Source organism: Phoxinus phoxinus (genome assembly GCF_949152265.1).
Source record: "Phoxinus phoxinus genome assembly, chromosome: 7".
NCBI classification, from domain to species: domain Eukaryota; kingdom Metazoa; phylum Chordata; class Actinopteri; order Cypriniformes; family Leuciscidae; genus Phoxinus; species Phoxinus phoxinus.
The window spans coordinates 17,855,981-17,922,473 of record NC_136882.1 but is presented as its reverse complement, the minus strand read 5'-3'; the positions used below and the strand labels follow the sequence as shown (position 1 = coordinate 17,922,473).

The 66,493-nt window shown below is 38.4% G+C and overlaps 2 protein-coding genes across 2 annotated transcripts; both read left to right on the top strand.

Annotated features, from left to right (window-relative positions):
* Positions 1 to 6,519: 6,519 nt before the first annotated feature.
* On the top strand, positions 6,520 to 26,551 carry wnt6b (wingless-type MMTV integration site family, member 6b). The gene is made up of 4 exons (XM_079619609.1): positions 6,520 to 7,174; positions 12,850 to 13,070; positions 18,871 to 19,175; positions 24,362 to 26,551. The coding sequence occupies exons 1-4, from the start codon at positions 7,095 to 7,097 to the stop codon at positions 24,821 to 24,823; spliced, it is 1,068 nt and encodes a 355-aa protein (XP_079475735.1). The 5' UTR covers positions 6,520 to 7,094; the 3' UTR covers positions 24,824 to 26,551.
* A 16,610-nt stretch (positions 26,552 to 43,161) lies between these two features.
* wnt10a (wingless-type MMTV integration site family, member 10a) lies at positions 43,162 to 58,463 on the top strand. Its single transcript, XM_079618867.1, has 4 exons — positions 43,162 to 43,661; positions 44,482 to 44,744; positions 47,573 to 47,946; positions 57,730 to 58,463. The coding sequence occupies exons 1-4, from the start codon at positions 43,435 to 43,437 to the stop codon at positions 58,195 to 58,197; spliced, it is 1,332 nt and encodes a 443-aa protein (XP_079474993.1). The 5' UTR covers positions 43,162 to 43,434; the 3' UTR covers positions 58,198 to 58,463.
* The last annotated feature ends 8,030 nt before the right edge of the window (positions 58,464 to 66,493 follow it).

Genomic DNA, 66,493 nt, shown 5'->3' with positions numbered 1-66,493 from the left:
GTGGCTCGGGCATCGGCTCCGGGAAGGTGTTCCGGGCGCGTCCCACCCGGAGGAGACCCCGGGGAAGACCTAGGACACGCTGGAGAGACTATGTCATCATATACTCTCACAGTTATACCTTTCCCTCCTCTTGTTCTCCTCTCTAGATGCAGGATCTGCCCTTAGCTTTGCATGGAAATGTGCACCCCTCTCCTTACTAGAAAGAGGCATCTGTAATAATGTGAAAAAATGCTTAAAATAGGCAGAAATATATTATATATGTTAATATTAATTCATACTAGTTGTACAAACTATATATGTGATATAACAATTAAGAAATAACTAAATAATTCAGTTAAATGCTCTGTGTCATATGGTATAACAACATGTCATACGGTAAAATCGTTTGTCTGTATGACATTTTTTGTTTGCCCTTATGACAGTTTCATGCTTTGTCATTTATAACAGGCAGTTGCTTGGCCACCTCCTTCCACCTTTACCATTAACCTTGACTTTTAAACTTTATATTTCACCTATAAATCAATATTTTTTCAAATTTTAAATGAATTAAACCCTTTTTTGACGTTTGACCATATGACACCCAAATCTGTGACACATGGTAACACTTGGAAAAGGTGAAATTACCTCAAATGTAGGAGCAAAATCTTAAACTTACCTTCAACTTGGCTGGTCTTCAGGGGGTCCTCTGAGTGATGTCATCCAATGTCACATGACTTAAGTCATTAATATTCAGTTCCAAAATGGCTTCTAAACTTTGTTTTACCGTATGACATAGGGAAAATGTGTCTTTGCGGAACAATTTGTTTTAGATACTAATGACATTTCTTAAAGGTCTATCTTACTGATACTTTAATATGCTTATCTTAAGACTTGAAAAAATATGCCAAATGAATTTTTTTATCATTTTTAAACATTTTTAATAATTTTAAACGCAATTGTCTTATATAACTTTAAGTGAATTCCGTTTGACCGTATGACATTTGACTACATTAATAGTCTAAAAGTTACCTATTTTTGAAATTTTCACACAATTATGAACAGTAAGGAGGACAAATGATGTGAGATTAATACATATATATAATTTTAAACCTATTGTATATAAATATATAATATTTATTGCTCCTGGAAGTGCAAATCAGTGTGGCACGTCACTGACCCATTTAGTTATGACTGACTACTGTCAGTAAAATAAATGTCATGTTTATAGCATAATAATATTAATAATCATCATCATCTAAGTGTCATGATTTCCTATCTATCATCTATCTATCTATCTATCTATCTATCTATCTATCTATCTATCTATCTATCTATCTATCTATCTATCTATCTATCTATCTATCTATCTATCTCTCTGGCTGTCTGGCTGTCTGTCTGTCTGTCTACAGTATATCTGTCTGACTATCTTTTTATCATTTGCTTATGCATTTCCAAGTTTTCTTGTAATAATCATTATAGCTCACTCTAAAACCTTTATAGCTGAACTTTTATTTTATTTATTCACTGTAGTTGTATTAGATGTGTTTGTTTGTTTGTTTTTGCAAAGAAACCATTCCAATACATAATTCTCTTTCAAAAATCCATGATTTGATGCTTGAACTCACCAGTAAAGTAACATGAGTGAAAATGTAAGACCCACCCAAATCTCTCTGACACATCACACACAAACACACTGAGTGGAAACAATTTCTTTACGGGCCACAAAAACCCCAGAGGGAACGTTTCCCTCACTGAGCTCTTTGTTCTAATAGATCAAGGGTGTGTTAGATGTTATCAAGCATATTTGCATGTTTACCTAAGAACGACACATCACAGTGGAAGCCCTTTCCTTTGGAAATCACAGCTCACCTAGTTCTGCTGAGCTGAGTGGGAAACATGATCAGCCTAGTTCCAGATTAAACCTATGTCTCTGTCAGGACATGTTGGCTTTTCTACTCTTGGGTTGTCTGTGGAACTTTGAATGTGCATGTTAAACTGAATTTGCCTAATATAAGTATTGCATTCGTCATTTTCTACAGAAGGAGACCTCTTTTTTTTCATAGAGTTTAAGTTCTGCTTTGCATGTTGCATTGCAGACAGGAAAGGTAAACGTCTATGTTGCAGAATCCATCTGACAGTCATGATCTGTCATCAGACATATTCATGTCAAGCTGCTTGGATAAAGGCATGTGTATAAGAGTTGACATTTTCTTTCAACATTTGTTTCTTGGCTAAATTTGATCGGTATTATTCCTGAAAGTGTTTAGCACTTGGCATTCAAACGAATGTGATTAAAACAAATCCAGTCATATTGATAGTGTCATGTCAAAATCCATCTATACTAAATTAACAATTAAACTTTCAGCACACCCATATAGTCTCTGAAACTGTAACCAAGTGTACTTCGACAAACGGTACCAGAATCTGCCTATAGTTACAAAATCTTAACACATGGTGGCGCTGTATGCTCACATATTTAGAGTTCAAAATTCTCCCCCCTAAAATCATATCCAGCTGTACAATTTTTGCTTCATACCACCATGTGCCTATAAAATAAATGGGATGTTTCAGGGAAACATCTGTTTCATCATCATACTATCTATCATTACAGAGAAGTTCAAAATTGTTCAAATAGTTTTCCTTTCTTTAAACATTGCTGATTTTCCTTTTCCCTTTTCCGTTTATAAGCTTAGTAAACATAAGGACAAAGAACTGGATGAAAAGCTACTTATGCAGCTTGACACACACACACACACACACACACACACACACACACACACACACACACACACACACACACACACACACACACACACACACACACACACACACACACACACACACACACACACACACACACACACACACACACACACACACACACAAAGGTGCTGATTCTAATTTGCAGAGAGTTTATCACTCCAGTAATCAGTGTGTGGCCCATTATCTCATCGGCTCATCTCCTTGCAAATGTGTATCTCTCCAGAAAGCTTGGCTTCTTGACCATGCAACGACTACATTTTTTCCATGCTGCATTACTCCAATGTCTAATTTTTATGCTATCATGTTTTGCCCATCTAGATGTTAAATAATGTATGAAATGTACTCTTAAATCACATAAAATACTTATATATTATAAATTAGACTCTTTTATGCACAAAAACCACATTTTATGTTAAATAATGTATGAATTGTATATTCAAATCACATAAAATACATATACATTATATATATATATATGTATGTATATACTGCACTGTAAAAAAATATTTTCATTATTTGTAATCACAACTTTTTATCTTTTGTCAAATCAACTTAGATAATTAATGTAGTTCAGATAACATAATATTTTGAGTTTCTATTGATTAAACCAATCTCATTGATTGCATTAACTAATTTTTTTAATTTCAACGAACTCCAATTTGTAAGGCAACCTGGTAACTTTCTTTTTTAAGTTAAACCAACAATATTTACAGTGTGTATATATAATGATATAAATAATGATATAAATAATAATGTCTATAAATCTATATATTATATATTTAAATATTTTTTAAGTAAGACTATTTAGAAGTTATCTGCCCAAAATATCACATGAAAATGTATATATATATATATATATATATATATATACATACATACACACACAATTAAAAATGATTTCTTTAGAGTAATTCTGACTTACTGATTCTCAGTCTTTTTTAGAAAATTCAACAAAACCGGAAATATTCCATCTCAGCACATTTGTGTGGTGAAGCGTATTAAATGAATCATCAGGGTACTTGAGAAATTCCTCAAGATGGTGTTAAATGATCTTGACCAATACAACCATCCGCACTGTACTCATATGCTAAATGGCACCCAGTAGAGTTGAAGACATCTTCCCTAAAACTCAAAGGCTAACCCCATCCATTGGGCCAAAGTTCACCAGTGATGCTATTACGGTCTACAGAGTATTAAAAGCGACCCATTTGGAGGACATGACTCTTTTCTGGAATCAATTGCTGTACTCCGAGTGAAAACTCTTGCTGCTGAAAGGCTGAGCTCATGATCTGTAAAAAAGGGAAAATAGTCTCCAAAAAACTGAGTCTGCAAAAAGTCTTACAGAGCAAGCACTGATTCAACGACGGCACAAATCTTGTGGTGAGCAACAGCTTTTTTATTGGAATAAATTACAATGCACAAAACAGATTATTATAAAGTGCGCTGTGATTATACATGTTTTCCTCTGCCCCCATGTTCTGAAGAGACAAAATCGTACTCATCTGATGCGAGTTCCAGGAAACAGCATGTCTGCCGAATCCCCTCCCATCCTCTGCTGTTTAGGTCATGGCATGACTTGACACTGTCCTCTCTCCATATACCGAGCAGCCTGTTCACAGACACACAGAAGCGTGTGGCAATATTGACGTTTTATAACACAAACTCTACTGCCAGTGGTGAAGGAATTTCATGAACTTGACTTCTCCTGGGGATTCCAGAAATGACTGTGGCTTGTTTATAAAGGTTATGGCACATAAGCGTCATGTGGTTTTGATTTGGACGTAATTTTTAACTATGCCTAAAAAATATTGTGTGCAATGGGATTTCTAATCGCATTGGATGCTAACGTAACAGGGAGTTGTCTCACTCCCAGTTTGACACCAGAATGTTAAACAATAGGAAAAAGGTTGGAGATCATAATTAACAGCTTTTTTTTTTCTTTTCTCTCTGAATAATGGATATTGATTTTAGTAGCAAAAGAGTTTGACCTGAGAGATTGACTGTGAATTTAGTGCTGAGTAAATGAGAGGCAGTTTTGCCACACGGTCTGCATGGGGATTTTTCCGCGCCATGTGTCAGCTGAAGATATTCTCCTGGTCTTCAGAGGGCTGTTCCCAGGAACGCTCAGCCAAGACCCCAGGCTCAACACCCTGCTGTACTTTGAAATGGGATCTTTATTGTCCATAAAGTTTAAGCCAAGTATGAAGAATCGCTCCTCCCAAACAAAACACACACTCTCTCACACACACACATATGTATGAAGAGAGAAAGTGAGAAAGAGTGCGCAGTCTGTTTTGTCAAAGCCATGTTTCCAATTATGCAGCAGATATATATATATATATAGATGGGATATGATAAAATAGTACTTTCTTTAATATAAAGAAGGCTCTTCATCTCATATAACTACAGGAAAAACATGAACAAAACTGACTTGGTGCAATTAGATGTTATTTATTGAATAGATTTGATTTTTTAACGTTTATCATTGCTAAATCGAGCAATTCTGTACATACTGTAATGCCAAATGCATTAACTTTCAGTATATTTATGTGCCTTCAGACCAGAATTGACCGTTCCTTTAAACTATCCCTCAAGACAGGCAGGTTATCTTCCCTCTTTTATGTAATGATAAATTGAGCTGCAACACACCTGCACCTCAGACAAAACTGTTCCATATTTGCTGCTTTGAAGCTGGAGGGAAAACAAAGAGTGAAAATCAAAAAGACCTGACCCTGAGATAACAGATAAACAGTCTATCTCCTCTCTGCTCCCAGCTATCTCGAACGAGATATGAAAACAGAAACAGAGCTTCCATCTTTGATTTTACCTGTATGTGATGCAGTTCATCACTGTAACCAGTAAAGTGAGACTTCAAAAGAGCAGGGAGGTCTTGGATTTCAGTTCGGGACCCCCTGGCCATCGGATGGATGAGGTAGAGCGTGTACGGCGAATGAAGACAACATCACAATGAAGAACTGTCTTGAGAGCCACAAATTACATTGGGAGGACAGTTAATGAGGGTGATAATACAGATCTTCGCAGATGATAGATGAGAGGACAGCTATTACAGGCCAAATGTGTGAGATTTATTGCTTTGTTTTAAATGCACTAGTACAGGCTAAATATGACCGTTTTTTATATGATTTGATAGGTTCATAAATTATTATTTAAACAATGGGGGGCTGGAATGCAAAAACACAAGCTGAAAGGAATTTGAGAATTTTTGGATTGTCTTTCTACAACAAAATAAATCTTCAAATATTTGATAATGTTTCTGAAGAAGCAAGACGGGAAGGCTAAGTCACTTGGAGTGAATTGGGAAAGTTAGATACCTGAGCACAAGTGTGTTCATTCACAGTAATGTAATACTGGAATAAAGTGTGTCACCATTGCTCACCCTGTCTGGACCATATGCTGAATCAAACATGACAGTTATTTATTTCTATTAAATGAAGCAGATACCAAATAAAAAAATTTTTTTACTATCATTAAAACAAAAGAGAGTATAAGGCATATGTATAGTTTATTTACTAATTATAATGTATGTCAATATTGTTTTTTTACTTTATTTATTTATTTAAACAGGTCTTCCATTCCTTCTACAGATTGATTCTTCTCTAGTTTAAATATTAAAATCGGTCTGCTCTATAAAGTTGTCAAGCTGAACAGCAATGGACATTCATAATGTGTTGTGTTCCTGATCCACCAGAAACTGTAGATAGAACCGTTTTTTCCTGTATGACAAGGTTCCTGACTCGAGCCCCGGGCGACGTCACTGAGTGGGTGATGAGCTCTGAATTTCTTACACCACGAGGAAAAAAGGTCCCCAGCTGAAGGCAGGAAAAAAGTGTGACGAGAATGCACGAAATGCCTAGACGTCTACCTGTTCGGATCAGGATGAGATCTGGAGCACTCGCAGAAGGGCGCGCGCACGCAGGTTCAGCACATGGCACTCAAGTCAACCGCTTTGCTCTTCAGAAGAAAAACTGAATATTTTACATACCTAATGGAAACGCTTTTAAAAAGTTCTGGCATTTTCGTAGTTCGAGAGGTTTGACTACATTCCATTAACCTAATCTAAGTGCACTTCTGCCTGGAATTCTCCTCAATTTATCTGGTTTTGATGGATGAAGATCTCCAAGAAGTAATAATGAAGATGCTGACGACTCTCCAAGCGGATTTTGCGACCGTCCTCAACCGACGATGTGCTTTTTGGAAGTGTATTATCCAGGGGTGCTGAATCTCCTCAGATAGCCTATTACCAAACCTTCGCACAGGACAAGCCATTTTCATCTCTGGACTAGTTCTTCAACATCAGACGTACACTTTTGTCCTTCGAAAGCCATTTGACCATGACGATTCCACTTTCCAGAACACAACTTGCTCTCTTCTTTATCCTGCTTTGTCCAGTCAACATCATCGGGCTCTGGTGGTAAGTAATATCTCAGGCGCGCGCTCAATTTCCTCTAGAAATTCTAGCAAGCTCCATAAAGTTCGATCAGTGTGATTAGGGAAACTTCAGCGTTATAGTGTAGAGATTATCGAATAGAAAAATATGACAACACTCTTCGGTCGGGCTAATCGCATAATAATTCTTTAAAGAAACATCCCTAGGCACTCTTAACAATAAATGTTTCTCTGGTTCAGCAAAAATCCCTCTTCTTATCAGGAAACCTCTTTTTGTATTCCTGAGTGGGTTGTATGGTTCTCTGGAGGTTAAAAAGTTTATGGTCTTCAGATCAGTGTATTGGTTTTTGAATACAGTAAAATATAGATTGCTTTATAAAGAACTAAGCTATTTGTGGAACTTATTATGGTTATTTTGTGACATTAGGCTGTAAAACATTCTGTTTCTGCTTAACCTTTATTGCTAAGAGTGCATGTGTTGCAATTTTGCTGATTACAGGCATACAATGAATATCTGTACACAATATTGTCTATGATTTGGTGCCTTATTTAACTGCATGCTCTATGAAAACTACTCACAAATACAAATCACTTTTCCATTGAGAATTCCATTCCACAAAATGTAAAACTGTTAAGAATGAGTTATTCACAGTAAATAATTGCACAGATGATATAACATTTGTCTAAAGTGCTCGTTTAGTTAAAAGAACATTAATTTAATTTCTGGAGAAAAAAAAAGTGGATCATTAGGTCACTCTAAAAAAGTTAATAGCCTACATTATAAATCTACTCAGAGAAATGTACATTGATACCATAAAAGTTGTTGATCATAGCTTTCATTTTTGTGGGTTTACTAAGGGTTAAGCTGTACTCCGTTTCAGAGATAGACACATCAGGTCAGAGTTGGAATTTTAGCTGGACCTCCGGGCTGTGGGTGTCATCATAAACTACTCCTTCCCTTAACACTCTGAAATGCATGAGTTTGACAAGAGGGAGATTGTTTGATAAACACAGACAATCCAAAGTGACACATTACCTTTAACAAGGGTGTTGTTTAACTTTTAATGTTCAAATTTCCACCTTATACAAAGTCAGCTGCGCCTAATGCTCTCCGCACATGTCTCACGCACACGCTCACACACACACACTCCTTCATACACCTGGATGTCTAAAAAAAAGTCCGCAAAGACAATGATGCTTTCTTTGGGGCATGACGCATGCCATCACAAACCTCTCGTCTGGTGCTGGGCTGTGCCGAGGGTCTCTGACAGACAGCGTGCCATTCACATGCTGAGGCTGAGAGGAGATGAAACGGAGGCAGATAAACTGGCTCTCAGGACTCTGATTGTGCTCTGATCTGCGGGGCTGAGAGCTGAGTGCTTGAGGAAGCGATGGGAAGCCTCACCTCCTCTGGAGTCTTCGGGGTCATGTGCTGGCAGCCCGCCAGGAGTCTGTCGGACAGGTGTGCCTGTGCACGCGCCATACCCTCTTGCTTTTATGTCTGTGTGTGTGAGTCCACTCTCAGTCAACTTTTTTTTTTTTTGCATTTTAATGCCCGTGTGACCTCAACCCATGCAATCTGCTCCTTCACAGTCTAAATTATTCTGTTCAAACAGTGTTCTCAATCTCTTAAACTTTTTGGACTTGAAGGATCCCATTGTCCAACACAATATCCAAAGGCCCTTCAAATAATATTTCTCCTGTAATGCAAATGTCCTGCTGTAATAATGAAACATATATTTGTCAATATATTAAATCAATTAACCATAATTTGTGATTGCAGAATTTTCAAGAACTGTAAAGATCATAAGAATAATATTTAAATGTTGCAAAACATAATTAAAATGTAGGTTTAGCTTACACCTTGTGTGTGTGTGTATTTTAATGCAACAATATTAAATGCAACTTCATTTAAATGATTTTCCTCACCTTCTGATTGAGAACATCTGTGTTAAACGGATAGTTTACTGAAAAAGTGACAATTCTGTAATTTTTCACTCACCCTCATGTTGTTCCAAACCTGACTAAATTTCCTCTGTGAAAAAAGAAGAAAGTTTTAACTGTTTTTGTCAATACAAAAAAGTCAATAGGGTCCAAAACAACAACATTGGACTCCACCGACTTTCATCGTATGGAGTTTTTTTTTTTTTCAAAATATATTATTTTGTATTTCCCAGAAGAAAGAAAGTCATGCAGGTTTGGAACGACATGAGGGTGAGTAAATAATGACAGAATTTCCTTTTTTTATTCACTCACAAGTCTCCTATTGGACCTAACCAATATATGTCCCAGACTACACTGTCTCCTCTAAGATGTTCAGTCTGGGAGAAGCGAATCTCATTTGGAGAATGGAGAGATATCCAATCAAGCGGCTTTGAGAGATGGATCAGATAACGATTGGATGACAGCTGCTTGGCCCCGTTTGGCCGCACTTACAGTGTTTCACCTCCGAGCATGTGTCTGCCGCTCTCCCGTTTTTCAGGTCTGTCCCATCTGCGTGTGACGGACAGCGTCGTGGTGATGGAGTTGCGTAGCGCCGTGGTTCCACTCGCATGATTTAGTGGCGCACTCTAAGACGAGACTGTGCCATGGCTCTGCGCCACGCGCCACAGAAGTGAACCCAAGCCACTCTGTGCAGTTCCAGCCCTGTCGTGACTGACTTCATATCCAGCATACTTGGGGGATTAAGTAGGGATGAATTTCGCTCTTTCACAAAGTGAAAAAAGAAGAGACTTATCTGTAACCGCGCAATTCATAATGTAACCTGAGGTCTCAACAGGCGCAGAGGGCGACGGGTCTATGAAAAGATAAATGTGCATGTGTATGTTCGCACTGATTATTTGGATAACTTCTCTTAATCACAGTTCCCCCTCCATTCCCCCTCTATATTATCTCTCTCATACATCACGGTGTGGCTGTTTTTGGATATTCCTGATTGCTCAAGTTGGGTACATCCTTTTCCATGTTATGATTAGGCCCCATCTCTCGCTTATCACATACAGATAAAGGAGAAGGAGGAAAGAGTGGCTTTGAATAAAGCCGTGAACATGATGGTTGATCATCAAGGGCATGTGGTGTTCCTCTGCTTAGATACCAGCCTTATGCGCTGACCTCGGATCAACGTCCCCTATTGAAATCCTAAAGTGAATCACTGTATAAGAAATGGCCGAAGTGATCGTCATGTCCAGATTGACTCTTTCTGCAGGCATGTTCCTTTGTCTATTGTAATGTTTTTGGCCATGGTCGTGGCTGGTTTCGATTAGAGCCAGGGAAGGGATGGTTCATCAGACGAATATCTTCATCTCTATATCACCCAAGCCATAATGTGACCACATATGCATCCCAGAGCCGCTTTTGTGATATTCAAGCTTTCCTTTATAAGCCAGCGCTTTGTCTCGCCCCTTTTGACAGTGAAACAGGACTTGGAAAGAGAGAATCGCTCCAACACTGTCTGCTCTTTTACGAGTCTACACCTCCTGCTGTAAAATGTGGTTCCATTATTTGAGCAGTGATCCTGGCGCTGAGAAACTCACAAGTTTGTAGATAATCAGAGACTGCAGCGGAGAACATTGGATCTGCTTGTGCAGATCGAGATCTGTGAGAGAAAATTGCGGGAATAATGCACTATAGGAACACTTGGGAATGAATTGTCCATAGGGAGACTTTACCTGGTGAGCTTCTAGACTGTCAAAATCAAATTGAAATAAAACTTTTAACTTTAAAAAGAATTTTAAATGTAATTATTATTTTAAATGAGGTAATTGTTATACTGTCATTAAAATAATATAATAAATATAATCAAATGTGCTATCAATAAATAATTAAAATTCATTCTTAATTAAGGAGAATTTATACATGGGCCACATTGATATTAAACAATGCATTACTCTTAATTAGCTCAACTTTGCGCGCGCACACACACACACACACACACACACACACACACACACACACACACACACACACACACACACACACACACACACTCCAAAAAACTGAATGCTCTTTTACATGTGAAAATCAATATTGATTTACAAATGCAAAATAGCATTTCACACAGTATATATCTATATGTATATAGAGAGATATATCAATTATTGTAATGAATCATCAGGTATGTGTGATGTATAAAAACTGCAGTTGTGGCTTTACAGAAGTTTTATTCATATTACTGTAATGCATAGTGATAGTGTGTAGCGTTAACTAAAATCCATCATCTCCTGCTAAATTTTGCTCTAGACAAGAGTCCAAAATTCTCTTCAGGGGCCGAATACAAGTAAAAATTGACATTGGTGAGTAATATGTGCCAAGTGGCCTGTGACTTAATTAGGAACAGCAACATAATAACATAATACATGGTTTAAGTCAAACTGTAATAGTCAAGTCAAACTCCAATAGTCTGACACTCACGTATTTGAGAGACGTGATGAGTAATTAAAAAGAAAGACAAACTAAATAATTTTACCTTTAATACTGCAATAATCAAAAGCGTATTATTTTGTTGTTGTTTTTTAAACTGTACTCCATTTGGCCACACATATTTAGAATATTCCTCACATTAAACCACTAAAACAAATACAAGCATTTACAATTAGAGAAACATTGACTGGCTTATATTGTATATGTGATGCTAAGAATGACACAATGGCATCTTATCTTAGTAATAATACAGTGAGGGAACAGTTAAGTAATTATTTTGTCATAATTAAATTTAATTAAATAAACATACTTTTGGCTCTATAAAATGTTTTTTAATGTGCAATGAAATTAATCCAATAGCATAAGTAAGCGTATCACGGCAAAACACACTCACGCTGCTCCGTGTCCAAAGACTTCTGTTGAGTGGTCATATGTAAATTAAATATTAGGTCTATCAAGATGGGATGCATCACTTGTAAAGCCTGCTATCTCCCCTCTCATATTTCTTATCAGACCGCCATGGAAGGCGACTGGCAAGAGCGTTGGTTTGACTTTTTAAAACAAACTCGCACGGCAGATGAATGTTATTAGTCTGAAAGATTAGCCTTGACTGGGGTGAATGAAAAGCAATGAGGTATTCGCACAGAGCTCTGCTCCCCCAGATGGCAACGTAATGATAAAAACCGACTTCAGCTGCACGGATCACAGACGCTGAACTTCACTCTAATACGGCGAGAGTTATTAAAAAGAAAGAACCGAAGGATTGTGCCGTTCTTACATTACGTCATAGCGACTGTCACGGGAAGCTCTGGCAGCCCGCTCCACGCTTTGGACCTGAGGCCTCTTCTCCCATTAGCAGTTGAAATAAACAATTGATTCAAGTGTAAACACACGTCTGTCATCACTTTTGATAAAACCCAGCAATTAAGATGTAGCTTTTTTGCTTTAAATGTTATCTGTTTATGTTCAAAGGGGTAATACGATTACCGCTGACATTATAGTGTGTCTGACTCTAGTAGTTGTCTTTTTACTGTTTATTTTCTTTGTCATCTGCAAGGAACAATGAGTATGCCTAAAAACCATGAAAAGCCTAAATGAATGAGGATCTGCTCAGACCTTAACCTGAACCTTGCAGTAAAGCAACAGAACATTAAATTTATAATACTTTACATCATTTAAAGTGGTTTGTGTGCCGTGCGGTTTGAGAAGATAACCGCACTTTATCTTGTGAAACCTTATGTAGTTCAGATGAGTCATCTGATGAAGCTTTGTTGGTTTCAGGGCAGTGGGGAGTCCCTTGGTCATGGACCCGAATAGCATCTGCAGGAAGACCAAACGCCTGGCGGGCAAGCAGGCCGAGCTCTGCCAGACCCAGCCGGAGATCGTCAACGAAGTCGCCAAGGGCGCCAAGCTGGGCGTGCGAGAATGCCAATACCAGTTCCGCTTTCGTCGCTGGAACTGTACCAGCCAGAACAAGTACTTTGGCAAAATCCTCCAGCAAGGTGAGTATTTGTCCTGACAAAGTGAAAGAATCCACTCTCCCAGGTTATCCACCTAAATTAATCAATCTGTGCCTCGATTATGTGTCAGCGACGTCTCTTTGAGGGCATGAACTCTGGCCCTGAGACCCATGCCCTCTTTTCAGCATGTTTGATCCAAGTTCATGAGAGAACAAGGACAGCTGTTGTGTCCGGTTTACCTCAGTGCTTTTCTTCTGTGTTAAATTGCTCTCTAAAAACGATCCCCAAATTGCATGATCATTGATCTGCCACATTTTTCAGTCCTTTGAAGAGTAATAAACTAACGTAACCTCTACAATTATTAGGCCGTCCACTCAGGGTTCAACTCCTCCCTTCTCACGTTTGATAACTTGTTCAGTAGTGGCCATTATTTTACCCCACAACAGTCTAAAATGTCTGTCATTATCTAATATTGTGTAAACGCTTTCTTTTAAAGATCTGATGAACAACCTAAAGGGTGAGTGTAAATGCTTTCCAAGATGCATTCGAGATGGATAACAATCCGATTAAGAGGTGGTTTGATACATAATATGCACAACTGAACCTTGTGCATCTGGTAGTTCAGGCCACCGTTTACGAGAACTTGATTTAAATGTAAAATTGCTTGCTGGTATTCTTAGAACAACAGACAGCATTCTTGCATAATACAGTTTTTGCAATCATCTTTTTTGGCATGAGCAATTCATTAAAGGATGTCAGTGTGAATTTTAGATGCTGGATGTTGCCCACCTTTTCTTTTTTAAACAGTTTCATTGGTTGTCACCAGTAGAGGGCACTATTTTGGCTCAACATACTCTGAGATTGGTGTGAGATTAGGATGGTCAGCAAATGCTGTGCCTAATTTGACTTGAGTTTTCTCTTTAGACGTACCCATATCACAGTGATGTAGAGAGATGCAGGCTTGTCATATCCAGGTCTGGAGCTGAGAGTTCACGGTTTGGCCTCCAGTGTGGACGTGTTCACACACGGATTGCAACATGATTCCTCTGTCTGCATCAGCCCATCTTAGACTGAGCACAGGAGACTGCCTCACAAAATGGAAATTAATCATAAATTCCTCTGTGTCTATAGGTGAAGCTTAAGTGCTCTTCTGTTTTCATGCATTTACCACAATTACCGTGAGACTCTGCTCTAATGACCACGTGTCATGAGAGTTCTGCTAAGGCAGGTTCACTTCCTGCACCGTGCGATAGGGTTGTACAAAGTGTCTCACATATTTCTTCCATTGCTAAATAACCGGGGGCTATTTTCTTCCCCTATTCAAACATGTAAACCAGAGCTTGTTTTCTTGGCCCAAGGGAGCGGCCTTCCAATGCCAGGATTTGCTGGAAATGCTGCCGGCTGCTCTTACATGTTGTCTCTGAGGTTGTAATGAAGTCGTTAAAATCGCTCAGAGACAATATGCGGTTCCAATTAGAAACCCCAGAAATGATAAGGGCACTGTGTGCGCGTAATTTGCCCTGTCACCTCAGGAATGCGCCTCATTATTTTTGCTGTCAAGACCTCTTGTTGCTTGTCTGTGTCAATGAGTGTATGGTATCGTGCATTGCCTGATGTACAGAGGTCACTGACATTTTTCCTGAGGTTCAGGTCTCAGAATGGCAACAAACATTTGAATTCAAATTATATTTTAATTTATGGCACAAATGGTAGCATGGAGTCTATCTATCTATCTATCTATCTATCTATCTATCTAAATATATATTCTTTAGTTGGACTATTTATGGACAACTAAAGTACATTAAAGTGTTCCAATTTAGCAGACTTTAGGTATATCAATTTAGTATACCAAAAGTACATTTGCAGCGCATTTTTTATTAAGTATGTAATATGTAAATGTATTTTTAGTATACTTAGCATTAAATTAATGTATTTCAAATATATTTTAGTATTTTTATTTTTCAATTTGGTATATATGAAGAAAAAATAATAATTTGAAGCCTGAGATATTCTGTTCAAACGTTTGGGGTTGGTTAGATGTTTTCAAAAGTGCAGTAAAAACAGTACAATAACGGTTTTAAAATGAAATGTATTCCTGTGATGGCAAAGCTGAATTTTCAACAGCCATTACTCCAGTCTTCAGTGTCACATGATCCTTCTAGAAATCATTCTAATATGCTGATTTGGTAATGTTGAAACAGGTGTGCTGCTTAATATTTTTATGCAAACTAATAAAAAAAAATCATGATTCTTTGATGAATAGAATGTTCAAAAGAACAGCTTTTTTTTTTTAATAGACATTTTTTGTAAAAAAAAATTACAAATATATTTAATGTAACTTTTGATCAATTTAATGCATAGCTATAAAAGTATTACTTTCTGTAAAAAAAACGGTTGTATGCATATATATATTTATTGGCTGAAATTTTAATCTGAGTCTCAATAAACGCATTTTTATATATATACAGTATAAGTATAAGCATTTTTTTTTCTTTAATCACATTTTATCTTGTGAGATAGTGCCATACAATACGTGCATGATCCCTCTGGTATTCTGTAATGGGACTCAGAGTTTCTCTCAAATTTTACTATCAGAAATAACATCCTCACATCAGCCATTTGTTCAGCAGATGTGTTCGGAATCTTCAGTATTCTGATAGTAGTGATCGTGAACTCGCATTTGAACTCGTAAGCATGCGTGCATTCAAGAAAAGGGCAGGGAGAGAGAGAAAGATCAAAAGTAAGCTTATATATTAGATAACAATGCCACAGTGCATCTCCAAGCCCGGAGGCAAACCATTTTTTCCAGCATTAAAACTCTAAACTTTCTTTTTTTTCTATATAATCCCGTAATGTATGCTATAACCCTAAGCACAAAACACACTGTAACTTGGCATTCGCTTTATTTCCAGCCAAACTGCTGGAACAGGTCTGGTGCACTCAGCATGAAGGACTGCATGAATATGTGTTATCATTTAAAGGGACAGCCAGTCCTGTTTTAAATGGATTCCTTGTGCACTCAGGAGTAACTGCATTGGACATATTTGAGGGCTGAGACAGTCCATTTGACGTCAGCGATCACTTCAGTTTGTTAGTGTGAAAGCGAATTTTCAAACCCTGAATCTGACTTTCTAAGTTCACTTGAAAGGTGGTAGCCTATACACGTGGACCCTGAGAATAGCCTGAGAATTATACTTATTATCCACGAGCATGTGTGTGTTGCTTCGGTTGCTTTCAGTTGATAAAAGTGGATCCCAGGTATGCAAGATCTGCACAGCATTAGAGATTTCCTCAGCCCTCGCTGCATGCAGGCAGCACATGGTGGCAAAATAAATAAATCAAAATGATTCCCGCTAGTCAGCACTGGTAGAGCCGCTGGAGGGGCCCTGCCTTCTCTGCATCTCTTTTCATCCTGCAGCCCCATGCTTCATTGACTCAAAGATTGAGTATTAAAAAAATATTTGCTAATTCTCACAGAAGCCCCTTCTGGCATTATGTTCTCTCTCTCTTTCCGAGGCAGGCCTGGGCATAGACAGCTGCACAAAATTTGTTTGGAATTTGTGTCTTGGAGGAAAAAATAAGAGAGGGAGGTGAAATCAAGAGACTTTTTACCCTCTGTCTGTCATGACAACCCCTGTCTTATGAATGTGTTGGATTAGATAGTGTCGATCTAAAGGGGCGAATTTAGTCTTTGTAGTTTAAATGCTGGATGATACAGTGTTTACAAAATATTGTTTGATCATGATATGTTTGATATTCAAAAAGGCTGAGGTAACATCAGGGTTCCAATGAACACAAATGATTATAAGGCATTCTAGATCTGCTATGCTCTAACATATTTAATAAGCTAGTTGCTTCTGCAGAGTAAAACTTTCCCACAAGCCAGCATTATCACAGGAGTCCACACATTATCCATTGAGGGTCATAAATGACATTTGTACAGTAATAAGTATAATGGTTTAAATATTCATTTTAAAGATTTGACATGGAATTATTATTTCTAAAAAATAATATCTGATATTTATGCATGAGTGACAAGACACTGGTCCATTAGTTTTTTATTTCTGTTGTGTTATGTTAGGTAGCTCCGCCAACAGTGAGATCTCATATTTCCAAAATCTCTTTCAGTTAACATTATTTACTTTTCTTGTCATAGTCCAACTTTACTGTAACAATTTAATTGCATTACCATCATGATAATGCGGATCAAAAGGTAAGATTGTAAGGTATACAGATAAACCGCGCATATATCTTTGCTTTCTTGTTGGCTTCAGAAGTAACAGAAGATGAATGGCTTAATTGAAGCAATGATGCTCTTTCATGGATTTGCTGAAGATTTCCTCATTCTAAGCAGTAACCTCTGAATTCCAGAGTCTTTTGAATCACAGAAACAGTTCATAAGAATTATTTTTTCGTGAACACAGGTCGTGCTGTCTGAAATGTCAGAATGCATTGATCAAGATAAATGATTGAATATAGTACATGAGCAGCCATTGATTTTCTTTTTCTTCTTTTTCTTCTTGTTTATTACGAAATCCTGTAGGGGGCTAATATATATAGCAGTATTCAGAGAATCTGAGGATCTGTAATATATGCGCGTCACATGTATATTCTGTTTTGGTTTTATTCTAGTTCCTGTTTCCTTTGTTCTCATTTTCCCGCCACTGGTTTGTTTCTATGGTTGTTAAACACCTGTTGTGTTTCTACATTAATTACCCTGTTTGTATATAAGCCCTGAGATTTCATTGGTGTTTTGTGTGCCAGAAAACAACAGGTGATTTCAGGTGGGGTGCTGTCAGAATGTCCATAGATGTATCAAAACAAGAACGCACACACATTGCTTCACAGTATGAAGACGACAGGGGGCGTGTGAATGGACAGCTGGGATTAATGTGTGTGTGTGTGTGTGTGTGTGTGTGTGTGTGTGTGTGTGTGTGTGTGTGTGTGTGTGTGTGTGTGTGTGTGTGTGTGTGTGTGTGTGTGTGTGTGTGTCATGAGCTCTGATTCCATTTCACTGGCTTTAATGAATCCCATTCACCGAATCATGCGATGCAGAATTGGCACAAGACTGAAGAGTGACTGCACACTCACTGCATCCAGCATTTACACAGGATAAAAGTAATTTCTTTCAGAATAAATTCTTCTAGTGAATTGGCACTTTTACTTTCTTTTAAAATAATTTTTACATATAGTGTATAATGTGCATATATATATATATATTTATTTATTTATATATATATATATATATATATATATATATATATATATATATATATATATATATATATATATATATATATATATATATAGATATATAAAGTGCATTTTCATTATTTAAATTACATTATACACTACAGTATATGTAAAAAGTTATTTTAACAGTGCTCAGTATATACAGATTTCATTGGTATATACACATATATATACATACAATGCTGCATTTATTTAAAATTCAGTAAAAACAGTAATATTGTGAAATATAATTTTCATTTAAACTAAATGTTTTCTATTCTAATATATTATACAACTTAATTTATTCCTGACATGTTTGGGTTGTTTAAAAGTTCTTACATATTGGATCATCATGGAACATGATCTTTAACTGAACAGCATAAGGACTTATCCACAATGCAGCTTGTTCTGTCCTCATATATGGCTTGTGCCACAGTAGTACTGTCGTTGGGATGAGATTACCTTATCACAGAAATAGCCCATGCAGCTTTAGGATATCTAAAGTGCCATAATTATCAGAGTCAGATGTAACCCAGTCTGGCCAGCGATCAGAAGCTAACGTTGATGTCTGTCTCTCTCTTTCTCTCTCTCTGTGTGTGTGTCTTCACAGACATCCGAGAGACAGCGTTCGTGTATGCCATCACAGCAGCGGGTGTGACGCATGCAGTGACCCAGGCTTGCAGCATGGGGGAGCTGCTGCAATGCGGCTGCGAGGCCACACGGAGTAGAGGGCCTCCCCCTCGTTTAGCCAGTACTGGCCCAACCGAAGGGGTCAAGTGGGAGTGGGGGGGCTGTGGGGACGACGTGGAGTTCGGCTATGAGAAGTCCAAGCAGTTCATGGACGCCAGACGGAGGAAGGGCAAGAGTGACATCCGCACACTGATAGACCTTCATAATAATGAGGCTGGACGACTGGTACGTTATTTCATGTTTATCTTGTCACAAATAGCTGTAGAATACATTTTTTAAACAATTCTTGTAATATTTAACCAGACTTAATAGCTTTTTACAGTCGTTTAGCGGCAGATGGCGCTCAAATCCAATAATTAAATATCTATATATTAAATATATAGATGTTTTGGTTAATATTTTTTATTCAGCAAGTATGCATTACATTTATCAAACACAACAGTAAAGACATTTATAAGGTTTTAATTTTAATAAAATAATATTGACAAAACAATGTGCACCTCTGACATTTTTAAAGTATACCTTTTTATAAAATAATATTGACAAAACAATGTCCACCTTTAACTACATATTATCAAATAAACAACCAGTCAGTTAACTTTACTGATTACACGGTGTTGTCTGTATCACAATGTAGATGCAGTTGCATTGTTGTGGCGCTGTTGTATAATACTGCAGGAAACTTTGTCAGACTTTGTACGTTATTCTGTACTATATGCATGTGCAAGAGCGATTAATGCAACAGAAATCAAGCGTAGCGTCAGTTCTGGCAAGTCACGTTAGTCAAGCTCGCATCAGCTGACTCTCAGCTGATCCATGTCTACCTATAGGAATACGACGCCCATAACAGCATTCATATATAAGCTCGTTCAGTATTATCAACAGCTATCGTGTTTCTCAGGAGCGAATTACCCTCCTCCATCCCCAGCTCCTCCGCTTGTCCAGTCAGGATTTGGCATTCTGATTCCCCTTTGAATCAGGCTAAATTCTCGAATTATGTTGTACATTAAATTTTTTAATTAATGACATCTGCAAAACATTCATGTTGGTTTTGTTCTGTTTACCCTAAGGGGGGTTATTGCTGCTCTCCCTGCTCTTATCCATGCTAGGCTATATGGATGCGCAGAAAGTTATCGCCCAGAAGAACAGAATCATACCGCCAATCCAAACTGTATGCTAATTGTCAATCGTATTTGACGATGGTGGTCCTGACAGAAACTCATTTTATATATTTTTATATGGAGTTCTTAGTTCACAACCTTTGTTAATATACATCAACAATAAACAAAATTAGGAATTGTGATGACTAGCCAGATAGCTTTTACAGTATTTACTTACATGTTTTGCTCAGTGTTTTGTACAGCAGCCTCAGTTAGTACCTGTCACCCTCATGCAGGTTTGGCGTAGATGTTTTTTTTTTTTTTTTTTCATGTTCTTGGTACGATATCACTGTAGATAGATTTTTTGCATTGATGCATATATGATACAAGCACAGTCGTGTGCTGTTTTGCCTGTACAAACCTTCAGAGATAGTCAAGCTCAAATGAGCAGATGGTGCACTTCAAAAGCCCAAGCATGGAAGAGCTCGGAAATGTTATGGAAATATACTTGGCAGAAACTGAAGAAGACAGTTGAGACTAGTTTCCCCAAACCACCACTCTCTCCGTTCCTTATTGTCTAGGCCAATTTAATATATAAAGGAGTGTCATTTTTTTAAACTAGGGCTTTTAAAAAGAGAGCATTATATGTACATTAAATTAAACAAGTAAATATTATTATGAGTTGACACATCCAGTTCCTTTCAGAGTATAAAATAGTCAATAATATTAATTTAATATAAATGATTTAATAAGTAATATGTGCAATACAATACTTTTCTCATCTCATTCACAACATGAACAGCATAAAAATGCATAGAAAATGCAAACACAGAAATGCATATGTGCAGTAATTAAATAATACATTTTAATGCCTTATGGACATCATATGTGTAAAGATATTACACAATAGATTTTCCATAAAGAATGTTTTCTCCATTTATTGAGAATGTCTCAGGTTACGAATGTAACCCTGGTTCCATGAGAAGGGAACGAGACATTGCGTCATTGTCATTGACGCTTTGGGAACGCCGCTGCTAGAATTCGTCTGAAGCACGTGTGGAATCAGTCCAATGGCATGACGGAATGTCACAGCTGGCTGACGTCAGGACCAGGAAGCTATTAAGTGCACCCAGACCAAAGATTGTCTGTAGACTGTTTGGTTCCTGGCAGTCCTTTCTTGGGCGAACCAAAGCACACAAACAATTTATCAGATTTTTTCCACAGTGCTCTCCATGTACACACTGAAGCTTCTGCTGGTCTGAACTTCTGAAAGGAGGAGGACAGAAGGCTTGCAAAATAATAGGCAATGGCACATTAGTAGGTACCTTGGGCAAATTGGGCATGTGGAACACTAGCCTGATCACCCTCCTCAAAGAGTGAAAGGCAGGAGCGAAGCCTGCGAAGCTGTAATCTCTCGCAATGCACACAGTCAGCCCCCTCAAGACCTACATGCTACCCTCCCAAACAAACAATGTAAAAATCTTGTGTATCCCCGCCCGTGATGTAGCGAGGGCAGGGAGAAACACATGACTTAAATGACTGTTTGCTTGCCAAATGTCTTGTACTTTAGGACAAACAACAAACAATTTCACACAGAGCGCTTGCTGAGGCACAGAAGCTGACAATGTTTGGTCTGGGTGTGCTTCCTGGTCCTAATGTCACTGCCTGTGATGTTCCTTCATGCCATTGGACTGATAACTTCAGACACAATCACACAGACGCAATCACACAGGTGTTCCCAAAGGGTGAATGACGATAACGCAGCTTGAGTTCCCTCGAAAGGGAAACACCTGCTCCTCTAGAGGCATGTCCTTTAGTGTGTGTAAGTGTGTGGTTGTGTGGATATGAATGCTTGCGCTGCAGTTCCAATAATTTCCAATCATCTCTAAATGTTGCGATCAGTTTTAGTAATAACACAGAACTGAATGAAAAAGTTTCAACGCCAAATCAAACACATACCATATTTACATACCAGTTCAATCATTTGTATGATAGAAAAAGCAGAGTTTCCAACGCAGCTTGTCACAAGTCCAGCATTCTCAAAGTAAATGATGGCATGATGATTTCAGTCAATAAACAACCACAGGAAGTTCCACAGGTTTCAGCAGTTCGAAGATGACAGACTCAGTCAATAATCCACTGATAATTCCCACGCGCATTAAGCGGTCGAACTTAGCATAAACAGTCCAATAGAGAAACTTGTCTCAAGGCGTATTTAGCATGTGCTCAATTAGAACATTAGGCTTAAATGAGTAGCAAAGAAAATAGCAATTTCTCCTCAAAAACAAAACCACAGATTAATACCTTGAGCTACAGCTCACATCCATGTTTTATTCACCTCTTCCGTAACTTCACTTCTTCTCTGCTTATATCTGCATCCTCCCCCCTCAGAACTGAGGACATCGCCCCCTAGTGTAGCGGCAAAGCACTAGTAACAGTGACCTTAACCTAGAACTGTTACAGTGTAATATTTAGGAGGATATATTGACAGAAGAAATGCATTATAATATACATAACTATGTTTTCAGTGGTGTATAAAGACCTTACATAATGAAACCATATGATTTTATTACCTTAGAATGAGCCATTTCTATCTACATACACCGCGGGTCCTCTTCCATTAAAGTTACAATTTTGCACTACCATGTCTCTACAGTAGCCCTAAACTTCTCCACAGAGCGCGTTTCGTCACTATGTTATTCTTCATGCAAAGAAGCTAGCTAAAGTGAACAAGTAACAATAACATTTTGCAATAACATATCGTTTTACTGAATAATTAAGTCAATATAATTTATGACATCTTCCTGTTTTGGTCACCGTAGCTTCTCTATGTTAGCCTAGAAATCTAGACGCACCCTAGCAGCAGCACATTTTATTTTGCAGCCAGTTACGTCTAGCAACTCTCCGTTGGCTTGCGAGCTGGAAAAACCATACTATAGTCATGCCAATCACATAGTGTATTGGGTCGGTGGACGGGGTTAACATAATGACGGCAGAGTTGCGATGGTTCCGCACTTGAATTCCCTGCTACTTAAAAATGTATGGCTGCTGCTGTTGGCGAAAAGCGGTCTTTCAAATCGGCTTTAGCCTTGTCAGGCTATCTCTATGTGCTTGTTTGGTTGCAATTCACAACCTCACCACTAGATGTCGTTAACATTTACACACTGCACCTTTAACATATTTAACTTAATAATGATTAAATATTTAATTGAATGACACACCTACACTACTGTTCAAATATTTGGTCAGTAATTTTTTTTTAAAGAAATGTATGCTTTTGTTTAGCAAGGATGCGTTAAATTGATTAAAATTGACAGGAAAGGCATTTATAATGTTACAAAAGATTTCTGCTTTAAAGAAATATGTGTTCAAATATAAACTTTACAGCAGTTATTTTAAATTGTATTTTACTATTTCACTATCTTACTGTTTTTACCGTATTATTGATCAAATAAATGCAGCCTTGGTGAACATAAGAGACTTCTGTCAAAAACATTAAAAGGTCTAAACCCAAACTTTTGAACGGTAGTGTATTTACATTTTCTGTTATATTTTTTCATGTGTGCAGGAGTCTGCTACACCTTTTAGCCAGTGCAAAAGGAGTTTAAAAATAACTTTTTGGAAAGCAACCATTATGTTGCAATTACTGTACAATTGATGCCTCTAGTGGCATCTGTGATGTCTACAATCTACATTGTAGCTACATTTGTAATACTGTACAGTGGAAATATCTTGCAAATGTGTGCACTAGATAATTTTGAATATATCGTGAGAGGTATGTAACTTCTCTTTTCTCAGTTTACTATTTTATAGTTTACAATACACTATTATTCAGTAGTCTAAATTAGTCAGATTTATGATTTCCTTAAGCAATCATCAGTCGGGCCAGTGGCCAAACCCTCATATTAGTTACTCACTAGTATCAGTAGTGCTTCATCTTCCAGGGGTCACTGCCTCACAGCCTCAGGTCCTGTTAGTAAGGGGTCAGTCACAGGTAAATAGGCATTAAGGAGCGAGGTGGGGGCATATAGACATGTTTGGCAAATAGTGATTTTCTTCTACAGTACTTTTTTTTTTTTTTTTAAATGCCTCGCAAATAATTGTTTGGAATTAAAGTGAGAAAAATGTTAATGCTGCATTTATCAGATGTTTATTTCAACAGGTATAGAACTGTATGAATCTGTTTTCAAGCTCTCGGATTGGCTTTCGGGTGGCTGGAGGCTACAGAGGGAGGGGAGAGACGAGGGTAAATTCTTTCTAAATAGCTTCTCCTTTTATCTCACTGAACTATCTTTGTGTCTTGAACTGCAGGCGGTGAAGAATTATATGAGAACTGAATGTAAATGTCACGGGCTGTCTGGCTCTTGCACTCTGAGGACCTGCTGGAAGAAAATGCCTCACTTCCGCGAAGTGGGCGATCGCCTGCTCGAGCGCTTCAACGGGGCATCCAAAGTGATGGGTGGGAATGACGGTAAGACTCTCATCCCAGTGGGGCAGAACATCAAACCTCCAGACAAGCAAGATCTCATCTACTCAGCCGAGTCACCGGACTTCTGCCTGCCCAATCGGAAGACAGGTTCCTTGGGCACGCGCGGGCGAATGTGCAACAGCACAGCGCTGGACGTGAGCGGATGTGACCTTCTGTGTTGCGAGCGGGGTCACCGGGACGAGACGGTGGTCCTGGAGGAAAACTGTCTCTGCCGTTTCCACTGGTGCTGCGTGGTCCAGTGTAAAAAGTGCTCGGTCAGGAAGGAACTGAGCTTGTGTCACTAACCGAGAACCCTTGTTGTTGGGATTGAGTGGAGCGATTCTGAACAAGGACGTGGTGGCAGTGTCAGAATTTCAAAAGAATCTAGAACATTCCAGATTCATGCTTACGCATTTCAAACCTTGAGGCTTTGGGAAAGCCTTGAGGAGTGTCTGACTTGTGATTCACCCCTCAGAGAACCCAGGACACTATAGTCTCAATGATCACTCAAGACTCAAGGGGTTGTTTAGCTGTGAAGTCAAGACATTCTGAAATTCTTATCAGCAGATTGAGAAGGCTTTTGTGCATCTTTTTTCTGTTAGATCAGCCCTATATATTTTATGAGTTTAGACTGGAAGCACATCCACATCAGCAACACAGCCACTGTGTAATGGCTGTTTATGCTCTGAAGTGACAACAAATCAAGAAAGTGATATTTGGCATATCGCTGATATGAAACAAAGACTGTTATTTATAAGCATTTTATATCATGACTACTTCTTGTGACTAATGCCCTGTTATTTTCCTTCAAAAGCACTTTGAGAACTTTTAACAGAAAGGGTAACTGGTCATTTTACTCTTAAACTCAAAGGTAAAAAGCAAATGCAAGAGATGCAACATGTAAAAACTATTATTGTTGTGAGATATTTAATCTGTGGGGCTTTTAATGCACTTTTACTGATACTGATCACTATTTTTCATTGGTTTGCTCCTTAGTGAAATGCATTTTCAGTGGTTTGTTTCAGTTTTGGTTGTTTGTTAAGAGTTCTTGTGTAAGAGTTCTTCTCTTGACCTCATATATATGCTCTGAAATCCCTTTCAGTATGCTAACACTGCTCAATGGTTCTCAAAGCCAATTGCAAACTGATCATTAATGACAATGATCAGAGGAATGCATGAGAAATTGTCATGTTTTATCACTTTGTTTTATTTCCAATGGATCTCGTTGGAACAGTGTAATGGTTTCCATGGACCTCATAAAGGTCATCAAAACACCATTTCAGCACCATGTTAAATAAATTAAGTGTCACCCAAATGCATTAAGTTTGAAATATAATATTTCTGCAGTCTGTACAGTTAATGAAATCAGAAAACAGAAATGTCAAGAAACGGACATAAAGAATGCAGAGCTTCACAGGCTACTTAAGAGGTCAGCCATGAGACTTTCATCAAGTGTTAATCTCAAGCATCCCATCCTTTGTTTGGAATGTATTGCATTTTTGGAAAATACCTTCGCAAGGTATTATCTGGAGCGAGCCACAGACCATAGAGAAATACCGTTTTCACATGCATTTGTATTAGGAGCATACGTATAATAGACTTGAGACTCAAAAAAGTGACTACAGTGCCACAAAATATAACATAAGATTCAACTGTATTCATCTGTAGACTCTTATAAATGTGTAGTTCCTCTCTATGCAACCTCTTATCTGAGAAATCTGGTAGAAAGATGTGCAAGATTATCGACTGCTCTTCAAAACAACTGTTTATAAAGTGACATTGCAATAATTCATACCAGAATTGTATATTTTGCAATGCACTTGAAAGGAAGCTCATTCAGATTTGAAAAACAGAAGACTCGAGGAAAGTAGGAAAATCCTACTTATAGCTGCTCATCACTGAATGAAATAGACTTTTTTTTTTTTTTTTTTTTACAGTTATTCTGTCATATTTATGTGTGTTCTTAGTCATAAATTAGTGCTGTTTTCTAAATATTATTAATCTGGGGAAAACAATAAATTATTGAAATAGACATTTAATTGACAAAGTGAGACTACACTTAGTAGACAATGTACAAATAAAGAGTCTACTGTTATGTTCTAACTTATTCAAACTGCTGGACAAGATCTGACGAAAATCCATTTCCAAAGGTTTGTCAATAGACTCTCTTTGCCTCCCATTTCCCCTCAGTGATAATTTGGTTGAATGTTGTAACTCACATGATGTTTTGACTCGGAGATATGATCCCATTTCAGCCTGAGATATTTATATAGACAGCATAATGAAGCTTATGTCACACTTTCCTTTCATTGACGTTAAACATATTGTACAAATGTTGTTGTAACTGGCTCACTTCACACAGGGTCAAGGCTCAATGCTTCCCGCCTCACTCTCTCGCTACGGCAATTCAGAGATTTCAGTTTCAAGTGCACCGCTTTGCCACTCAGCAGAAGAAAGGTGTTGTTTTGAGTTATTTACGCAGTTGGAAAAGACTCCCTTTGTATTAGTATAAGTACTGCAAGTCCGCACAAGTTCATATTTTCCAGGAATTTGGGCTGCGTATAGCCAACAGTGTTGAAGATAGAGGGGAAGATGGAGACCGGGAATGTGCCAGGAGCATTGGTGAGGGAATGAGAGACAGAGAGACACACACAACGATAGACAGCCCAGAGGAGGACAACAGCAGAGTAATACCACAGCCAATAGATTTATAGAAGCGGAGGTATTAACATGGCTGCGGTTTTTCAATCACACACACACACACACACACACACACACACACACACACACACACACACACACACACACACACACACACACACACACACACACACACACACACTCACAGTGGCTGTGGAATGTGCAGAATGAGACAATCGTTCTGTCTTTGCCTGCTGATAGTAAAACACACAGGACACTAATGACGGCCTGCCACTGTGGGTGGATACACGGCATGATGGGATACACTCTCATTTCCTCCAATCACCTCCTAGACAATGAGGTTCAAAGACGCTTAGATGAGAGACAGTGAACTCCAGTTGCAAGTCTACAGGTGGTAATCATCATTTTAGCTGTTGAATACTAAATTTATGATTCAACATTTTGCAGTAATTGAGATTTTGCTGAAGGATTTATATCAGTATATAGCAAAAGTGTATTCTCTCCTTATGAATGCACAGACTGGTTCATGTCTGTGTGTACACAGGTGCATGTGTGTGGTAGATAGCCTGAGCGAATAAAAACGGTAACGTTATACTACCATGCGCCTGACAACCAGTCTTTATCTAAATAGAGATACTTGCTTTAGGAAGATATACTCATAAAAGTCGAGCTGTGAATAAAGGCTCTGAAACCTTGCTGGAGATTTTATCAGGAGGTAATCGGTCTAATTACTACTTGGGATCTGTCAGACTCTGTTCTGTGAGTATGGGAGGTGCATGATGGGATGGAGGAGTGCACTGTACAACATTTTGCCTGTTCTTATGGTTCTGTATGTTCCTGGCATGTTAGCTGCTTGTTGACAGCTATTTTTTACAGTAGTTGCGGTTTCAGAAAACAATTCCGCCACAGACCAGGAAAAACCATGCACCTGTGTGGCGCGTCATTCAGATGCTATTTTAAGGGCGCATGCTTGGCCATAATGTAGCGTGTGTACAACGCACATACACTTTGCTTCTCTCATCTACACCGACGCAGCAGTTCATATTTTTGCGCAAGAGTCATTTATCCCGCCGGTATAATAGTAACAGCACATAAGTTACTTGCGTTTCACGTTTGATACTTGCGTTTCAAATAATTAAAATACCTGTAGGGCCCATTGTGTTTTGCTTTGTGTTTTAATGTTAAGACACAGATTGTTCATCTATGTATGCTTTTATCACAGTACACAAAACACCAGCTAAAATGTACTGGGCCGAGGACAAATTTGGTCATGGATGGGCCTCCATCATCACAGGATCCAGGACAATGTTCCTCATTGTTCCTCCTGATGGATGCCCTGCCCCTGATTGTTTATAATAACATAATTTATTATCTTTTGTTCTATAACATGGGCACACGGTGTAAATTTAATACGTTATTTAAAACGATAAGAAAACTTTATTTTCTGCTTTTATTTTTCTGTAACTGTGTTATCACCGTTGCACTGGCTCAGAAAACAATCTAAATCAGTCCAATTATCACAACCAAAGGGAACATCCCAACAAAACATGTTCTAAGAACATTTTGCTAATGTTCCTATTATGTTATGAAAATGTTATTTCTGAATGTTCTCTGAACGCTCAACAAATCAAGCTGTTAATTTTTTTTTAGTAACATTATCTGATGTAATGTTAGGGAACATTACATCAGCCTATATAATTTTTTTCCTACATAATGGGAACTTTACTTTTATGTTTTCTGAACGTTCTGAAAATACAAATAAAACATTTCAGAAATAAAACTTTTGATGGACGATGTATAAAGCGTTGTTGTGCTAGTGTAAAGGAGGCTGTGCAGTTAAACCTCACTCCCCTAATCTCAAGAGGTGTTAGCAACTAACACTAGAGACTATGGTTTTTATCCTCCATGTTAGAGCGCCTGGGTCGCACAGTGGGGGGCAAGTAGGACCTGAGCCGAGGGGTTGCACTAACATTTTTAGAACATTATTAGATAACTCTTGACGTTCTATTTACGTTACTGGAAGAACGACCTAATTATTTTTTGAGTAAAATTCCGAATCTATTTATAGTAAGAATTACTGCTAAATGTAAAAATCCAAGAGGTTTTTACAGGGTAAGAAAGTTGTGTATTCCCAGTGAAAATGTATTCAAGGAGAGTTGAAAGCCTCATCTCCCCTAATGGCAGTGACTCTGCTCGCTAAATAACACAATTACCTGGACCATTTCTTTTTGTGGATAAATGGAGTTTAGTGCTCTCACTGGGTTGTTAACCTCTCATGTCAGGATTGTAAGTGCTGATAATATCTCCAGAAGAAAGCTTACTCATAGTTACCATTTTGTTTCTTTTTGAACGAACTAAACAGACCCAGCGTGCAAGTCTGTGTCAATAAGCACTGTTGTTTGCAGACTCTCTGCACTGGAATCGCCAGATGGATTTTGAGTCCCTGTCCTCAGTCAGATCAGGATTGCTGTTTCCAAAATTGGCCTGCAATGAAGTGTTTATGGATTTGTGGTTTGCAGCATACGCTCTCAAATGAATGATGCCATCCCCTGCACACACGCCACTTAACACAAGATGGAGCTATTTATCTCATTTCATGGCTGCATGCTTTACAGGAAACTCTTAAGATTCTTTTGAGCCTTTGAGATACACAGATGACAGAGATACAGCTTAGTTCAGATCATCAGTAGTGGCGAGATAAGGACACCCAAGTTAAAGACAACTGTGAGTGGATTGAATAGGACAACGGTATGAGAAGCTGCATGAAATACCCCTTGTGAAAAAGAAATATCTCTTTAGTATAGGCTACTGATAAAGTTTGAGTTTGAGAAAATTTGAGTACTTATACGAAAGTTGTATACTTTTAAATAATTTCAGACAGTAAATTCCATGTTATTTTCAATAAAATATGTCATAGTTTAAATGTATATTGCATGCAATTACTTTAGAGTGTTTTTTGATCCACCCAAGTAGGACTTGCTGTGTATTTCACAATTACTTCTGTTGTCTTTGAAGTATGGTTACTGTCAAATAATTTATGGTAACTAAAACTACTTGTATGTTTTACAGATACATACAAATAATTACTCATTTGTCAGAATCAAGAAGAGATTTATTGGTGTGTTTGCACAAAGATCTTGGTGACAATGTGAAAGTTGCAATTTAGAACATTTAAAATATTATTCACTTTAAATAGCTAAAAACACTACAGTTACAATATTATAGCCTACTAAAAAATTTTAATCAAGTATTTTACACATGGTTTAGTATGTTAGTCAGCACATCAAAATAAACGTACTTCTTTAAAGAATGACAAATAAGTATTATTAACAAAATTATATAAAATGTTATTTAAAGTAAAACTTTACATTATTAAAAAGTGTACCTGTAAGTGCTAAAGAGAGTTCACCCCAAAAGGAAAATTTTGTCATCATTTACTCGCCCTCAATTGATCCAAACCTGTAAGAATTTCTTTCTTCTGATCACAAAAGAAGACATTTTGAAGACTATGGGTAACCAAACATTTGATGGGCCCCATGACTTCTATTGTATGGACACAAAAAAGTCAATGGGTCCATCAACTGTTTGGTTACGTTCTTCAAAATATCTTCATTTTGCTATTTCTATTTTTCAAAACTATTCCTTTTAAGAAACATTGTCATAGTGCACCATCTTTAAGTACACTTAAGTGGCCTTTTATTTAATTTATATTATATTATCTACAAGTACAGTAAAAAAAAAAAAAAAGTAGGCACATTTCTTTTTCACAACGGACTTTGATGTGTTCTGTAATTTGATATGCTCTAGACCAAAACTGTTCTAAACAAGATTTTGATAATTATGTAATAGTTTGTTTATGCAGTTTCTATCACCTATTAATTCATTTTAAATTAATTGAGAGACTAAAAAGTGGCGATCTGCAATTATTAGCTTAAAAAGTCTACCTGATCTAACCCCCTAACTTACATGCATTTAGATTGATTTAGTGTTAATTTATTAATTTAATTTAAGTTAACAATGTTCCCTTATATTTGTACTTTTTTTTATCACATCACATAGTGAAGGTAAAAAGTTTATTTAAAAAAAGATGAAAAACTTACAACTATGCATAAATACCCATATGCAAAACACAACAGCTATACAATAGAGCACAGTTTTTACAGAGTAATCACACAGAGGCAGGTTGTGGCTGAACAATAAACATGATCTATAAAGAAAAATGTGTTTTCCAAATCATTGCAGTACATGCAATGAATGAGACCATAAAGTACAGACAGAATGCAGTTGTTAGTTGGTATAGCGCAGCAGCAGCACCTGTCAGACGGTCGTATGGGGTTAGAATGAGGGTTAAGAGCTTGGCTGAAGTGCAAGATACTCTTCTTCTGAAAGCCGGTGGTCTTTGCGGATAGGGATTTGTGGTACATTCCAAGAGAAAAGCTGGAAGAACTGATGCGAAGCGGGATAAAAGGGATCATAGATTATTTTGGTGTCCCAGAGTGCAGTTTTTTCTAGGAATCTGCTTCCAGGGTTGTCTTCTCTTTTCAGACAGTTATAGATGATGTCAGGGTGCTTTGGGCGATGTCTGTAAAGAACGAGACCAGAAGCTGCTGTTTAATTCATCAAATGAGCTCTTCATTTGTCTGAGAACACACAGTTAGTGCTGGACTTTTCTGTTGTTTGATGCAGAACCTTTCAAGTCCTATCAGACAGATTTAGTATGTTTGAGTGCAGTGCATCGTGGGAGGTTTACTCATAGAATCTTGAGACATCCTGCAAGGTCAAAAACGTTCACCGTGTCCAGCTGTTCATAGCAAATGACCTCTGAATAACTCTTGCTTGTGTTATCTTCACCATCATCTTAATGACCACAATTCACAGGTGAAACGTCTCCCTCAGTTTTATACACTGAGAGAGAGAGAGAGAGAGAGAGAGAGCGAGAGAGAGAGAGAGAGAGAGAGAGAGAGAGAGAGAGAGAGAGAGAGAGAGAGAGACGGTTTGCTCACGAATGAATAGCAGAATCACAGTTCTACCAGAAAGAATCGGGAGAATAAATACTGTGACAATTAAACATTAACAGCCCATCAAGCAATCAAGTTCTTTGGCGTAGGTCTGGACTCTGCACATCCTGCCTGAAGACGACTATAGTATCCAGCTGCAGACCCGCAGCACCACCAGTTTCAGAACCCCAGCGCCAGAACCGGAAGTAGGGGCGGGGCTTACGTTCTAACACCAGCGCCAGAACCGGAAGTGAGGTGCGGAGCTTACGTTCTAAACCGAGTAACGCGTTTTGGAGCGTAATTTGCTTAGACACGAAACGGTATACTTTTATTACACACGAAACGTCATACTTAATACGTATGTTATAATGATACATTAAGGTACAGAAACATTGGGCTTCACCATATTTTTAATATCGTGGTCCGTTGTATGCATTTATATTTACTATGGTTCTTTTTTTATAATAATTTTTACAATGTATTTACCTACATATTGTAAATACAGTTGTTATGATAACACATTTATTTCTATTTGTATATAGGACAGTTAAGCTGTCATTTGTAACTATACAAGAATATAGAAACTATTTAGCTATTTTAGTAAAATGTTCTTATTAAAGTGGTACTACTTACAAGCAGGAGTATGTTGTTTGTGCACCACAAATTGACACTTACCAATCAGGTATTTCAAATAATTGTAAACTAGCATGAGAGAAAATGCCACAAACTATTGTAAAGTGACACATACCATTGTTAAAGTAATTATGAAAACTGTCACCAATCATTCAGAAGTGTGCTGGACCTTGACACTGCTTTTCACAATGCAGAGTAGTGTACATCTGTAGATCCTATATTATAATGTGGATACAGCAAGTCAAATATTTGAACAAAACATTCGGGAATCTCCAGAAAGAATATATATTAAATTAATTTGTAGGTTTTGTAGACTAATCCTTAATGTTTAGTCAATGGTAGCTTATCAAATGTATACACCTTTTTCAGTAAGCAGAGACAGAAAAGAGACTCAACAAATATGTAAGTTAAAGTAATGAATATTTAGAATAAAAAAGGAAAAATTACATAAAAGCAGATCATCATTCATTCAGCGCTGTGTTGTGGTTGCGCTGTGTCACGTGACAAGCAGTGACGCGTCACCTTGGAAACCATAAAGTGACAGATTCGAAATAACGGTCGCCTTGAAAAACTCACGCTGGGGGGTCAATTAGAATATTTTAAACTTACGGGTTAACATTCTTCAAATTAGTGAAAATTCTGTCATCGTTTACATGCTTGTCTCATTGTAAATAACTCCGCCCCTCACTTCCGGTTCTGGCGCTGGGGTTCTGGCGCTGGGGTTCTGAAACTGGTGGTGCTGCGGGTCTGCAGCTGGATATATCTCGAAGACGAAGGCAGGGGCGCAGCCGACCCCCTGCGAGGTATGGGAAGGGACCATCCTGGCGGTGGTGGGGTGGATGGAGGGAAGAGACCTTCCTGGTGGTGTTGGGAGGATGGAGGGAAAAACCCGTCTTGGTGGTGGTGGTTAATGGAAGTGTCAGCATCTGCGAACTCAGACGTGTGTAAGTACCAATCTTTTATACCACAAGTATAAGAATATGATTGAATAGATGAGAAGGTAATAAGTGACGTAGCAATTGAGTCTTCCCGGCAGAACTTATGCTAAAGCTTTCATATCTGTGCAGAATCACCTGTGACGACCCCACACCACAGACTTTGTACACAGTTGTTTCTGAATAACGTATGTATATGGAGTGGGGTTCAAAAAGTGTTTTTTTCCCAAAAAAGTGTCATTCCCAGGTATTAGGAATGTTGAATATAAAATATATAACATTCATGCACAGTCATGCTGGAATGGAAAAGGGCCTTTCCCAAACTGTTCCTACAATTTTGGAAGCATAGCATTGTGCAAAATGTCTGACAGACATTTGCCCCTGAAAAACAGCCCCACGACGTTATTCCTCCTCCACCAAACTTCTACAAGCTACAGTTGGCACAATACATATGTAACGTTCTCCAGGCACCCGGCAAATTAGGGATGGGCAAAAAAAAGTGTTTTCAGTGAATCGTTTCTTTTTTTTTAAAAATGTGGTCAATTCAACATTGATTCTCAAAAGCCTCGAATCAATATGTTTTTCATATTTACGCAAACATTGAAAATAATATCTCATTGACGTTAAATGTGTTACAGATTTTCTCCACTAGATGTCATCCTCTTATTTACCTACCGTGTTGTTACAGTGGGGACCCTGTCATTCATTCATTCAGTGATTAACATGGCAAAGTGAAAGATGTTCTGGACAGTCGAAGTAACTGTCAGGGTCCCGATTGGGCCAGTGCTGCACATGTTTTCAAGCCAATTTAAGCATTTAAGCGAAAGAGAACTCGCGCCCACTGTATGAGAAGTTTTGAGCGCACACTCACCCAAAGTGCACACAGCTGCGCATCTCAGATGGCATGAAAATGAAAATGAATTCTCGTTCACATCTCCCTGAGCTTAAACGGACAAATTCACACAAATGTATCTCAAAATGCCTCATTAAATGGTACTTTAGGCACATAGCCCGGTCTGGGATGCAAGATAGCCCTAATGTCGCCTGGAGCAAACTACAGGCACCCATTAGATATAGAGAGTGCCTGAAGATCTCCTACCCTCCTCAGAGAAGTAATGGCTAATAACAAGCGTGCCGTACAAGCCCTGAAAAGTGAAGCCAAAACGTCTCGATCGCCCCCCGGTGGCTGGTCCTAGTATAGGTCATAAACTCCACCTCCCCATGTTATTCAACGTGACGTGAGACCAACTAAACAATTAAATTACACTTCAAATATATTTTTTCCAAAGGTGGTTTCTGTCATTTGCTGTCGTTTTTATCACGTTGATGTAAGTTCAAGTGTCTGTTTTTAAAATAAGTTTGTTTTTAGTTAGTTACGTGATGCTAAAATAAACGGTGGTGTAACGTCATGATTGACAGCTGTGATTGACAGGTTCTCTGAGTGAAGTTGTCACTGAAGCACCAACTAACTTTTTTTTGTGATCTTCGGAAAACTGACAAGATAGTGTTTACTTTATTTTAACAAGCCTCTTGTCATACTGCAATCAACAGACATCAAAATTGGAGCAGAACGGAGGAACGGAGCAGACATAGGCCACTTGAAAAGTGCAGGGAGAGTGCATTTTGCGAGAGTAAGGGCGGGGCATTGATTTTGCGGCTTTACTTCCTGCTCACTACTGCGCAGGTCTGGTCCCGAGATCGCTACTGCACAGACTCAAGTCCCAAGATGTCAGCGCCATATCGGGACACTGGCGACTTCAGTTCTCACCAATGGAAGAGAGCGAAGGGGTGTCGTCCATCTTTTTTTACAGTATATGGCTAATAAGAAGGCTACCTTGAAGGAAGGTTCTTGGCCTCAGACGACTCCAGAGGTTCGAAGGTGGCCTCGACCAGCCCTTCGAGAACCACTTCCACATCCCATGTGGGAACTCTGGTACGAGCCGCAGGTCTCATCCTCCAAGCCACACGGAGGAAACGTCCGACAAGCTGATTTCTCCCCAGGGGCCCATCACCCAGAGGAGCGTGGAAAGCCGCAATGGCAGCCTCGTACACCTTGAGTGTGGACGGGGTAAGACCAGCCGAGAAGCGATCTTGGAGGAACTCCAGCACTGAAGCCACCAGGCAGTTAACTGGGTCCACTTCACACTCTCTGCACCAAACGGTAAAAACATTCCATTTTAGGCCGTACAATTTCCTCGTGGAGGGAGCTCTAGAGCTAAGTATGGTCAACATACTTCTGCTGACGGGCCGGCCTCTCAGTACTGTGCCCCCTCAGGGGCCAGTGCCCGGTTGCATAAAGCACCTTAAGTTTTTCCCTTAAGTATGACACTTAAGGGGCGATTTCCCCTTACCTAAGAGAATAACTTAAGGGTGTTGCATATAATCTCTTAAACGATTCTCTTAGGTAAGGGGAACATTTAAGTGTTTCACGACAGCGATCCTGGATTCACGTTATAAAAGTCTGTTGTTGCCATAGATACGCAAAACACTAACACAAGCGGGAAATAGCCCCCGCAACCCGGTGAACCACTCTGCTGACCTACGATTTATGAACGTGGAAAACATCTCCCACTATCGTCTGAAAACTCCCAGTTGCAAAAAAACGCAGTGCTATAAGCAGTTGTAACACCGCAGGTGGAGTGGTTGCGATCTGTGACACGGTCAAGGGCGCCGTCTAGTTTGTTAGTGATGTCAAATATTGCGCGTCGATCAAAACGGTATTCATGCAACAATATGGTTCTCCCTATCCCTAAAAATTCTTCTTGGCACATAATTATCTTCAGCTGGTTCCATAAATTCAGCCATGTCGTCTTATTTTTTGTCCGCGTTACTCTTAAGGTTACGATTTCCAAACCTTAAGTTATACTTAGGGAAATGACCGTTAAGGGGTTTTATGCAACACTTAACGCTTTTTAAGGGATTATTTAAGTGAAAAAACAGCATTTAAGGGAAATTCTAAGTGTTTATGACGTTTCACTTAAAAAAACAGTTAAGTAACACTTAAGGGAATTTTTCTGCAACACCCTTAGGTTTAAGGGAAACATAAGGGCGAACTTAAGGGAAAATTTCACTTAAGGTGCTTTATGCAACCGGGCACAGACCTACAGCTTTCATAGCTCTGGCGAGGGTAAAATATTGAGCCCTCTGCCTGCTTCAGAAGGTCCCTCCTGATGGGAATCTCCCATGGAGGGCCGTCTTGGAGCAATATAATGTCGGAGAACCATACTCGGGCCGGCCACAACGGGGCTACTAGTAGCTACCGCGACGGAACCTCTCTAGAACTCCCGGGAGCAGAGCGATCTGGAGAAATGCATACAGATGGAGCCTCGGCCACATCTGGACCATGGCATCCAACCCCAGTGGGGCTGGATGTGTGAGGGAGAAACACAGTGAGCAGTGTGACATCTCTCGAGCCGCAAACAGATCCACTTCCACTGGGCCAAACCTCTGACTCCGATCGGGACCCTGACAGTTCTCTTCCACCCGAGGCATCATCCCATAACCGTTCTCTCTCGCACCCGACAATATTGCTGTAATCTAATACTGGGGGGTTGGAAATACGAGAGGAATATGGCTTGTTCCACGATTTACACAACTCCTTATATTAGAAAACACGGCAAACCCCTGCGATGAGGTTGTTCTCTACGCTGAATGAAGCGCTCATCTAACTTGCTTTTTGTCTGCGCTTCCTGCCTTTCACGTAGCCAGCTGATGTTTAACTGGTCCACGGCGCGAGAAACAACCTCCACCAGCTCCTCATATGTGGGGACATGGAGTGGCGAGTCATTCCATAATCCCCACCTTCGATGCTGAGCACGTCCATTTCCTCGGAAGCAGACAGTTCTAGCATCGGGTTCTCCGCTCGTGGCGAAAAAAACGCTGGGGTGGGCTTCCACACGAGGCGGGAGAACATCGGAACTGGCAGAGGAATCCTGAGAAAGTGCCTCAGCAGTCTCAAAATTCCCTGCCAGATCCATTTGCTAGCCCCATGATGAATGCAGCCGCGCCACCTCAATGGACGCGGGATCCTCACCATGGGGTTCACGAGACTGGCCATCCTCTACAAAAATGGCCAGACGAGAGCGCAACCCTCGAATTGTTAAACCTTCACAATCCGGGCAGGCAGCTCTCGCGCTCCCAAACAGTGTACACACAATTGGTGTGTGCCCCCACCTGGGATGTAACGAGGGCAGGGATGCACACACCGCTTGTAATTCTGACTTGCCATCATATATATGTATATATATATTGTGCTTTGTGACACTTGAAAGACAACAGCAAATAAGACAGACGCGTCAACAGAGAGTGAACAGAAGAACAGAAAGCTGACGCTGTTGTGTGCCGGCGTCCCTTTGTAGGTTCCGTGTATGCCGTCACCCGTTACGTCATGACGCAACACCAATCACTATTGGCTTAGTTTCATTCATGCTTCAGAGATGCTACGCTGGGGGGCGTTCCCCAAAGTGTCGTAGTCGACGCAGTTCGAGTTCCCTCGAAAGGGAACCTTATTAAAGCATTGGTTATTTAATTTGTATCTTTGTTCTATTTTGTATCTATTCTATTCTAATATTTGCGTTATTGCCCTTAGTTTAATTATTTGTTCTTTATTATTGACCTTTTACTTGTTTTTAATAATCTTCTAAATGTATAGGCCTATTAGTAGCTTTGGCTTTGGTATCGAAATTTGAATCTAGAATTGTTAAATTTCAATGGTATCTAAAATTTTCGGTGTCATAACCTTATTTATTACAATACAATGATACATGGGTCATATTTAAATTAATAATAACTGTTTTATTAATTTATTACTTTGTGGTGGGGCCAGTGAATATGGAATCATTGAATTCCGTAAATCGAATCGAAAATCGAATCGAATTGAAATCTTGTTAATCAAAATCGGGACTGATCGACTGAATCGATACTCAGCCCTACGCCAAACCCATCAGACTGCCAAACAGAGAACCATGATTTGTCACTGCACAGAACACTTTTCCACTGCTCAAGTGCTTCCAATGCTTTACACCAGTCCATCTGAAGCTTGGCAATGGCATTACTTGGTGATGTGAGGCTTGCATGCAGCTGCTTGGCCACGGAAACCTATTCCATGAAGCTTCCGCCGCACAGTTACAGTTGACCGTGGAATATCTAGCAGAGATTGAATTTCACGAACTGACTAGGTATCTTAGCTTGAATTAACTGATCTCTTAGAATGGCCCATGTTTTTTCACAAATGTTTGTAAATGCAGACTTAATATGTAATATATATATTTTTGTTGCTTTTTTGAACATAAACAACATCAGTCAGAAAAAAGAATTGTAACAGTGACATGTTTTGGTTTTTACCCCTTACCCCAACCAGCCCCTGAAAAAAATAAAAAATGATTTTATATATATATATATATATATATATATATATATATATATATATATATATACAAATTTAATCAAATAAATAAAAATAATTCAATTGCACAATGTAGAATCAAATTTATAAAACAGCACAGATAAAGTACTGTACCAACGACACAGAGATATATGACATATTTGAGTTTTTTCCTCTTTTATACTACACTCTCAGTCAGGGAGAGAAAGGGACCCCATGTTTTCATAAACACATAACGGCGTCCTGAGGTTCCAAATATTACACGTTCATAACTTGCAATAATTGACATGAGTTCAATCCATTCATCAATACGTAATATCTCATATTAATATGTATACTGGTATATATACAGTATATATATATATATATATATATATATATATATATATATATATATACATACAGTATTTATATACAAGAATAGTTGTTCTACTAAATTGTGTCGCACTGCCACCCACCCGAGACTATTTCTAAGACGTTCTTATCTCTAATACATTCTCCTGCTTCACATACCTTTACAGTCATATCATCTGCTGCAGTAACCCAAACATTTTCACAGTACTAAGAAAAGCAAGCAAACGGGTGTAATTCTGCTCAATTAGTGATAGCGAGCAGTAACTCAAGCGGTAAAGAAAACAAGCAACGCTCTGCTGTTTTTCAATAGCCATGGCTTAGCCAACTCGGCAGCTGGGCAAGTACCTAAAGAGGAATCTTTGAATATAAGAATATAAGTACCATTGGAAATGTGTGATACAAAAACCAAGCATATCCAGTGCTTTCATAGAAGAATATGCTCCTGTGGCCAATAGGGGGAGCTTCAGAAATCATGTCCTAACTGCCAGTTTGACATGTTCAGGCATCAATTTTATTCCTAATCAGTATTTTTAAAATGTAAATAATTTATTGAATTTAATGGTACGGATTTCATTATGATTACATTTCGGTCAGAAATGTTACAAATGTATTTATGCATTTAAATAAATGTTTGATACATCAGTAACTATAACATTTGTATTTACATATTTATTACATGTGCAGTTGTTAGAATACAATTTTTATTTGTTTTAAGGAATTATGTTCTGCTGTCGAAATGAGTATTTGAGTGTCTTATTAGCATGTTTCCATCAAAGAGAAACTTGCTGTTTTTAAAGTGAGCTTGCACGTTATTAAGTCCAATAACTAGTATAAATTATAAATAACCGCTAATACCAGACTGTGAACAATTTCACAATGTGACTGATCAAAACAGACCGCATCATTCCATGGCCTATAAAGATCTTTTGTGGCGAATTAAAGACACGTCTTAAACAGCACAAGACACTCGTTGTTTGGGTTGCTAAGACAGTCAATAACAAAACGTCTCTAACCCCCCACCCCCAAATATTTTGCTCCAACACAATGAACATTTAATTGATTACAACCATTCCCATCCCAACATATCAACAAGAAGATCAGAGGGCAACGATTCTTGGGAGCTCCGCACGCTGCTTATTTTCCTCTATTCTTTGAGTCTCCTCACTTTCTGTGTCTTAGGAGCCAATACCTACACCATTAGACCAATCGAAAAGTCATTTTCCCATCATGCTCTAATGGTTTAACAACAGAAAAGAGACAAATATTCCTGTGGGAAAAAACCCCCAAAGCTAAGCACTCATCTTTATTCTTCTCTGAAAAAAAGGAAAGGTTTCTCTGCAAGAACTAATTTCTCCACAGATGTGTCATTGCTCCACAGCAGGGGGTTTGAACTTTCTAATTCTTTTAAAAAACCTTCTTAGTGAGACGTCCTGCGGGAGCCCCAGTAATTGCAGTGTTGATGTTTTTACCCTCTGTTCTGTGTTCTGTTTCTCCTGTAGCGGCACATCTTTTGCCCACTCATGAAAGTAGGAAATACTTATTACGTATAAAGGAAGACTGGGAATTGTTTAACCTGCTGGTCCCTTCTTAAAATGAGCACAATTAGGTAAATAATGAATCAATTATGTTATGAAATTAAAAAATGTCTTCTTTAAAATAAAAATTCTGGAAGATACTAAGTTAATTGTAGATGTATTTTACTTCTCCTCCTTCATTTTTGTGACATTTTCATGTCTCTGTGTTCCCAGTCTATACTGAACCAGCTGTGAAGACTTTCTTAGAGAAGTTCTGAAACCTAACAGACTGTGAATAATTCAGATGTCCCTGGTGGGACCATTTGGACAAGGACGAGAGCTATTACCACGTACAATGCCATTTCACCAAGGAAAAGTGCACGCACACCTCTTTTTTTGTGGGAAATTACTATTCAAGCATTATCTTTTGCCTTTGGGCTCTTCTGGTAATCCCTACAATCAATGAACAAAACTCCTTTTTACTCATATGAGTCATTACATCACAAGAAAACATTATGTGATTAATCAATGTAAAATTACTGTAATGAGTTTGCCTTTTTACCAAACGATGTCCTTCTCAGCCATTTAACTCATGATCAGAAGATGTGTTGTTCGACCTTGGATGAATGTCGTTACTAAATTACATGAATGCTCTACAATTAAAAAGATCATAGAGAAAGGGGTTCCCCAGTTGACACTAGGACACAATTAAAATCAGCATGTGTAAATTCTTGACCGCAGATCTTTTGGCAAGGATCCACACCAGATGGAAGCAGGATTTTGTTTTTCTGAAAGTTGCGACATCTTACTGGTAACCATTTGTGTGTGGAAATGTGTCCGTTGTAATGTTTTTAACTTGTCGTGAACTAGCAATAAAAAATGAGCCGTGATGGTGCCTAATTGAAGACAGAGATGATTATCAATTCATTTGGAGTCAGCGAGGGCATTTTACCCTCACTCTAGACTAAAGCTTTAAACCGTACCGACTCCCTCCTTGTGACTTCACTGTGACTAAAACCTCCCTGCCACATTTAAGTAACTTTCTGTGGTTCGCTTTATTGATACCACTATGCACATACTCTTCATTTAAGCCTTGAAATGAAGAATTACAAAGGAGCATATGGAATTCAAACATTACAAAAGCTGCGGGAAGGTTTCAGCTTTAATGAGCTTGGCTCTTTTCTCAGCATGTAAGATGTGGTTGTATTTTGCATTTGTCATGGGGTTACTATAAATTCAGGGTCCATAATTGCGTTTCCAGGTAACATAAACACCAAGAAAGAGTCTATATAGGAATTAAAAATAGACAGTATTAGACAATGTATGGTCAGTTATTAAGACTCTATTAAGCGTGAAATTACAGAACAACATATAATATATATTAAAAGCAATTTAAGAATAAAACTTAACATTTGTATCATGTAATAATTCTGTAAAAAAAACTTTAATTGCTTAAGGCTATTCCCACCACTGTTATGTCCCAGGAATAAAAGACACAGTTCACTAAACACGTTGACCATTCAATGACAACATGCCCCAAATTATATTTATGAAAAATACCCTTGTCCTGTAAACAAGTTTTAAATCACTCTGACTTGTTTTTACATTTATAGAAAAAATATTATAATTACATTTTTATTTTTCAGGACAGAAATCTGAATTTAGAAAATGTCTTACAAAATATGAAATTCTTTCTTTTTGTATATAAGAGGGCTTTAAAATACGTTTTTAATCAAAACATACAAAACCACTGCTAAAGAAAAATATTTGTGCAAAAGATTTTTCACTCACAATCTTATAAATCCTTCCAATGAATAAAGACAATGTTGATTTTTATCCATATTTAAATACCATTTCGGTATAGACATATGCTTGTGTCTGATATGTTTTATCTTTGTTTGTCATATATCTCAATAAAATCCTTCAATTGAATAAAGACAACATTGAGTTTATCCATATTCATAGTATGAAAGTACCTTGTTATTATTATCTGTCCCAGACCAATCCCTCTCATCTCAATAGGTCCTAACTTCCCTGTTTATCGGTTCAATCTGGATTTGTCTAATGAGGCACTTGTCCTATATGGCTGTGTGTGTGTGTGTGTGTGTGTGTGTGTGTGTGTGTGTGTGTGTGTGTGTGTGTGTGTGTGTGTGTGTGTGTGTGTGTGTGTGTGTGTGTGTGTGTGTGTGTGTGTGTGTGCTGACGTAGAGGTGGGCTGGCAGAGAGTTAAGTGGAGTAGTCTGAGTGCCATCAAGATAAGGCAAACATCAGAAGTCCTGAAGACAGTAGATTGCTCAGTCTGAGTACTGATGCCTATATACATGAGTGTCTTGTGTCAGATGATATCTCAGCGGATCCTCACAGCGTCAGCTCACATGTTCATTCATTCATTCGTTCAACAGAAAGCACCAGCAGAAAAGTTGTAAAGTGGTTTCATGAATGAGGTGTCACGACATCGCTTGGCACTCTCCAGCATCATTTGATTTTTCGTCAGATTTGGACGATCTGAAGCTGATCGCTGGAAAGCTGTGCGCGTATTGCACGGATCTTCTCCTCAGGCAGAATAGTTGTTGTGAGAGAGTTTTGCAGAAGAGCAGCAGCAGCATGGATTACTTTTTATTTCGACTCTTCTGTACTTTGGCTTTGGCGTCGCTTTTAGTTCAAAGGTAAGGACTTTCTCAGTTGTTTCGAGTAAAATTGAAACGATTGTATTAGCTTCAGCGCGTGGATATCTATGTCTATTTACTGTAAACGTTATTTGCTCACAAACTTAGGCTACACTAAATAAATTGCCATGATATTATGTTCTTACGTGCTTCATAAAACTTTCAAAACAAGAAGTTTTGCACATCCTTTTTTCGTTTTGTTTCTAACATCTTTGAGAAAAGTTTAATTTTACTCCTTTATAATGTAACTAAAGTAGCCTACTTGTCATAAAGTGCTGAGGTGGGCTATTTGGTTCACTTTTGATTGATAGATTTAAATATTTTGCTAATAAAAAAAATCTTAATTTAATATCAGTTATACAGTAGTTTATTTGCAGTTTAGTTACTTTGGATAATTTAGTATAATATATGTATAATATAATAGTGTATAAATAATGTAGAATATAGTATACTGTACTGGTAATTTGCATTGTGTTAGTTTATACACTAAGTTAAGTTTCACATAACTTTTATTTAATGTACTGTTGTTGCATCTGATATTTTGACAAGTGATCTCAAATCAACCTCCTTTGATGCCATATTTTGCATAGTATCTATTTCCAGCACATGGTGTATTTTGTATTAGTCATGAGGTCCACAGTGGCTCAATGTCACTCTAATGTGTGACACAGCAGTTTTGTATTGTGTTGGATCTTTTTATATTATAAACACGTACTCAATGTAAAAAAACTCATAAACAGAGTATTTATTATTTATTACCTCTTTAAGGATCTTTTTGTGCAGATGTGGATACTTGATAAGGTTTCGTTCTCTCTTCTAGGGCAGATTCAAATGAAATCCTGGGACTAAGGATCCCCTTTGACCCCATTCTCAATGCCAACACGGTGTGTTTGACCCTGCCCGGCCTGACAAAGAAACAGCTGGACGTGTGTATGAGACATCCAGATGTGACGGCCTCTGCCATACAAGGCATTCAGATCGCCATCCATGAGTGCCAGCATCAGTTCAGAGGACACCGCTGGAACTGCTCAAGTCTGGAGACCAGGAACAAGATCCCATATGAGAGTATTGTCTTCAGCAGGGGTAAGCAACAAAATAAACCTAAACTATGTGGAACTTCTTCAGTTTGTAAACATTTCGGGAGATGTTTTTGGAAAATCTGGTTTGGTCTGTGCTTTTCTTGGGGCCATGGTGTAAAATACAACAGAATTTTAAATTAATGTTGGTATTCAAACTTAAGTAATTGCATCTAAACTGGTTTGGTAAGCTTAAAACTGCCCCATGTTGGTAAATAAATCCACGTTTGTACATTGCTAACACACATAAATGTGTTATAGTAGGAAAACTATATCAGTCATAGGCATATATCACTTAAAAAGTGAATGTAAATATCCTGCAAGGGGGGCTTCCCTGGCCAGCTAATGCTTTTACTTTGTGCAAGTGCTGTGAATTTGCTTTCAGCATTTTCCCAACCCTCAGTGGCAAAAGCATAAACCTGTTTAGTTAGTTTCTATAACCCAAAGTGACAGTTTCCTTCAATCTTTAATTCATTTTCCCACTTCCTCCACCATCAGCGCAGCCGGGCGTGCCTCTCACTTTAAATTATTTGTTAGATTGATTTGTTCCAGGTCTTTCATTGGCTTGGAAGGAAATCTAAAACAGCATTTCCATGTCCGTGTCTTCTGGCTGCGCCTAAGTGCCGTTTGCCCCCCATAGAATCATGAGAGGATTGCACGAACAAAAAAGCAGCACCGGCTGGTGTCGTGTGTGTGTGTGTGTGTGTGTGTGTGTGTGTGTGTGTGTGTGTGTGTGTGTTTCAGCATTCAGATCTCCTCTGTGTGAGTGTGTATGTCACTGTGGGTGGGTGGGTTAATAGGTGTGAGCTCCTGTGTATTTTGAAATGATCAATTGAACATCATTCAGCTATCTCAGATCTTTGCTCCGAGCCCCAAGGGCAGCTCTGCCATCAGCAAGCATTTTTGGAAAACACAGCGAATTCCTGACACTGACTGTTTCACACCTGATTTAAGTCTTAAAGGCTCATTAGTCATTTGTAATCGCCAAAGATGGACAAAACAGGACATGGAGGTGAGGCGAGGCTGCATGCACAGGCCTACAAGCCCCAATCTGCATTAAACACGCTTTTTAAGTGGTAGACATGGGGTCATGGCCGGTTTAAAACTTGTTCCAACTTGGAAATTTCTGTTTCTCTTGAAGGATAATTTACAATAAACCAAAGGTCTTTAGTGGTCACGCAAATGCATATGAATGCAGATAGTCAATAATGCAGAAATAATAAACTTAAAAAAAGTTGTTGGGAGGTTGACACATACAGTAATCTGTGTCTTCTAGAGTTTCTTTCAGATCTTTGACATTAACCAGACTGATTAAGTCTTGTTTTCCATTGTTTTAAATTATTTACATAAAAATTTAAAAAATGTGTGAATGTAGCCTATATTATAAAATGTATACATATTGTTTATATGTCTGTCTGTGTGTGTGTGTGTGTGTGTGTGTGTGTGTGTGTGTGCGTGCGTGCGTGCGTGCGTGCATGCGTGCGTGCGTGTGTGTGTGTGTGCGTCAAACACATATTTATATACGTATATATGCATTTATATTATGTGTATATGTAGGCTACATTTACACAGACGCACACAGACGCACACACACACACACACAGACGCACACACACACACACACACACACACACACACACACACACACACACACACACACACACACACACACACACACACACACACACACACACACACACACACACAGAGAGAGAGAGAGAGAGAGAGAGAAATATATATATTGAAATATATAAATTGAATAATATATATACACATAGCCTACATATTATGTAAACAAACTTTGATGTTAGATGCAATTAATCGTGATTAATTGATTTGACTGTACTAATATATATATATATATATATATATATATATATATATATACATACAGTATGTGTGTGTGTATATATGTATAAAAGTGCGTCTAAATATATAATTTATATTATTTTAGATCAGTAACCAGACTTTTTTTGAGACTTAACGGTAAAAACAGGAATTTTATATGTATACTTAAGAGAGTCTTTTTCATACTGAAGAAGTGCCCTTTGATTTTAGCAAGCAGAAGGAACTATAAACTATTTAGCCTTTAGTGGGCTCTTTCATGTTTCTGAGCATGGCCTTCTTTAATTCCCCATCTGTCCCTGAAAGTGATTCAGGAGAGTCTGCTTTTATGAGACCTCCGTTTATTATTGTTTAAAACCATTAGTGTTCAACAAGCCTATAGCGCACGCAGGCACCTCTGGTGAAGCATCTTCTTTACTCTGGAAACCCTGGAAAGAGAGAAAAAAAAACATTGTAATTCAATATTCTTATACAAGGACAACAAAATAAAGTGCTACTGCTACATGTGGCTCTCATGTGTTCGAACGTATTTGCTGAGGAATTTCTGAAATCTTGTCAGAAAGCATTAAAGTCTGCCACACTTTAGTTCCATTAAAAAGCGTGGTGGATGAGAGCTGAAATCCAGATGAGCGGCATGTGATTAGTGCAGATCAAACGGCTGCTAACGGTAGCCAGGTTAATTGTAGCCACGTTTTTGATGTCTGTGCTTAGCCACACTAACCAGAGCCCTCCGCACCTTTTCCATTGCTCCTGCATGTGCATGCCTTGGATACTTGCACTGCGTTCACTAGATTTGTTGTGCTTTGTCCTGTGAGGTCTTTCGGTTGCTTGTTGTGTGGAGGAATATACTGGTACTGCTGTCAAGCATCAGGCCGATAGCGATCTCCTCCCCAAAGCACAGAGAGAACAAATCCACAGGGGCAAAGTAGATGATGGACAACATTTGAGTGAGGCTTGCCTGAATAATCCCTTGTATTGTCTCTTTGGCAGGTTTCAGAGAAAGCGCATTTGCATACGCTATTGCGGCGGCCGGTGTGGTGCACGCTGTGTCCAACGCCTGCGCCATGGGCAAACTGAAAGCCTGCGGCTGCGATGAGAAACGTAGGGGGGACGAGGAGGCGTTCAGGGTCAAACTCAACCGTCTGCAGCTTGAGGCCATCAACCGGGGTAAAGGAATGGTGCACGGCGTGATGGAACACTTTCCCGCCGATGCTCTCGGTCCCCAGGACTCCTGGGAATGGGGCGGCTGCAGCCCCAACGTGGAGTTCGGTGAACGCTTCTCCAAGGAGTTCTTGGACTCCCGTGAGACGTACAGAGACATTCACTCCAGGATGAGACTTCATAACAACAGAGTTGGCAGGCAGGTGAGAGACGGCGTTATGTTGGCTGTGTGTGATGTGTGACACTAAGTCTGAATGAATCAGCAGTGTTGGATTGCAAAGGGGATCGACTTACGCTCCCTTTTAAGGTGCGTTAAAACGCTGTGTTCAAAGATGAGCGCTTCTTTTCTACCGAGATACTATAACCGTGTCAGATGTACTAAAGCAGACAATAGCGGTTGAGTTCCTCCTTTTGATGTACCTAGAAGCTACAGATTTTCTCCGAGCGGCAGTTAAACATGAAGGGACGCTCATGTTGCAGCTGTGCTCTTGAAAGCTTCATCCCTGTCCGTTTTGCCAAGCGTAACATTTTTTGTTTGTGCGTTCCCTGCCTCGTGTGATCGTTGCTTTTTCAAAAAAGCGAGGCCCTGGCATTGAGAGAGGTTTGTTGAACTTTTTGCCTGGGCTCCTGCCTGTGCGTAAACGTAAGAGCTGGTGCCCCGTCTATGCTCAATTTGGTGCACTCATGAATCTTTTCCGATCTCCACGCAAGTGTCCACCCCCCGAACCACCTACCAACTGCAAAACACTTAAATGAGCAATAACTCCACTCGAGCAAAAGCAAACATGTGCTTCTCTGAAACGTGTTATCTTTGGATTTGGGAATGTTTAAAAGGCATTTAAGCTTTATCAAAATATGCCTTCCCTGGTGTTGCCTTTGATCAGTGAGTCCCTCCTGGTGGCATTGTGTGATGTAAGGGATCGAGGTGTTGTCTTTTTGCCTGCGTTGGACTAATTAGATAATAAGAGGTAGATTAGCGGCACTGTAGCACAGTTAAGTTAAAAGCACTGGGAGGAATAACAGGACATGTAATAGGTGAAGAACTGATGGGATGGGACCTTTCTGAGTCTTTACGTACTACTTTAGTTTTATAATGAAAACAAGTCGACACCTCTATTGCAAAAATGTCACTTATTTGAATCCATAAACATTTATTTCATGCAGCTTGTAGTACAGAGCACAAGTCATCAAAAATATGTAATAACACAAATTTAATTATGCAGTGACTAAAAATGTTAAACATATAAAAAAAAATCTTACATTTTAGATTCACTCTTTGCTTTGATGACAGCTTTACACACTCTATATTTGACCAACCAGCTTTATGAGGAGCATCCCGAGATGTCTTTCCATCTTGAAGGATGTTATCAGGACACTTGTTAACTGCTTTCCCCTCACTCTCAGTCCAAGTCATCCATCTCAAATACTTTTCTTTATTTTTTTTGTTCTGTAAAGACAATCATATAATTGTCTACAAAACTAGTTTTAGTCATTTAAGAATAAGCATATAGATCACAATTTCTTTAAATGTAGTAAGATGTGTTCAAAACTTTTCACTGGTACTACAGTATATCCTTATTTATTATGATCACTCAAGCAGTTGTTGCCCAGTTGTTCATAAATGTTAGACCCTAGTTCCTAAATTATTTAATAGATCTGGAAAGGGTATCCTAACCTAGTTAAGAGTTGCAAGACAAAATGTTTTGGAATTATATGATTACAGTGAAATTTGGGAGTGGAATACATGAGCCATTTATTGTAGATCCATATCCCCCCCCCCCCCCCCCCCATTTAATGAATACTTTATTAAAAGTCATTATTTTTGAGGTGCAGTAATTCACTTTTTTTAAGTTCCCAGCCAGCATCTGCATTTTTTGATTATGTCCGGATTGTATTCAGAACGATGATTAGAACATAGATGGAGTAGATCGAGTCCATCAACAGTACCATACCTCTTCCTGGGTCAACATTTCATTCAGTAATTTGTGGCAATAAGCAATGCTATCTCTAGTTTCTGCTTCTTCTTCATCTTTGTTTTGATTAGGAGATGACGTACTCTTTCAGAAGATGCGTAATAATGCCCCATTCCACAGTAAAACCTGGTTTGCCGGAAAGTTCTGTCAATGGCGGGGAAGCATTGTGTCGTAATAAATGACTGAAAATGTTTTCAGTGGTGGGGAAAGAGTTAATAAGCATTTGAAAAAGATGTATTAGCTACATGTTTTCAAAGAGTTATCACTACAACAGTGCAACAATTAACAGATCTGGTGGAAAAAGGGCACATGTGCTGTGTGGACAGCTTGGGTTATACAGTTCTTCCACCACTTCTGTTAGTTGTTTTATTGTTGCATTGATATAAATTCCTCAAAGAAGCTCATAAATGTATAATTTAATGTGGCTGTCAGGTGCATTGACAGTTTGCTTGCTTGTGCCTGTGCTCTAAATGTTTATTCCCATAACACCCGGTTATGCATGACTTACATTTTACTGATTATTTTGTAATTGTCTCTATAAATTCAAATCATGATGAGTTACTCCATTTTGCAAAATAGCTTGGTCTAACAACAAGCGAATCACTGGTAGATTTCAGACTTGACTTGAGTCACCTACTCTAAGACACTATGTTTTTGGCTGGATAAAATATCAGTTATTACTATATTGATCACCAAAATACAATTTATTGAATTAAATATTGCATGCTTGGTGTGATGCCCTACTGTCACATTACTCTTGCAGGCCCACTGTTGGCTGATTAAGTGGTTGAAGCCATTGGCCTTGCTTTCAGAACACCTGTCATTTTAGTCAGTTTTTAAGAATTAGACTTTGCTTAAACTTATTTTCAACTTTACTATTAAAAAAACAGGTCCTGCTTTTGGATGAGAAGTGTTTGTACTGCTACACTTATAAGTGGCTTTTTTTCTACTCTTACAAGGGGCGTTTTCATAGTTCCTATAACTTTTGGTGGAAGTGGGGGCTTTTTGGCGTATTCACATTGCAGGAACTGGGAATGATTTTAGTTATAGGAATGCCTTTTGGGTTACTAAATGAGCTACTTCAGAGTTGGGTCTAAACCATCACAATAGGATCTACCAGTGACATGAGTAAGTGTAGGTTGATTGGCCTAACTTCACGAACATGGGAAAAAACGATAAGACATAAACATATAGAAAGCTAATCGTGGCGGTGTGTTCTTTTCTCAGCTTCAATGATATGATGAACTGGAAGTTGTTGTAAGAGAAGTTGGCCAAGTGGGTCTCTGAGCTGGTGGTGCGAGTGGAGGCGGGGCTAATTAGCATTTTAATGGATCCACATATACTAAATGAAGGAAGTTTTTTTACAGGAAAAATAGTCTAGAAAATAGTTGAAATAGTGTATGACATTTTGGTGATCAAAGATGAGTTTTAAGCGATACATTATTGACTACAGAGGGACTTAAAGATCTTCATTATTGCTTGTAACTCCAATATTGTCCAACTTAGTTTGGTGTTGCAATAAACAGCAGATCATCAGCAGTGCGTTCTAGTTGTGGGAGGCAAGATATCATCATGAATTAATCTGCTATCACTCTTTATCAGAACGGTACAGAACTGAAGTGTAAATGACCATGATAAGCTCTGATGGGCCATCACTGGCAGGTTCACACAGACAGAGTTGCAGATTGTTCATTGTTTGCTGCTTCCTCTTCTCCAATTTGTCTCTGTATCGTTCCATCAGTTTTCTGGTTCCCTTGATTATTTAGACAAAACATACTTGGTCAGTCCTAAATAAAGTATCAGATACACTATTAATAAAGGTTCCAAATGGTTTTTTTTGCAACGATCCCATAAAGAAGAACAATTGTCTCTTCGCCCATACCTTTCAGTAAACCGTTCTCAAAAGAACCATTTTTGTCTTAGTGTGAAGAACACTTCTAAAGAATTTAAATAAATAAATAAATCAAAAGAATCTTTTTCCCAAGAAAAAATAATGAATGTTAAAGTTTACTCATGGAACCATAAATGGCAAAAAAAAAGAACCTTGTGTGTTTGCCATCTAAAATACTTCTGATAATGCTCATGTCCAATTTTGTGTCTCGCTCTATACACTTTGACACATTGTTCTAGAGACTTTCTAGAGAATTTGGTATATTTCTAGTGTAGAGTCTTTGTTATTGATGAATTCTGTCACAGTGTCATGATTTATTGTTGTAATTATCATGATCATTGTAGACTTCATTGGCAAAAGCCACCCATTTGAAGAGGTCTCAAGAGCTCAAGAGACGACACTTCAAAGGATCTATATTGTTATCAGTTTCTAAACTGATTAATTGTTATTTACATTGGATGATCTATAAAGGATGCTGGAAGTTCAGGATTTCTGTCTGAGAAGCTCAATTAGGAGGTGTGGTGTTTGATCAAGCTGCCAGCGAGGGTGTGATGTACAGAGAGACGCCATTGTTTAGGAATATTTCTTCTGCTTCTGCCAGTAAGTCCATTTGGCAACCAAATCTGATTGTCAGGGGGGGAAAAAAGAAAAGAAAATTTGCTGCTACCGAAATATGTTACTGTTGGCAGGTTTTCTTGAGTCAGTGTCAGCAAGATGAGAAAGAAAATCCTTCATCTTCCAACTTTAATTAAACTAATTGTCTTGATAAAAGATATGCGATCTCAAAATTCATAGTTCATGAAAAAAAAAATCTGCCTAGCCCATTGTCTTTGGCAATTGGATCCCATAATTTTGGGAGATGGATGATGTGACGTAGGGGTCCCGGGTAGGTGGGGACATGCTCTGTATCAGCTTTTTTATTTGCAAGGTTTGCGACCCAACGTTCGCTCACCTCCCCACCTCCCTCCCCGGGAAAGGTAGTCGCTTGTCGAGGAATGTAGTGACTTTACTGGGATGTACATGTCGCCTCATGCCCACCCTCTGGTTCTCACGACGTTCAGTCTTGTTAAAAGCTCTAATTAGTGGCTGCTGGCTATTTGGAAACAGATGTTTAAAGCTAGCAAAAGATTTTAGACATCAAACACAGCGGGAAGTAGAAAGACATTCGCCCTTCCTTCCCCAAATACAACTTTTAAACAGTCTGTCACTGGCCAGGGCAACAAAGAGAGAGAGAGAGAAAAAAAAGGAAACTGCATGAAGAGAATCAATTTAATTGTATTGTTTTAGTATTTGCCATTCACCACTTCTGGCAACATCATATGGACCGGCGGGGCAAAAAGAACAGGGCATGTTTTTATGTTTGCAGTAGTAGCCGATTACATGGCAACGTCTAGTGGGGTTGTAAATTATTTTTTGCATGTTTTCATTGGAGCTCCTTCCACTCAATGAAGACCGGTTGGAAAGCCAGGCAACGTTTCTACTTTTAGAGCAAGGCAAGCAAAGGGCAGGAGTCGGTACAGAAACACAGTTTATAAGAACAATGTTTTGACCTAGAAGTATTAGTGACATTTCCTCTACATTTCTTTGCTATATACACCACACATGATTTAAATGTAAACACGTTTAATTGACGAAATACATCACAGTCTGGTCACGCATCTATCCGAGACTTTAATGAAGATGTGTGTCGGGACGTTGAGGTTTTTGGTGGAACGCCTTCTCTAAAACATCAAAGGAACCGAGCAATTCTCATTCAGCAATTCATCAAGAGCCATTAGATGGAGGATCATGTTGTCAGGCACCCTGTCATCATTTTGTCCTCCTAGACCTTTAGTGGACTCTCCAGCTTATACCTAACAGTGTCTTACAGCGACTGCAGTGCCCTGAACAGCAAAGTGCTCCACAAATAATCACCTCTGTCTGTGGTGATGCTTTTTGGACTGGCATGCAAATATTTTAGACATCAATGTTCTTGTTGTGTAGTGTTAAAGACATCATGAAATGAAAGCTGACCCAATTTACAATTTAATGTCAACATTTGATTTTCCTTCACATTCTCACTATTCAGAAAACAATTACAAGAAATGACATTTAATTTAAAGAAATCAATAATGCAGTTTCATTTGTTTTATTTTCTCTACAGATTTTCCTGTGGTCACCCATACATGGGGTGCTTGTTGCATTGCTCCACAAACTGTGCTGTTCTCTGTACATTTCTTCTACATCTGGATTTCAAAATCCTTTATACGTTACATAGATGTTTTTGTTCACAGATCAACTTTATCTGGAATAGTTTTACAATAAATTGAAGGAATATGAACATGCCATGTGGAAACTCTTTATTAGAAATCAAGACAGGCATGTCGGCATATGGCAATTCTGGAATTGCACTAAAGCATTTTTATCAGTGGCATACTGAAAAGAGTCATTATTCTCACTTAATGTTTTTTTTTTTTTTTTTTTTTTTTTTTTTTAAATAATTACATTTACAAATAAAAGCCATGTCCCAGTTACACTTAATCTCTTCACATGTTCCTGGTTAAATAGACATTACATTACACCAAAAAACTAAAGTTTTTGTATTTTTACATTAACAATGTAACAATTAATTTTAAAGTTTAAAGTATAAATCTCATCAAATCATTGCCTCCTCTCACATGACTTTCCCTCAATCATTACCCCCCTCTAAACCCACCGCATGCTTTAGGGGGGTCTGTTCAAAATTCAATGGGAAATCTTTAATGGAAAATTATATTGTAATTGTAAACTAGTTTTCTTTAAAATTATAAATTTTTCTTAAATACTAATCTAATAACTTTCTCCACTCGTTATATGATTTCTTAAAAGACTCCATGCAGAGAAAAGTAATTTTAACCAATAATAGTACATATCAGCATAACATCACCCCCAAACAAATCCGGATGGATAAAATAGTCCCACTCAGAAATATTGCACATCCGGAAAGCTAAATGTGTTGCAAATGCTTTTTCAGTTGTTTTTAATAGTATTCTTGAAGGACTTCACTTAGTATCATTATTTGATTGATTGCTTTATTGATTGATTTATTGATTGACTAATTATTATTTTTTTAATATTAGTTTTATGTTGTTGGTTTAGTGTGAAGGGGAAAGCGTCTGACTTGAGGGGATGTACATTTACAACTGTTTTGCTGTATACTGCCTGTGGTCCAAATGTGCTACCAATGTGTTTTACTTGATCTCAGTCTGGTGCCAGTTTATGGGCGAGCCTGTCTCACTTTTTCTTCAATTAAAGTGGCCCAGATGTGGCTCTCAATTTGCTCTGCACCAATGAAATTACAGCGCACCCTTCAAAACATCCACATCCACAGCATGTCGGAAAAGAAAATGTGCAAATTTATAGGCCCTAATATGTTTTGCTTGCAGAGCCATTTATAGTGGCTTCTGCTGTGTTACTGTAGCTTTTGGAGCAGCACATGTTGCTGTACACATCAAATGCTGATGAATAACTGCAACACTTCTTCCACTGCACTTCTGCTCTTGCCAAAGACATGTCAGACCGAAAGATTAGCTTTTTTCAAGGATGGAATATGCCTTTAGGTTTGTTAGGTGCTGACACTAGATTTGGATTTTTTAGATTTCCAGAACATCCCGCGATTGCATGCGGTTGCACTGTAAATGTATGTTCCTTGGCTTAAAAAGTGCTGTATGTATCCCTATATAAGTTGTAGGATACACTGAATAAAATAAACCTGCCGTTAAAGCCCATTGTTTCACGAGTCTCATTCAGAGTCCAACAGATTATTGACAGGCTTCGCTTTAAGGATGTTAATCTGTTCATGGCAGACAGAGGAATGAGCTACTCTTCATCGGTAGCTCCTTGGGCTAGACAGCCTGCCAGGCTTCAGTCAGACGCTCCACCTCTCCACACACCCGATAGATTATCCTGTTGTCACTTAAGCAGGGCGGCAGCTTCCAAGAGCACTTCCTGTCTCTTCCTCGCTTCCTCCACCGCTACGCCACTCCTGCCCTTAGGTGCCTAGTCCAGGCCAACGGGGAAGAAGAGCAATCAGACTCTGCGATCTTCCATCTCTTCCCTGTAGCTCCCTCATCATGGGCCGCACATGGCAAGAGCAGGCAGGTCCACTTACTAAACTGCTGGAGGTGAGACATTTAAATTTCCGTCAGGTCCTCGGGCACTCAAAGCGAAAGGATTTGAATATCTTTATTTGTCTGTACCCACATTGCATCGGCCCTCAGGGGACTGATTTGGCTTCCTTTTGGAAGGCTGCAGGCTCTCGAAACTATCCCGACCATGAAAATACTGGTGCCGGAAAGGGTTAATTCTTGTTTTCCCATCACTAAGGGTTAATTTGAGGACCACTGAGATGTTTACCTATAGAGATCAGCCTGAATCTATGTTGAGGGAAAACAGTTTTGTAGTACCTGGTTTGCCATTGTGGGTGTATTGTTGTGATTGATGGTTGTTATCTTTGGCCTCAATAAGGTTATATCTGTTTCATATCTGTCTCTCCACTGTGTGTGCCCATTCATATAAAACCGACCTACTCTATTTGCATGCACACCTATGGTGGCGAAGAGCTTGAAATAGAAACCACTGGCATGCAAACCGCATAGCCTGGAGAATTCACAATCTTCAGGGATTGGAGATGTCTGCTTTTGACAACTGCTGAAACCGACCTGTGACTTGAGGTGAACGGCAACAGTTGTTCTTAAAAAAAAAAACTGTTTTAGCAGACTGCGGCCCTGGAGGATTGTACATTTTGAGTCATCTCAAAAACTGAAATAAATTCTACATATACTGTATATACGCCACTTCATAGGAGGGGAAAGACAGAAGAAAAAACACAAACCGGCTGAGTGACATGAAATAGCACAGCTTCATCTTGTACAGTGAAACCTAATCCGTTGAGTTTTGACAGACAAAACTCGACTTATCTCTAAAGATGTTCAAACTGTGTTTTGTCCCGTGCTGAGCGCTATAGGAAGCCTGAGACAGTGTGAAATGTGGGATTGCTAAGCCTTAATGTTTGTGCTTGTGTTGTTGATATGGGTGGATGCTGAGGCATCTGTCAGTAGTGAGGGTGGCCCCTCTTCCTCTTGGTAATTGGATCTAAAAGTTTATAGCCGGGGATGACAGACGAGTGCATTGTTGAGAGAATGGGAGGTCTGAACTTGTGAATAGGGCATCCTCATCTCCAACCAGTCTCTGACATGTCATGTAGTGGAACTCATTACCACACAGAAATGTTCATATACCAGACTGAATAAATCTGTTAATAACATATTTTTTTGCTCAAAAATGCATAAAATACAACTCTTACAGTACATACTGTACAATGACTTGAATACACTTCCTCTATAGCCCTTTTTACGCCTGGTAATAAGATGTGTTTTGGTCGATCGGATCACAAGTGGACCATGCTAAATACAGCTGTAAACGGGGTCTAAAACAATACGAGCTTGTCCACTTTTGACCACTTCCAGAGGTAGTTGAAATCACATTCGTTCGCACAGCACATGAAAAAAAAAGACAAATACATTTACCTGCCCATAGACCCTCCCCTCAAAGAAATCAGGACAGTTGAAAGTGGACAAAAAAGATGGATTAAAACACCAGGTGTAAACGGGTATGTGTCTCCCTCTTCCACTTGTGATCCGATAAACCAAAACACATCGTAATACCAGGTGTAAACAGGTAATGTTTTTAATTTCTGAATTAAAATTTCTTTCGATATTTTTTGGAGTGGGATAAAATCAAAAACATCAGGGTGGTAAAACTTTCCTGATTTTATGAATAAAAGTTTAAAACCTTTTTGACCTTTTTTTTTTTTTAAATATTGTCCATTAGCAACGGCTCCCTGTTATGAAAAGCAAAATAAATATAAAACAATAAAAAATAATTGTCCTTAGTGTAGACCCTCTTATATGTAATTGACCCACCTATTCATATATCTTTAGTATAATTTTCCAGTCATCACAAATCAGTGATTCATCTAATAAGTTTTCTCTTATATTGCAGCTTTACGCATAGCATTGCAAGGTCTAGATTGCCAGCTATGGTCCAGATGTGCTGTGGTTTCCAGATATTAACTCTTCCTCTTCTGTTTTGCTTGTGTGCAGGTTGTGGTGGACCACATGAGGAGGAAATGCAAATGCCACGGTACATCAGGAAGCTGTCAGCTGAAGACCTGCTGGCAGGTGACTCCAGAGTTCAGAACGGTGGGCTCGCTGCTGAAAGAACGCTTCAACATCGCCGCGCTAATCAAAGCCCACAACAGAAACACGGGACAGGTGGAGCACGCCCACCCCACCCACCGGCGAAGAGCCAACGTGAACGATCTGGTCTACTTTGAGAAGTCTCCGGATTTCTGCGAGAGGGACCTCGGCTCGGACTCTGCCGGGACGCAGGGCCGGATCTGTAACAAGACCAGCCAGGGCATGGACAACTGTGAGAGCCTGTGCTGTGGACGGGGACACAACATCTTACAGCAGACTCGCAGCGAGCGCTGCAATTGCAAGTTCCACTGGTGCTGTTACGTGGTGTGCGAGGAGTGCAGGATAACAGAGTGGGTCAGCGTCTGCAAATGAAATGAGCGCTCATCTACTAAATGTACAAAAAAAGACATTAAACATAGGGAAAGACTAAGAAATCCCTCCCTTTTGCAATGGACTGCCATTTCCATGACTCCAATGGAAAGCACAAAAAGCGGACTGAGATGAGTTGTGTGCTAGAGAAGTGTGCACATGTTTGCACACTGCATGGGTCCAAGCACAAGATTTCAGACTGATTTTTTGGACTTGCACTGCATATAATTTCCGAAAGTATTTTTAATTTAAAATAAATTACGAATATGAATATATTGTGGAGTATATTGCCAACAGAGCACTCATCGACACGGCGTTGTGTTCGTTTTAGTTTGGTTTTTTAAAGAAATCAGTGGCGCGTAGTCCTGTAATATAGCACCAAGCAGCCGCATGGGATTCCGGTACTTAAAGAAGAGAAATATATGTACAGTATATGTATACATACTGTATATATATATACACACACACACTCCTTAGCAAAAAGTGGTATTTTAGTGGTATTTTAATCATTTTAATCACAAATCACTGGTCAGGAAATTATCACATCATTTCAGCAAGAACTGCACAAATACCGTAGATAAAGTAACTTAGAACAGAGTAGCCTTCCCCAACTTGCAGAACGCTTCTTACAGGAAGAAGAGTCAGTGTTGTTCCACTCAATGTTAATGGCTTCAAACTGTTCATGAGTAACTGGAAAATGAATCCCAGTTCATTTGAGTTTAATGTGAGACCAAGTATTCACAATAGGTTTCAAATCTGGACTCTGAGCAGGCCAAAAAAAACATAAGCCTGTTGGACTTTTTCTCAAGCCACTTCTTTGCAGTGTGGGCAAGAGCATTGTCTTGTTGAAAAATAACACCTGATCATTCCTCTAACAACTTTTCATTTGTGGGAAATACGCCATTCTGCAATATTTTCCTGTACTCCAAAGCATTAAATGACTTTTCACTGTGAAGTAGCTCATCAATCCCAGCAGCTAAAAAGGCTTCCCACACAATGACATCTTCCAAAAAACTTCATTCTGTCTTTGATGTTTTTCAGAGACATGAAATGGCTTTTTAAGTAGTGCATTTACTTAAATTTAGCTAATTTCCTGACCAATAATTTGTGGTTGAGACAATTATAAAACTTAACGTTTAGCCATTTTGGGCTTGGCTTTTTTTTCTACCTTTCTTTCATTTTTGCCCAGAAGTGTGTGTGTGTGTGTATATATATATATATATATATATATATATATATATATATATATATATATATATATATATATATAGTAAATCCATGATGTTTCATATACCTTTGCACAGAGCCATTTGTCAGAAGAGTTTAGCAAATAAACTCTGAGTATAAAAACGGTATCATATACCAGTTAATATCAATTAAAAAAGGCCAGCATGTCTTCCAGTGATTGTACATATAACCACTTTGGTAAAAGTGTAGACTGGTCTTCAAAGGTTTGTTTGCCTTGTCAAGGGACACTTTTTAACACTCGTGTGCAAGCTGTGGATCAGTCCTGGAGACCATTTGAAAGGACAACACTACATGGATATGGACAAAAGCATGAAAAAGACATCATAAAAAGGATCTGAGGAGTCTAAATGTATGAAAGAAGCTGGACCTCTACAGATGCTTGTGTGTATGACGTTTCCCTGCAAAATATTGGCTGTGCCTCTGTTCACTGTAACAGGAACATATTCACCAGAGCTTTTAATGTCAGTCAGTAGATATTTAGACAAATGTATAATCACATCCTGATCACCACACCCATAATGTGGTAGCTATAGGCCCCCTGAACTCACCAAACTTTATATAAATAACTTTATATAAATAATATATCGTTATTATTTATAAATAATATAAATAATAATTATATATATATATATATATATATATATATATCAATTTCTGACAACTCATTCTTTGGTAACACAACTGTTCAGACATGAGTTGTTTTAGCATCTTTACAATGTCTTACATAAAGTAGTAAAATATCTAGTGATATTTTATGAAAATAACTGTTCATGGCCAGTGTAAGAAACTTCTAAAGTTTCAGTTTTTTTTCTTTTTTTTTCATTGAATCATGAAGTTTATGCGAAAACCATCATTTTGATCAATAATAACAATTAGCTTTTGAAAACTTTTGCCCATCTAAACCATCTTTCTTGGTATCTGACTAAAATCTTGGTATCTGAAAAAAAAAAAAACTACTCATAATTGCGCAATATATTTCAAAGGGAACTCCAACCAATTTTTAATTTAGTAATTTTAGAAATTGTCCCAAAATGAAAGAAGAATCATTCCTTTTGTGTTTATTTTAAACTTCTAATTTTGTTATGGTCTTCTGTTTTGCTTTGTTGTTGTATTTATTTATTTGTGTGATTTTTCCTCATGTTAAAATATATGCCAAAACATCAAATAATGCATTTGTAAAAGAATATTGAGTCAGTTGAATATTGAGTTTTCAGTTAACTGAGTTCTGGTTAGCGTTTAATTCAATTTGATTGTTTGCACATTTAGACCAATTATCCCGGAGAAAGGACTGACATGAAATACTGTGCGGGGTGAACGCGATAATATGCATTTTTATTTTAAATGGTATATTTTAAATGGTATAATTTTTTAAGTTTGAATATATAAGTTATTTTTTTTCTGTGGATAACTTAATATTTGTAAAACAATAAAGAACTTAATTATAGAAGAGGATGACGAGTGATGTTGACATTCCTGCATATACCAGCATTCACATTTGACCATGTTTTGCATGTGCAGCAGGAAGGAAGAAACGTGGAGATTACACAGGACTGATGTGTTGGTCATCATACAGACACATATTTTGTATCTATCTTTTAAATTTTGGAAAGCAGGATCGTTTTTATTTTCTGTTCTCTGGCAAAAGTAAACTATTTTTCCATTGCAAAGCGCTTGAAGAGTGAGGACACGCACGTTGTTGCAGCCTGCAGAGAGACGCCTCAGGGCTTCAGTCAGTCGACAACCATTTATAGAGTAACAAAACTGATCATCTCTGCCTTTATATAAACATGTTGCAGCATAAATTAGGCAAGGAATCCTTTTAATCATTAATTGTCATCAGTGTTGGGTATGTTACTCTAAAGAAAAGAAAATTAATTACTAGCTACTAATTGCATCTTTAACAGTGTAATTACCTTACTAATTACTCTCTCTCTCTAAAAAGTATTGTATTACTTGTTATTAATTACTTTCTAAATCTCATATCAACCTCGACCAGTTGAACAATACAAGGATATATGAAACTGCTTTTTTAATTCTTAAATAAATAATATACAATTGTTGCATAGATTATTCTTGAACTGACCAAAGTATTTACAGTATCTATCTATCTATCTATCTATCTATCTATCTATCTATCTATCTATCTATCTATCTATCTATCTATCTATCTATCTATCTATCTATCTATCTATCTATCTATCTATCTATCTATCTATCTCAGACCTCAAACAGAACATGAAGGCTAAACATGTTCTGCAGGAACAGAGACTTTATGAGAATCTGAGAAGCTGTTGATTTCAATAAGCATCTGCATTTTGTTCACATTGGATGGCAACATAAGAACACTAACGACGTCAGTTTGATCCCTGCCTTTTACAGTTTTTCTCAGTCGCTTTGGTGCATTTCTCACATCACTATTTACATTTGCACAACAGTTAATGCATTTCTCAAAACAATTAGTACAAACTGCAAAACCTAGTTGATAACCTGCAAAAGCGTGTCACTTGCTCAAAATGGATAGCTCATTCCTCAAAAGCAAGTATTCATGTCAATGAAAGTGTCAGTGTCATCAAGATGAAAAGTCTTGACACCATTGCTTATGAACAAGATAGGCAAATGGCTTTGTCATGTTTTCATTATGACAGTTTAGTCTGTAAATGTTTTCCAATGCAAAAAAGTCAGATATTGGTGACACTACCTTAAAATGCTCAAGACAGCACTATATACTATTTGCACAGCCATTTGAAAAATACAGTAAAGTTACACATTACTGTATTTAGTGAGGTAACTACAAGACACTGAATGTTTCACATTTTTACTGCATATGCTCTTTGCAATTCTAATTTGTTCACAGCATTGTGCAAAAGAAAAAATACACCCTTATTTACAACAAACATAAACTCCCTTTGGGTAGAGCTGTGCACAACTGTAAACAATATTGCAGTACATATTGGAACTGAACATACAACATACATAGTACTGTAATCATTCATGCACATCCAGACGTTCCTCTCTGTCTGGCCACATAATTTCATCTGCATCACAGCGAATATCATCTCTTGCAATGCAATCCAAAACAACAACATGCTTGCTCAGATGGTCTCCAGTTAGACCCCTCTCATTCTCAGGGATTATGTCCCTGTAAAGAGTGTCTAACAAAGTCAGCAGATGTTGTGTGTTGTATGGAGCAAGACTGGGGATATACCATTTATACACCTGTTCTCCCGACGAAATGTTTGAATAATTGAATTTACAGTGGTTCTCCCAACATTTGGCTGCACCCTTCGACCAGCCTCAGCCATTGTGAGGCCGTGATTGACAACATGATCCACAATTGTACCCCTGATTTCATCAGGGATCCACCTATGTACTTGGCCCCTTCTTCCCCTTCCCCTTCCCCTTCCCCTTCCCCTTCCCCTTCCCCTTCCCCTTCCCCTTCCCCGTCCTGCACCCGCACCCGCACTCGCACTCTCACTCTCACCCTCACCCTCACCCTCACCCTCACCCTCACCCTCACCCTCACCCTCACCCCTCTTCAACGAGGCTGGCCTTGCATTTCTGTGTCACAGTATTGTAGAAATGGTACACACTATGTCCTGCTTGGTTCATATATGCTTGTAAAGTGGGGGTATATGGGATTCAGCTCTGACAGTGATTGCAGAGAAGTGGCTTATCATTGGTTGCAACGAATGCTTCACAAACCCCTTCGCATCAGTGAAAGTTGAGATTCACCTTAGATAAATTGTTCAATTTAGGAGACATTTTCAAAAATGATTAAAAAAAATGTGTAAAATTAGCTTGACAGATTTTGACAACTACTTCAACATTTTTGTATGTAATGACTCGAGCAATGAGAGGAGGACTATTAGTTTTATATGGAATGACTATTCAGCATTCACAAGTATAGTTAATTTTGAATGCATGACATAAGAAAATGATAATGTTATAAAACAGCAGAGAGTTGTATGAAAGCAATTGATGCATGTCCAAAAGCATTTGCAATTTGTTGGAAGGAATGAGAAACTGCTACTATGATGTGCACAAATGACTAAATGTTGTGGAGGTTGAACTAACTGTTGTGCAAATGTAAATAGTGATGTGAGAAATGCACCAAAGCGACTGAGAAAAACTGTAATATCGATGTCATATGACTACGTGCACAATTTATTTTGTTTAAAAAAAAAAAAAAAAAAAAAAAATGCACAAGTATTAGACGAAATCAAACATTGTTGCATTGATATGTAACAGGCTTAACAAAATTCTTCACACTGGTGCTTTATTTGAGCTTCAGTTTGAACTTAGGTTATGATAAAAAAACAAACAAACATGATTTATGGTTCTGTATTTACCTTATATTTGAGAGTCAGGTTCTTGGCAGACATCTTCATGTGACTTCAAAGAAAGAGATAATTTGCATATATTGTGTATATCAGTCAGTAAAGCATTGTCGATCAGTGTGTTCAGGAAGTTGACACACGGGGACATGTACAGAAGTTTGAAAAGACATTGAGGAAAAAAAGAGGCCAGCTGGGGAAAGCAGCCGATGGAAAACAAGCACCTCAGTGCCAATGCCTGATGTGAAATAAATGTTCTGCGTTTTTCCCCAAGGGTGGATCACGTCAAGCTGATGTGATGGGCCAGTCTCTACAAGCACAGGACAGAACAGACAGAGAGACTGTACACACCACGCAAAGCTCAGAATGACACAGTTTTTATTGCAGCCAGAGATAAGTCATTATTATTTTCTTAGCTGAATCAAAAGCATGACATGCGAGAGGCAGAGACCATGCCGTGTGTATTGAAACCTGTACACCATTTGGCCATGGTTGTTTGACCATGCTAAAGGAATTATGATCTTGAGAGTCGAAGGCTCATTTAATTACCTGTTTGCAAACACAGGTGAACTTTGACCTCCCTACATGCTCAGAGACCACACATGAATGTTTGAGCAGGTATTGGTTTGCAGATACACGAGGAATTCAGCATGAAAAGAGCATGTGCCCTGGGTGGTGGTTAACCTGCAGTTCATCAATCCTTCAGCTGGGGAATTTAAAAAGAAATATGACAATAAATAAGCTTTGTAACATACAAGCTTTGAAGTTTGGATGCCAATATCCAGCTCTTTAAAAATCTGATATCATAATTAAGATAACAGTTTGTCTACAATATTACAGTATTACTATATACAGTATAGTAATAGACTACCAATATTTCCATAAAAACATTGCTAATGAGAAATGTTTCTTAAGCATCAAATCATCGTGTGTGTGTGTGTGTGTGTGTGTGTGTGTGTGCGTGCGTGCGTGTGTGTATATAAATTTTTTTTATTTAAAAGTATTTTAATGCATTAATTGTGCCTTTTTATGCACCTTATAATGCATTGTATGGTGTCATGAGTAACCATAATACATTATAATACTTATGTTATGCCTTTATGTTATAACTTTAGAGAGTATAATGCATTAAACCACATGACAAACAACCAATGTCAGATGTAACAAGGAATCTGCAAATATTAGAATGTGTTTTAACTTTGGTTACATATTATAACGTACATTACGAATACCTTTATAATCCACTATAAAGACTTTAAGTAAAGTGTTACCCACAAAAGTTGCACCACATGACATTTAAAACCATATGGGACTACAGCATGAATAAAAAGAGTGCATTTCTGTGTTTTAAACTAGATTTTTCTTTATCATTGTCACTCTTATGTCAATCTTTCTTTAATGTTGTTGTCAACGTGATTATTGCTATAATAATATTATTGATATATTGCTAGTCTATAAATATTAATGTCATAATGCAGAGGAAATAAACCACATTCCTCTTTTATCAATGCTATCAATCACATTTTTTTTCTTGTTATCATGCATTGTAATGTTTGGTAACACCCTTTGTCTGAACGTCAGACTCTGCATGCAACAGCTGCCCCCTGAAATTCTGTGGTTCTGTGATGCGTGTGATTTTCTAAGCATTCGAAATGAACAGGCAGGATTGAGCTTGTTTAAGGTTTTTCCTTATTGTATAGCACACCCACCCCACCACTATCCAGTTTTGGTCTATTATACGCTCATTCAGTTCTCAACAATATTTGATATTTGTCATCAGTATGTTCTTTCATTTTTCAACTGATCTCAGTGTCGTAGAGTGCATCTTAATGCCAGTAAAGATTCCTCAGCTCTCTGATGGCATCCATAAAGATTTCGGAAATCTGTTAAACACTGAAACCACAAACAAAGGCAAAAAAAAAGTGGTTCAATCACAGAAGGTCCTTTGATTTGCAATAGGCCTCACAAGGATTAGAGCTTGACGCACAGCTAGACAGCAAGAAGACAGAAAGCAGGGGATTCTCCACACACAGACACTAGAAAGGTCATGATGCAAACAGAAAGCAACAGCAAGAAGAACTAACTATGGATCATTTCAATTTTGATAACAGTTTACCTTTTCGTCCACCACTCTACTCTAATCTTAAAGGGATACTCCACTTTTTTGGGAAATAGGCTCATTTTACAACTCCCCCAGAGTTAAACAGTTGAGTTTTACCGTTTTCGAATCCATTCAGCCGAACTCTGGGTCTGACGGTACCACTTTAAGCATAGCTTAGCATAAATCATTGATTCTGATGAGTGCAGTAGCATTTCTTTCAAAATGACCAACGAGTTTCAATATTTTTCCTATTTAAAACTTGACTCTTCTGTAGTTAAACCGTGTACTAAGATCGACGGAAAATGAAAAGTTGCGATTTTCCAAGCCTATATGGCTAGGACCTACTCTCATTCCGGCGTAAGAATCAAGGAACTGTGCGGCCGTACCATGGGTGCAGCAGGCGTAATGATATGACGAAGCACTTGCCGTCAACAAACCAACGTGACAACCTGCTTGCACACTCCGTGCCTTGTAGCATGGAGACATTTGTGAGAGACAATTTAGATTTACTACGCACAGAACCATGGCTAATCGCACAGGAAACCTAATTTGCCGCCTAAAAACTACACAAACTTAGTCCCGGTCATGTTGGAAGTTACCGAGCTGGGGACTATTT

What these genes read in the sequence shown, in the direction of transcription:
- wnt6b (XM_079619609.1), top strand. Translation starts at nt 7,095, where the DNA reads ATGACGATTCCACTTTCCAGAACACAACTTGCTCTCTTCTTTATCCTG. An exon ending in AACATCATCGGGCTCTGGTG is followed by an intron (nt 7,175 to 12,849) that starts GTAAGTAATATC and finishes TGTTGGTTTCAG; the next exon opens with GGCAGTGGGGAGTCCCTTGG. An exon ending in TGGCAAAATCCTCCAGCAAG is followed by an intron (nt 13,071 to 18,870) that starts GTGAGTATTTGT and finishes GTGTCTTCACAG; the next exon opens with ACATCCGAGAGACAGCGTTC.
- wnt10a (XM_079618867.1), top strand. Translation starts at nt 43,435, where the DNA reads ATGAGGTGTCACGACATCGCTTGGCACTCTCCAGCATCATTTGATTTT. An exon ending in GCGTCGCTTTTAGTTCAAAG is followed by an intron (nt 43,662 to 44,481) that starts GTAAGGACTTTC and finishes TCTCTCTTCTAG; the next exon opens with GGCAGATTCAAATGAAATCC. An exon ending in GAGTATTGTCTTCAGCAGGG is followed by an intron (nt 44,745 to 47,572) that starts GTAAGCAACAAA and finishes TCTCTTTGGCAG; the next exon opens with GTTTCAGAGAAAGCGCATTT.